The following is a 51,032-nucleotide window of genomic DNA, read 5'->3' on the forward strand; positions in this document are numbered from 1 at the left end:
GTGCGATTGGTGCGTTGCACTACCCTGCGCGACCTCAGGGGGCGCAGTGGAGCAGCTCAAATTCGCTCCTGCCTGCAGTTTCATGACATGTTTCACCTTTCATTTAATGCAGTTTCTACAGGTTTGACAACAGGAGCTTCTCTCACCACCATGTGTGCTGGTTTCTTTTGTAACTGGATGATAAACACTTTGATGGTGGGAGCACAACACCGTGGCTCTGCATCAACACAGAATTATCCTGCATGTGTGTGTTGCCCGTGCAAGCTATTACGCTCTCAGAATACCAAAATAAATGTCTGGATACTCAAAAGCTCATTTCTTTGGCCTTCCACGTGCAGTGCTTTTTAGCAACAGAGGTGTCCGTGTGCACGTGGGTGCACGTATGCTGCGCAGCGTGAATTTCTCCTAGGTTTTTTCGGGTCTTCGCTAACTATTTTCCTTTCATCTAGCCAGGGGTAACATGGCAAATCCATCTCATTCCATTCATCTCTGCTGGTCGACACGTGCGCGTTTAAATGTCTGACTCCAAAACTCTTGAAATTTAAAACTTGTGCTCACCCAAGCATCCCAAAAACATCTTAATGGCACCTGACACATGCGACTCCGAGAGTGTTGTCGGGGCTATTAAACATGTTTTGTTCCGCTCCCCGTGTGTGTGTGTGATCTGCTAATTAGCCATGCTTTGTCAGTGTGATGGGCTAATGGCTAATTGCATTGCACGGCCTCTGTGTGTACATGCAGTAATGACTTAACGCTCTAATAAGATCGAGTTACAGGCAGTTGGATCGTGATGTCCCCAAACACTGATCTGAGGCCAGTTATGCTTTTCCCTCTAATGGCTGTGATGGAAGAGTGGTAGTGATGGATTGACCCTTGAGCTCCCGTGTGAGAGCAGAATCACTCCCGTGGCGGTCTTCAGATTAACTTTAGATGCTGCTGATGTAGGTTTCATTGATAGCAATGCAGGAATTCAATTTTTATTTGATTACATATCTATCCATCTGTTTTCTGTTAACCGCTGCTCAGTCCTAATTGGGGTCGTGGGAGTGCTGGAGCCTGTCCCAGCAGCCACTGGCAGGTCACCAGTTCAACAGAGAGCACAGACACCAGTCACACTCTTACACCAACTGGAGAAGAGGGGAGGGGGGGGGTGAGGGGAGGGGAAGAGGAGAGGAGAGGAGAGGAGAGGAGAGGAGGAGAGGAGAGGAGGGGAGAGGGGGGGGAAAGAGGAGAGGGGGGAGGGAGTGAGGAGGAGGAGAGGAGACGGGGAGGGGAGGAGGAGGAGGGGAGGGGAGGGGAGGGGGAGGACGGGAGAGAGGAGAGGAGGGAGAGGAGTGGGGGAGAGGAGAGGAGGAGGAGGAGGGAGGAGGGGAGAGGAGGGGAGAGGAGAAGAGGAGGAGAGGGGAGGGAAGGAGGGAGAGGAGAGGAGGGAGAGGAGTGGGGGAGAGGAGAAGAGAGGAGAAGGGAGGGAGAGGAGGGAAGAGAGGGAGAGGAGGGGAAGGGGAGGGGAGGGGAGAGGAGAAGGAGAAGAGGGGAGGAGGAGAGGAGAGGAGAGGAGAGAGAGAGAGGAGGGGAGGGGAGGAGAGAGGGAGAGGAGAGGAGGAGAGGAGGGGAGAGGAGAGGAGAGGAGGGGAGAGGAGGAGGGAGGAGGAGGAGAGGAGAGGAGAGGAGAGGGGGGGAGAGGAGAGGAGAGGAGAGGAGAGGAGGGAGAGGAGAGGAGAGGAGAGGAGAGGAGGAGGAGCTATAATGATGGTAGCTATAAGGATTTTGTGGAGTGAGTGAGTGAGTGAGTGAGTGAGTGAGTGAGTTTCCATTGGCCACAGTATGAGATGGAGCACTTTTCCCCCACTTTGTCCCCCTCTGTCACTTTAGTAACACAAGAGCCTCCTCCATGTCCTCATGCTACGCACACACACACACACACACACCCCTCCTCTTCCACTATCCTGCAGAAGTTCCATCCACTTGTTCTTCCCCTCTTGGCACCCCCCTCAAGATCCTCCCCGTCCTCTCCGTGGACTCACGTCCTCCCGACTCCTCCGTCTCTGTCGCATCCGCCTGTTTTTAGAAACAGTTGTGCGTTTTAATCCACATCTGGGGACCTGCGGTGTGGCCCACGACCACCCAGACGTCCTTTCATCTGCAGCAGTCCAGCCAAGCTGCGTTCAAGAGCCCCGACAAAGCCCAACGTCCACCTGACCCGAAGCTCCACTGTTGGCGTGCGTGTGAGAGAAATGAGAGACGTGGTTTTTCTCTCCCTGTTGTCCGCGTCTCTCTATCGATCGGACGCTTTGATCATTTCAATTAGCAGCAGTTGTAATATTCCGCAGCTGTTTGATTGGTCGGACCAGAAACGAGCGTTGAGCAGCGATACAGAGACTTTTAATGCAAATCTGTTGCTGTAATTTCATTCAGTGCGTGTGCTCATTTAAAGCAGCGTGACTACACACACACGCACACACACATGCACAGATCTACTCAGGATTTCTCATTTTAGCCCAGAAAGAAAGTGCTTGTTCTCAAATAATGTTCAGAGTGTCATCAAACATGCCAAGCGCTGGTGTAATAATTATTATAGAGAGCCTTGATAACGTGGTTCCCACTTATAAATCCACTCAAATGGGATTATAGCACATTTGTCCTGCAGTTTAAATGCAGAAACATCAATAAAGACATTTTAACAGCAGCCTACAAAAATACCAGATCTATGAATAGCTCCCCATTAGGTGTTTGTGGATGATCTGAACAATTAAAGGACCCATTATTTCAGCTTGAACGTGTACGGCATTAACAGTGGGATGCGTGTCGGTTTATTTTCAGCGCCCACGCACACACACACACGCACGCACACACACACACTTCCTAATATAGAGCAATAACACCAATAGAGACCGTTTAGTTTGTGTGCAGTGGCCACTATCTGTGAAGCAACATTAGCTCCACATCTAGGACACAATAATTATTCATAATATTTCGCTGTTTGCCCGTGCGCGCGCGTGCGCATGCGCGGCCCGTGTGCGTTCACTGTGCCACCAACCCAGAAGGCAATTCATCCTCGAAAACTGGGATGAAGATTAAGATATCTTCAGAGTTTGCCTTGTTCTCTCCTCGCCTCATTATCCAATCGCCTCTCATCCTCTGGATCTCCGGCCCTCTCGCTTTCATGCCTCTTTTCTCTTTCTCCACAGTCTCTGCTCTCACCCAGCAGTGGTGGAAAAGCGTCTGCAGCCTTCAGCTCAGGCTCGCATCTCTTGTTTGTTTGGTGCAACTTCAGCTTTTCATACTTTTCTGTTAATGATCATGGGCCAGGACAGCTCTCTCAGCAGAAAGCTAATAGAAAAGACCCGCAAAGAGCTTTAAAATGAGTTAATACACAATAAATGAATAATACAATCTATCAGCGCTGCTTTTATTGGGCCCTTTATGCTTTACGCTCTCCAGCAGATGGAACACTCAACTTCAGCGCGTTCAAAAAGTTGCTTTTTTTCATCATATTTGTGATTATAAATCATAGAAGATTCTAATTCAGTTGATAGGACACTCTGCTAGCATTAGCAACCTAGCTCCCCCAACGATAGCAGCAAGGATTCTGTCTCTTCATGTTCATAAAAATATATGAAGTCTATACAGTACATCCATTAATGAGCCACAGCTGGACAGTGCCTCAGATTTTTCATAGAATCCAGCTGCAAAACAACTGTGAAACAATCGTTACCGTTGCTGTTTTTAGCTCTGAGATAATATACCCATCAGGCTTTGGTCTGCTACTGGTTTAGCATTCTGCATCACCCTCTACAGAATATTAAACCCGCTCTGCAGTCTTGTCTGTCCCGGCTAGAACGTGCACTTTGAGACAGAAGGGCACAAGTTTGGAGTGCAAATATTCCACTTCTGTCTCTGAATGTCTCTCGACGTTCGCGGCGTTCGTTCCCAGTGTTTCAGCGAGTAGCTTAAACGTTGGACAGGCCTATTTTCTTCAGGCTTGAAATGCTGTCATATCGATTGGCTCGTGGCTTGGCGAGCACGTGATCCGCCTGGCATCGGCGTTGGCCGCTGGACAGAGGACGGCAAAAAGGAAACGTACAAATAAACAGAAATCGAGTGAATTTCGCTTAATTCCACTGGAGGAGGCCAGGCTGAATCAGGTGTGGGTTACAAGTGAACACTCGTTAGGCCGTAACAAGGGCCCGTAATTGGCAAAGAGCAGATTGGTTTGAGGGAAATAAGAATTTTCTGTCCCATTAAACAACGGTCAGAAATAATACGATAGCCATCTGCAGGCTGAGGGGAGGAGGGAGAGGAGCCGAGTCGTGCTCCCCGGCAGGAACGGGGTGAGAAAACGCCACGTCAGCACTTATTTAGGGCCGCAATAAAGGAAAAGACCAGTGGTTTGGTGTTATCTTTGCTGCAGCATCCCTATTTATTTCCATCGATAATGAAGCCCCCGCGCTCTCCATCACCGGGGCTGAATCTGGATGTTTACATTCTGCCATGTGTGCATGTCTTCCTGGTGTACAGACGGAATTTATGATTGGCTGACTGTGCGCCAACTGCCTTTTATGGCCGGGGATCAAACGGCATAAAGCCCCAATAGACACGCGAGAGGCGGAGTGATACAGACGCTTCACGGCCACGGGCGCTGAGTCATCACGGGGGCTGATTCCCTCCACTTCCTCAACGTCCCCGCTTGGACTACAGCTCATGCTCTCGCACCCCGTTGTCTCTCCACGTGAGGACATCTTCCTTATTTATTTGACAGTGGGAGACATTGGAGATGAGAGGAGCCGGGAGATCCCGACAGCGGCGGCGGCGCCGCAGAGATCCAATCGCCTGCTCCGTCTGCATGACTAATGCTGATATGACATATCGTTGTCACACAGGGCATGTTCACGCAGGCCCAAGAATGACAGCTTTCATCATACCGACACGCGCGCACGTATGCGCACTTGTTCCCTCTTATCTCGCTTGCTGACACCATTTTGCTCTCTAACAATCTTGCTAATTATAATTGTTAATTAATTCTCTGCCAGCGTCCTCATCAGGAGACTAATAACCTACATTTCCCTTAATTAGACCTTCAACCCTTCACTCCCTCCCTCAGTCTCTCCATCCCACTCCAATCCACAGCTCTGTCCCCTGCCTGCCCACAGCCCTGATCCCACCCAGTGTGTGTGTGTGTGTGTGTGTGTGTGTGTGTGTGTGTGTGTGTTGTGTGTGTGTGTGTGTGTGTGTGTGTGTGTGTGTGTGTGACACGGATGCTTCTCTTCTCTGATACCAGGACCCTCATGAGGTTTTGTTTGACATTTTGAGAATTTAAAGCTTAAAAAAGGAGGCGGGGATTCGTCCCCTCCGGTGTCCCCCGTAGACATAGACATGGACATGGAGTCAGCCACTGCTTAGTTTAATAAAGCGGACGGTGACCCAGCAGTTTTGATGTTTGGGATTCAAACGAATCGAACTCAGAACATCGATAACCTTTTATTTAATGGCGGCGAGCGTTTCAGATTTGCGGCGGCCGGTTCAAGAATTCCAAATGTAGCAGTTTCTCTGTTTTCCCTCAATGCTAAGCTAAGCTAGCAGCCGCTGCCCTGATCATGGATGTGACGGTCGCACGTGGAGGGCGGCGTCGGTGTTCCACGTCTGAGCGTTAGCAAGAAAAAGTGAAATAAATGCTATTTTTCCTCATTTGTCTCTTACAAATCAATGCAGGTTTTTACGGCGTCTTTCCTAAGAGACGGCACAAATGTGTGTGTGTGTGTGTGTGTTCTGCAGGAAGCTGGGATCGATAGACAAGCTCTCTCTCTCTCTTCTCTCTCTCTCTCTCTCTCTCTCTCTCTCTCTCTCTCCTCGCCCCCCCCCTCTCTGAGCCACCAGTCCCACCAGGCAGGGCTGACCTGGTTCCTCCCGGCTGTTATCCTGCCACCACTTGCTCTGACTATTTCTCCTCCAGGCCTGTTGATCCTGCAGCTGTCTGGATCTTCTCTAACCCTCTACAGCTTCTTCCTCCTCACTTCCTCCCCGCTGAAATCCTTTTTTGTATTATCGCCTCCTCTGCTCTTCCTCGCTCCGTCTGACACTAGAGGAAGTCAGATGGAACTGGCACAGGCGTGTCCGTGCTGCTTCACCGGTGGTGGCAGAATGGCAGATTTTTCCCCTCGTCCGTCCTCTTTCCTCTCCTCCCTCACCCTCTCCTGAGAGAAGTAACCCAGATTTGAAAATGAATTGCTGCCTAGTCTCTCTCTCTCTCTACTCTCTTCTCTCTCCTCTCTCTCTCTCTCTCTCTCTCTCTCTCTCTCTCTCTCTCTCTCTCTCTCTCTCTCTTCTCTCTCTCTCTCTCTCTCTCCATCCCTCGTCCTCTTCTTCGTAAAAAGCGACTCAATCTTGGAAAGAGAATACCACCTCTCCATCTCTTCCTCCTCCTCACCCTGCCTCTGGGTTCACGGATATATACCACTCCTCACCTCTGTCTTTGCTTCCCAGAGCGCTTTAATCTCGAAAAAAAAAAAAAACAGAAAAAAAAAAAAAACAACCTTTGTCGCTTTTGTGCGTTTTTGTCCTAATTTTTCGGAGCGGGACGCCGTTTATTCTGCTTTCTCCTCCTGTCCCTGTGTTGTTCCTTCTCTCTTTTTTTGAGGCGACCAGCTACAGGTGTAACACCTCGCTCCTTTTGAAGTGAGTAGAAGGAGGAGCCAGGACAAAGTCAGGTATTGTGGTTGTATTATCCTCGGTGTACATGTCGACACTTTTTTAAAGCCATTTATCAAATTTTCTTCCCATTTTTCAGTGTCACTGACTGATTTTTCTGATGCTGAGGAAGCATCTTTACATTCAGATTCTAAATACTATTGGCTGTCAGCCGTGATTTTGTTCATTAAACCTACGCTGCTGTTGCTTTTCTTGATTAAATGGCGCCTCAATCCCGCCACAGCGTTGCTCCGTCTCTCATTTTCCGAGCGCTCCGGACAACAGTCGCGTCCAAAGTTCCCCCAACGCGTCGCATTAGCTGCTAACAAGGACAGACAGGAAGTCAAAGTGGATGCAGGCTAATCTTGGAGCAGGTGGTGGGGGTGTTGTTGACATGGCAACAGGAGGTATGGTTGATGACAGCAGGGGGTGTGGGGGGTGGTTATAGCTGCCAGGAAGATGGAGATGTAAGGGGGCAGAGGGATAGAGGGGGGTCGGGATGGACGGCAGTATGTGGGACGCGTCGAGTGGCGCTAATCGATTAGCATTCCTGTGTCTCTTAAGAGAGTTCTGCCTCTGCGTGTGAATTAACCTCGGTGTCACCTTCATTACACCCCCCCCCCCCTTCCTCCTTCCCCCTCATCTTTCCCACGTGATCCGTCTCCACCTGCATTTCTGGTTAATCCCTCCTCTCGCGATCCTGCTCTCCTCGTGGCTGCTCCCCATCTCACGTGCTACCAACTCAACTCCATTCTCAACCCTGACCTATTCCACTGTCCCCCCCCCCCCCCACACACCCACACACACACCTGCCCTTGGACCTCCACATCCTTCTGCATTCAAGGTCTTGCCTGTGCAACCTCAAGCCCTCCTCACTGATATTCATCATCCCGTCTTCCTCCCTCTCGCCTGTTCCTAACGTATCCTCCAGGCATCATGTCCACCCCGGTCTCCCCCACCGCCTCTCTGTCCCCGCTGACCCTGGTCTCCCCTACGGCGCCACCCTCCTCTCTGCCCTCGCCTCTCGCTCCTCCAACCAGGGTGCCCGTCTTCCAGAGGAAGGGAGCGCTCAAACACAAGAGGATTGTCGAGGTGAAAGACCATCAGTTCACGGCCCGTTTCTTCAAACAGCCGACCTTCTGCAGCCACTGCACGGACTTCATCTGGTAAAACACACACACACACACACACACACTGGTCCTCCTATCTTTGTGAGGACCCTCGTGATACAATGCGGTCCCCAGCCCTTATCCTAATCCTCACCCTCCAAAAGCCCTTTGTTATTTGTTGGAGCAGCTTACAGAATGTCCTCATTCCCAAAAGTGCCCCCACTTTGCAGATAAAACATGTATTCTGGTCCTCGTTTCACTGCATGTAGAAGAACACACGCGCACGTGCACACAGCTGCACATTAGCGTAGAAGCCAAAACGCCGGCTCGTGAGCCGCCTCTTCAGGCATCCCACCGCTCCATCTGACTCTGACTTTCTTTGCACTTCTCCTTTCCTGATGAAGAAACATCCTACACTGTGCAGTCACAACGCTGACCCGCGCTGACCCACAACTCCACAACGCCGCCCACACAACACAGAAGGAATCTCGCCAACTTATTGTATTCACACCCGCACACGGCGAGCCAAATGAAACAATTAAAAGAACCCACCGTACACACATAATTAGCAGAAACGGAGCAAAACAGCAGCCAACATGCAAATGGGAGACAAACACACTCAGACAGCTGTGTAGGAGGAACCACTCACATCACCAGGACGTATACTTCAGTCGAGCTGGAGGGGTCCTGGAGGAACACACACACACACACACACACACACACACACACACACACACACACACACACACACACACACACACACAACCTGCGGAAATGTATTAAATGTTTTCATTGTATCAAAATGACCTATAGGCTGCGTTGAAAGTTATCTAAAACGCCATATTTGGGGTTTAATCTATTGGGTTCACCACCATATCTAAATAATACTGAAAGTATTAGAAATCATCTGAAGGGTTTAGTCTTTGAATGTGCAGCAAAGTTGAGTACAGGGGTATCTCACGCCCATGTATCGATCGGATTCTGTGGACTTCTGTGTCAGCATATTGTGCTAGTGCATGGTTGCGTGTTGCGGCATATGGCGGGGCGTATATGAAATGCAGGGCGAAGCGTGTGCCAGTAGCCTCTAGGTAGCCTTCAAGACGTTCCTCCAAATGAAGTCTTGGCTGCAGGAGCGAGGCTCAGATGATGGTGAAGACACACACAGGATGGTACCCAAGATGTTAGAGACAATGAGGAGACATGTTATGTTATGTTATGTTATGTTATGTTATGTTATGTTATGTTATGTTATGTTATGTTATGTTATGTTATGTTATGGACAGACATTTTACAGTCAGTGTCTGGTTCTCTGGTTCCCCCTGCTGGTAGATTTTAAAACTGCACCCTGCAGCGCGGCTGAAATGCCTGTTTCATGGTGATCTTGGATCAGATCACCATTTTTTTTATTTTTTTGGAACCTTTTGAGGTGGTTGATTACTTCCTTTTTGTCTGAGCTGGCAGGACTGTCGAACCAATGTTGGAGCTGATTTTGAACGTGTTTTCTTTTTCTTTTCCATCTTCTAAACTATCACGACTTAACTGGAGTAGTGGACTTTGTAGGCAATCAATGGCTTTAATTATTCAATTAAACCCCTAGGAAGAAATTGGAAGCTCTCGAACACCGCAGCTCTAAGGGGGAAAAAAACAAAAACAATTAGGTTTATGCATGCGGCTACAGGAAACCATCTTTGACTGTTCTGTTTGTCCAGCTCTGCTCTGTGTCTCAGGAACATAACTTTAGCAATTATGCTTTCAACATCTTGGATTTAAATTCCACAGGCAGCCTCTGCCTCTGTCGTGACAGTATTTTAACCAGGAGCTCTTTCTTTCTTCCTTATGTTTTTCTCGCACAGGGGCATCGGCAAGCAAGGATTCCAATGTCAAGGTAAGCACCAATTTCCTGCTGTGGCCATTCAGTTCAGCAGCTGTTTCATTTTGTTCACATTTATTTCCCCTTCATGTTTTTCTTCCAGTCTGCAGTTTTGTGGTCCATAAAAGATGTCACGAGTTTGTGACCTTCACTTGTCCCGGCTCGGTGGCGGGCCCCAAACCAGATGTGAGCAGATGTGTTTACTTCCTGTTTCCTCCTCGGTCGCCATCTTTAGTCAGGCGTTATGGCGTCGTCACCGTCCCTTTTAGGGCCGTGACTCATCCGTCAGTTGGTTCATCTCGCAGCCTCGTCCTGCCTGTGTGTCCAGGAGCAACTGTGCAGCCTTCCTCTGTAGCAATGGAAGAGAAACCGGTTGTAGGAGAAGCAGAAGGTGGTGAGGGTTGAATACAGGAGCGCTCAAACGCTGACATTAGATTAATTTAGCAGGTTTCCATATGTCATGGATATTTAGAGGAATAAAACCACCGTCCTTAGTCTGGGTGGTGCAAAAGGAGCCGCGTTAGTGAGGGAACAGTGAAGGAGGGAACGTTTAAGAGGGACACACAGACAAGGGGAAGCTGTGATGTGTGTACAGTGTCAGTGCTGCAGGTGTGATGAGATGAGGAGAGATAAAAAATGATCCATCCCTCTCTCTCTCTCTCTCTCTCTCTCTCTCTCTCTCTCTGTGTGCGCACAAACACACATGAGCACACATGCAACCTTGCCAGGATGAGCTCTCATTTTTCCTGTCCTCTCGAATGGAGAAATCCAATTGGTTTGTCCCTGAACGCACCGCGTCTCCACTGCATGCGTGTGTGTGGATGTGTGTGTTGACGGGTGTTTTCCCCCCCTTTCAGGACCTGAAGAGTCAACACATGTTTAAGGTCCACACTTACTCCAGCCCGACCTTCTGTGACCACTGCGGCTCGCTGCTGTACGGCCTCATACACCAGGGCATGAAATGTTCCAGTGAGTGTCAATGGATCGATCGATCGATCGATCGATCGATCGATCTATCTATCTATCTATCTATCTATCTATCTATCGATCTATCGATCTATCGATCTATCTATCTATCTATCTATCTATCTATCTCTATCTATCTATCTATCTATCTATCTATCGGTCTGTAAAACCCATTGAAAACATCAAATGTAAACATAGTGATGCTAGTGGTGTGTGTGTGTGTGTGTGTGTGTGTGTGTGTGTGTGTGTGTGTGTGTGTGTGTGTGTGTGTGTGTGTTGTGGTGTGTGTGTGTGTGTGTGCGTGCGCGTCGTTGTCATGTGAGGTTGTGACATGAACGTCCATCGCCGCTGTGAGACCCGCGTCCCCAGCCTCTGCGGCCAGGACCACACAGAGAAGAGAGGGCGGATCCACCTGACCATCAGAGGGGAGTCGGAGGACGTCTTTGTCACAGGTGCGATGGGCGTCTGGATTTGGGGAATTGTTGTTTTGGCGATGGAGGGGGAGGGGAGGGGAGGACGGGGGTTTAAAAAAATCGAATTACCCGGGTAATGAAGGAGTTCTCTCCCTCTCTGCACCTTCTATTATTGTGCTGTCGCTTCAGTGCGAGAGGCTCGTAACCTGATGCCCATGGACCCAAACGGACTGTCAGACCCGTATGTTAAACTCAAATTGATTCCGGACCCCAAGAGCCACAGCAAACAGAAGACCAAAACCATCCGCTCAACACTTAATCCAGTCTGGAATGAAAGTTTCACCTTGTGAGTCCTTCTGGAGCTTAAGGTGGAAGGTTTGCACATAGGGAGGGAGGGAGGGATGGAGGGATAGAGGGAGGGATGGATGGATGGATGAAGGGACGGATGGAGGGATGGATGGATGAGGGAGGGATGGATGGATGGATGGATGAAGGGATGGATGGAGGGATGGATGGATGAGGGAGGGATGGATGGAGGATGGATGGATGAGGAGGGAGGGAGGGAGGGAGGGAGGATGGATGGATGGATGGATGAAGGGATGGATGGATGGATGGATGAGGAGGGAGGGAGGAAGGGATGGATGAAGGATGGATGGATGGATGGATGGATGGATGGATGGAGGGAGGGAGGGAGGGGGAGGAAGGGATGGATGGATGGATGGATGAAGGGACGGATGGAGGGATGGATGGAGGGAGGGAGGGAGGGAGGAAGGGATGGATGGATGAAGGGATGGATGGAGGGAGGGATGGATGGATGAGGGAGGGAGGAGGGAGGGAGGAAGGGACGGATTGGAGGGATGGATGGATGATGGAGGGAGGGAGGGAGGGAGGGAGGAAGGGATGGATGGATGAAGGGCTGAATGGAGGGAGGGATGGATGGATGAAGGGATGGATGGAGGGAGGGATGGATGGATGGGTGGTGTGACAGGCTGTGTTTGGTCCCCAGCTCCGTGCGTGGGAGCCAGTGGGACCGACGTCTGTCTGTGGAGGTCTGGGACTGGGACCGCACGTCCAGGAACGACTTCATGGGGGCTCTGTCGTTCGGAGTGAGCGAGATCTTCAGACGCCCGATCAGCGGCTGGTTTAAGCTGCTGGCTCAGGATGAAGGAGAGTACTACAACATCCCGGTACCGGACCCAGACCTCCAGGTAGGGGCAGTTGCTATGAAGAGAGTGGCTAGTGGGGCAGAGTCCCTGCCGTTACCCTCCGTCTCCACCAGGGGGCAGGCTTGTTCTGTAATGTGGCAGCACGTGTTCAGCTGGCCTGTGCAGCCCCTCACCCCCCCCCTGTCCTCCGCCGCTCTTCTCCAGGAGCCCCAGCCAGATGTGACGACGCCCTCGCTGCCTCCAGCCATGTCCGTCCCGCTGTCGGAGCCGTTCCCCGCGGCCCTGTCCCAGCCCGCCGTCCCCTCCTGCCCGCCGGTCCACGTCAGCGTCCCCGCCAAAGTCAAAATGGGAATCCACGACTTCAACTTCCTCATGGTCCTGGGCAAAGGCAGCTTCGGGAAGGTAAACCCAGAGCAAATGTCGCCCCTCTAACACTCGTCAACACCTCCGATCCAGTGACATTAAACAGCTCGGTTACACTTCAAACCAGACAGATTATTCTTATTTCCTCCATTGATGGGCTTGACCTTTACGTGGCCTTTCAAACGGCGAGAACAAAACGGCTTTTCTGACCCGCTAACGGCCTCGTTGTGTTTCTGACGACCGCCAAATGATTCACCGAGCTCTCACTTCCGTCTTCAGTCGGCGTTCACGAGCCGACACTCTCGGCGTTCCCGCACGCCATTAAACCCTCCCGGAGGTGCCCGTTGCGCCGGAGCACCTGCCCGCCTGATCCGACTTTAATTCTCCCGCAGACGAAGCCTCAAAACGGCGTTTCCAGCCCCGGCGTGCTGTTTTATAACAGTCGGGGGGGAGTCTGCAGAGGACGGGAGGAGCCGTCGGCTTACGTAAGACCTGAGCGGGGAGCAAAGGGAATGAGTCAAGGAAGGAGGGAGAAAAGCCCCGGGGCGGGAGAATATGAGGAGGAAGGGAAGAAGGAGGGCGGACAGATGTCACTGGTGACACCCGAAAGAGCTGCAACGGTGCCGCCGGAGTGCAGAACTAATTTGGACCCAACTAGGTCAACTTGTAACACATTGACCTAAAACGTTGCAGCCCAGAATTCAGCAGGAACCTTCAGCCGCGGTTCGGCCGCAGGCGGACGCCGACGTCAGGCGGGCCTTCTCTGATCCGGTCCACCCATTTATCAGAACCGTTTCCCCCCCCCCCCCCCGCAGGTGCTGCTGGCGGAGGAGCGGGGCAGCGAGCGTCTGTTCGCCGTGAAGGTGTTGAAGAAGGACGTCCTCTTCCAGGACGAGGACACGGAGAGCGCCATGGTGGAGAAGAGGGTGCTGGCGCTCTCCTCCCGCCCCCACTTCCTGACCTCGCTCTACTGTGCCTTCCAGACGGAGGTGCTCCGGGTTCTGATTAACAGATTATATCGTTCTTGCTTTGATGAGGTCGTGACTGGTGGTGGCGACAACTCACGAGCGTGTGTGTGTGTGTGTGTGTGTGTGTGTGTGTGTGTGTGTGTGCAGGACCGTCTGTATTATGTGATGGAATACGTCAACGGAGGAGATCTGATGTTTCACATTCAGATAGTTGGCAAGTTCAAAGAGGCTCATGCAGCGTATGTACAGTAGCCAAAGGCTCCTTTTCTGTTACCCTCAATCACCGTCTTCATCGCTGTCGTCTCATTTCCTCACACACACACACACACACACCACACACACACACACACACACACACACGTGCACGCGCTCCTCTCTTATCTGTGCTCATCCTACCTGACTCATAATAAAGTCATCAGCTTTCCCTCCCTTTGGCGTCCGCTTCCTTCTGCTTATCTACGTTTTGCTCTTCATCTAATCAATAATCTTTGATCAACTCCTGCTCTCTTCCTCCGTTTCTCCTCCTTTCATCTGTTTGCTTACTTTGCCTTTCATCAGCTGCCTTTTTTTTTTCCTTTATGCTTTGGCCAATTTTCTGAAAGATGAAGCACACACACACACACAGGTTGATGTTCTCTCTCTCTCCAGGTTTTATGCAGCGGAGGTCGCAGTGGGCCTCTTCTTCCTCCACAGCAAAGGGATCATCTACAGGTGTGACACAGATTTACGACGTCTCCGTGACGTCTAATGACCGAGCGGCCGTTAAGAAGATGTCATCTATCACAATGATTTACGGCGGCGCGGTGGATCTTGTGCCGTCACAGGGATCTAAAGCTGGACAACGTGCTGCTCGACAGCGAGGGCCACATTAAAATCGCCGACTTCGGGATGTGCAGGGAGGGGATGTTCGAGGGCGACACCACGCACACCTTCTGCGGCACGCCCGACTACATCGCCCCTGAGGTACGCAGACCCGGCTCGGCCCGGACGGAGAGTTCATCCTCCCAATTCTGTGACCTTCTGCCCCAAAACGGAACTCTCCTCTCTCCAACTATCTAAACCACATTTAAAAGTAAAAGAAGTCTTCAGCTTTAAAGTCATCGTCCAGGGTTTAGAAGAGGCAATTCTCAAAATCCGATGCGCGTCCTCTGGCCTCACAGGTGCTCCACTGGCCTCCCCTCCCGTGATCCACCTCTACATCTGCTCTTTCTCCCAACTTTCCTGCTTGATTGCCGTCTCTTGTGACTTTTGCCCGCTTGCCTTTCCAGATCGTGGCGAATCAGCCCTACGACAAAGCGGTGGACTGGTGGTCCTACGGCGTCCTGCTGTATGAAATGTTAGCGGGACAGGTGAGACGCCGACCTGAGCCTCCAGCGCTCGTCCTTTGTGATCACTTCAAAAGAGAGTTTCGCCCCTTTTTCCTCCAATGTTCTCACCGCGTCTAATAGTTTCCCTTTTCCCTCTTCTCTCCTCTCCGCCCCCCCAGCCCCCGTTCGATGGAATTGACGAGGAGGAGCTGTTTCAGTCCATCATGGAGCAGAGCGTCTTTTACCCGAAAAGCCTGACTCGGGAAGCTATTGCTATCTGCAAGGGCGTAAGCGGCTCTTTTTGGCGCGCGTTCCTTCAGGCGTAGCAGCCTCAAAAACCCGAGAACGGAACCAGTTCAGAGAAATTGCATCAGGCCGCGTTGCGAGCAGAGCAACATTTGGAAATAAAAAACTAATTTAGCCAATCCCTCTGGTCAACGCCGATAGCTTTGATCATCATTTCTTATCAGCGTTGAGGAGATCGATCCCTCGTTCGTCATCCCATTTGCCGTTAGATAGAACCATTTTCTAGAGGGATGCTAGCTCGGAAATGAAATCTGAAAAGAGGAAATCTGGTAATATTTCAGATTACCGCAGGCAAAAGCATCAGCTTATTATGGGGTAGCGGTAGTAAAGCTATACTTCTATATGCTAAAAGAAGTTTGCCCTGTTTTTAGCCTTGCTAAATCACTCATAATGGGTTTTTTCTTCGCCTCTCTCCCACTTGTCACTTGTATCCAAGCTCCTGACAAAGCACCCGGCCAAGCGTCTTGGAGGAGGAGTGGACGCCGAGCGGGAGATCAGGGAGCATCCGTTCTTCCGCTGGATTGACTGGGACCGTCTGGAGAGGCTGGAGATTCCGCCGCCCTTCAAACCCAAAACTGTCAGTAGAACAGATGGACTCCAGGCTCCACAGACCTGTTTTCTCTCTGCTTTTCTGGAATCTGTCTTTCCTTTGCCAGTCTTCCTTGTCTCCTTCTCTCTCTTCCAAGGGTGCTTTTAGGGAATTGAAGCCGTCACTTTGTTCCATCTGTCTTCGCTCTCTCCGAACTCCCACTCTCTCTCTCTCTCCCTCATCTCCACACATGCTCCCTCTCTCCTTTCATCCGGCCTTCCTTTCTCTGATCAGATGGTGTTGAATGTGTTTCTCTCCATCCCCCCAGCTCAAACAGACAGCGCCCTCTGCTGTGTCCGTCCTCCTCCTCCTCCAATATGTAACTGTTTGTCATCATTGGCTCCCACATGCTGGTTTTCTGTGGAAGTCAGAGGATGTGAATATGTTCAGGGGTCAAAGGTCAGGCCCATTAGCCCACTCAAATTCATCCCATTCAGCTTCATGACTGTTAGGTGCTAGAGGAGGCTTCTTTTGATGGGAGAGCTAAATGGAGCAGTGGAAAGGAGGACGTGGGTGTTTTTACCATGGCGTTTTTTTAACATCTGTTCTTCAACAGGGCGGGAAAAAGGGGGAAAATTTCGACAAGTTCTTCACGATGGCCCCGTCGGTGCTCACGCCATCCGACCCAGATGTGCTCGCCGCCATAAACCAGGAGGAGTTCCAGGGCTTCTCCTACACCAACGCCGACTTCGCTCCCTCCCCTCTCACCGCCGTTTGAACAGGAACCGCTCCGAAAAGGCGCCGCCGCTCCGCAGGCAGCGGCGTTCCCACGGATCTCGAACTAGCTGACACGTTCCACAAAGCGCTCCGACATTTACCGGACAACACAAACACGCATTCGTGTCCCGTCACTCTCTTTAACGTCCTTTCACAATACTGCGCAATACTATTTTATTAGAAAACTCTAGTTTGAAATAGGAGTATTAATGATTGTCTTTGCATGTTTGTAGGACGATGAGCCGACACACTAGTTTTATATAGTACGGAAATTCTCATTACCTTTTCACACTTTTCCCATCTACTGTACAAAACAAGAGAAGATCCTCTGCCTTCGTTCACGGCTGAGTGGACGCAGCATTCGCGGCACCATGCTGTGTGTGTGTGTGTGTGTGTGTGTGTGTGTGTGTGTGTGTGTGTGTGTGTGGTGTGTGTGTGTGTGTGTGTGTGACGGTGATGCAGGCAGAATCCGGTCGGGTCTCGGTGGCACGGCCCGACCTTTCATTTCAACGTCACGCCGCCAAGTTCAGATGACCCACCGAGACACGGCTCCCACGAGCAAGGCACCACTAATATGGAGCTGCGCAGTATAAGGTGCCCCCCCCCTCTCCCCGGGCTGTAGTCTTGGGCTACACTGTAACCTACAGCACCACAACAACAACAACAACAACAACACAGCAGCTCCTCGAAGATGAAAATAGGTCCTTCACTGATATTTCCAAGGGTGAAACATGGGGATTGTACAGGTATAATTGCTAGTATTGTTATTGTTCTAGCATTGGTGGTGCATGCTATCAAGCTTTGTGCTGTATAATGATGTAATCACAGCATTGATTAGGCGTAATTAAAAGCGAGGCTCAGCTGGACTGTTCAATACGTGGAAAAAGATGCTCACAGTGCTGCCGTCAGGCACTGTCTTAGCAGGGCAGGTGGCTGCAGACGTCCGGCTCGGTTCGGACACCCCCCAGATCACTGTTTCACACACACACTGTCAGTCTGAGCAAGCGTCTCACAACCACAGTTAGCAGCCAACAGATAGCACTTCTTTAGCATAGCGGGGAGGATGAAGAGTGGATCTGTTCAATGACATTTGCTCTGTTTTTTATGTGAGGGGGGGGGGGGGGAGACCGTGGAAATAAACATGTAGAAACAAAAGTAAACCGTTGGCCTGTCTCTGTTTCTCTCTCTCTCTCTCACACACACACGTGCGCGCACGTGCACATTCACTTGTGTTCAATAGTGGCTGCACAGAAGATGCTGACCCCTCTCTTCACTGTCTTATCACACTTGTCGAAGCAGCAGAATCGCCTGGCGGGCGCCTCACGTTTGCCCCTCACGTCCCCGGCCACCCCTCCCATTCCGAAGCAGCTTGACGCCTCACCCCCCCCCCCCCCCCCCCCCCGATGGGACTAATATCCCCACAGAGATCTCAGCTATAACAAGTTGACCTTCACATTAAAATCTAATCAAGCTGCCGCCTCCCTCCGTACCTCCGTCCCAGTCCCCGTCCCCCCTCCCCTGTCCTCAGACGCTCTCTAAGCCTTCGAACACATCTAATCTCTGCACGACTCCCACTGTCGGACTCTTCGCACTGGTGCCCCCCGTGTCCACCGCCCGCCTGAGCGTCATGATCAGCTGACTCAGTTTAGAGTTGCTGCAGTCAAAAGTGTGATGGGGGTGTTTCTGATTACGTCCAGCGCTGCAACTCTGGAGCCCTTTGTGCTCCCCTCATCAACAATAACACACACCAGGGACCAAGTTCACACTCCTTGTGGACTCCAACCTTGGCCAGTCCGTCTTGTGTAACTGTTCCACCAGCTAGTGCGTGAATGTCATCAACTCATCTCTCCTTGTTTCTTCATATCTCTCTCTCACACACACACACACACTCACACACACACACACCTACGCACACAGCCTGAGGTCAGAGTGCTCAAGACAATTGATACCAACTAAAAATATAGGCTTCCTCCACCACCTAAAAATAGACCAAGGGTGGTCCACAGGAGACAAGGAGGGACGAGCGAGAGGAGGAGGAGGCGAGAGATGGCAGCAGAAGCAGAGAAGGAGGTTAGGAGCTTTAGCCGTTTATTATTGAGTGAGGTTAACTGCAGCTTGCCTCCTCTGATTCGCCAGTGTTTGCCTGCTTGCTTGGTGGGAATGCTGCAAGCAAGAGCCGAACAAACAAATCAACATGTGTTGCTCGCAATTAGAAGGAGGGAGGAGCCCACGCAGAAGGTTAAAATGCAATAAACCCAAGATGGTTTGCAATTAAACACCCCCCTTCTCCCCCCTCCCTACTGCTGGCTCTCCTCTCCCTCCCTCCCTCCCTCCCTCTCCCTCTATCTCTCCCTCTCTCTTAAACTATCTTGCTGATCCAACACTCCACCGCAGTGCCTGGGACGGATTGAGAAAGAGTGCGCGAGATGACGGATTAAGAAGAATACAGGAAAAAGGGCTCAAGGAAAGATACAATACACGAGAGAGAAGGAGAGACAGGGGAGAGAGAGAGGGGGAGAGAGAGAGAGCCAAAAGCAGCCTCCCCGCTGTGAGCTGTATTAACTACTGGCGTACGCGCACGGCTGCGGTGGAACGGTAAGTGCGGCTCTTATCCCGCTTTGTTCTTCCGATTTTACCCCTTCCTCGGTAGTGTTTGAGGCGATGACGCCCTTTTTTTTTGGTAACTCGACTTCGTCATTCCAAATGTGCACGTGCGTGTGCCACCAGCAGGGTTCCTGACGGCTCCGTCCGTGGCGCTCCGACACGCCGCCGAGAGCGCGTCAGGAGCGCCCACGGAGGAACGTCACCTGCGGCTGCGGGGCTTCGGCTTCAGTCCTGGAGCTCTCCGATGTTCTCTGCTCTCTCTGTCGCCTCCAAACTCCGCGTCAAAGTGTGAGTGACAGTTTTTTTGAGGGGGGTGGGGGTGGGGGGCGTCTAAACAACCCTGCGTGCACGGCGGCGACAGATAGATGCGGGCTGTGCATGAGATTAAAAAGCTACGAGCTTCTTTTCGCGATTGCGCGGCGAGAAATTCTTTTGGTTTGGACCTCGTCAGCCCTCGCACGCACAGGTGTTCCGCTCCTGCTCCTCCCGTCCATCTCCCCGTGCGCGTTTCCTCCGTCTGCACGCTCTTCCTTTGTGGTGCCAACACTTTCCTCCTTTGCTCCGTTTCTCTCCCTGGTGCCTCCCTCCTCTCTATTCCTGCAGCAGCGCATCTGTCAGCCCTCAGACTCTCTCTCCTCAGGTGTCTGCAGGTGATGTGACTGACGTGCCAGATCAAAGAGGATCTAACCTTTTGTCCCCCCTTGTGGCTCCTGCGGAAACCAGTTCAATTGGCTCATTACTCCCTGGGCGATGGAGCTGAGGGGCCTGTTGTAAAGCACTAAAATAGGGCCGTGTCAGGAGCCCGACAGCCCCGTCGGAAGGCAGCGGAGGGGGTTTGGTGTGTCGGTGCAGGATGTGGGTGCTGTCCGCGGTCCTGATGAAGCCTCTTAGACCAGCGTCTTCCACACGAATGCTGCTGGTGTGATGCTTCGAGCCCCTCTGCCCTCTGCCACACGTACCTGGGAACAGCTGCCCCCACCCAGGGTATCCACCTGCTAACTCTTTGACCCACCTCTGAACTCAAGCCCTCCAATCTGTCCTGCAAATGGTTAATTCGAGAGAATTGAACTGCTCTAAAAAGCTGATCCAGCCCCCCCAAAATCAGGAGGCAGGCTTCAGGACTGGAGGGGCCCAGACGGGAGATCACTTTATTCTGGGGGTTTGTTTTTTTGTGTGAAGACAAATTGATTTTTGCAACAAAAAGGCAGAATTTCTACTCTTCCAAAATGCTCAAAGGGGGTATTTGGGAAGGAAAATTGCATTTGCATGATGTCAGCGGCAGAGGTCTGGTTTCACTGCTGTCAGCTGACAAGATGGTGAACGCCGAGGTATGATGTCACCATGAAACTGGACAAACCGGGAGGGCAAATCCCTTCTTTGGCAAATCTATCGCAGTATATAAAAGCCGTGTGTGCGTGTCTGAGCGTGCACGTGTGTGTGCTGTGGACAGCTCCAGATTGAATGTCACGATGTATTTACACTTCGTTGCAGAGCAGGTGCATTCCCTCATGGTCATAATTGGACTCTTCCCGTCAGTTATTACTGTGTCACATTTCATTTAAACTGGCCCTGCTTGCACAATCTGTCAGATGCAAGATACTAGCAACACACACACACACACACACACACACACACACACACACACACACACACACAGGGATAAAAGGCTTACATTTCTCTCTAGTCAGGCAGAACCATTTCCAGTTGACCACATGACCATTTTCCAGATGTGGAGCCTCTCTCCAGGCTGCTGCTGGTCATCCTCCCTGGTCACACATGTCCTTCCTTCCTTATCTGTCTTTTCCTGACACCTGTGAATGGTGCACGCCGGTAAATTGCAAAATATCCCGTCGGGGGCGGTAACAGTAATTTTAGGAGGCCACACGTGCGAATGGGCTTCAAATGTCTCTCTGGCTCCCTTTAAAGCCGCTGCTTCACTTGCAGAGGTTTGATGGACGTACTGTGACGCGGTGCTGACACCTCCCAGGTGGCCAGAGGTGGGTCGCACGTGTGCGCGCCGGTGCTGGTGTTTCCCCATGACTGATGACCTCTTTCCAGATCCGCTCCCAGCTGGGAGGTGCGATTGCTCTTCCTGTCTAACGCCCTTTATCGCGCCCTCCAGATGAGTTCGTGCAGCAGCCGCGCGCTGACCATCCTGTCCACGGTGTTCGGGGCCTGCGGGCTGCTGCTGCTGGGCGTGGCCGTGTCCACGGACTACTGGCTGATCATGGTCGAGGGCATCATCCTGCAGCAGAACCAGAGCATGGAGGTGAAGATGGCGCTGCACTCGGGCCTCTGGAGAGTTTGCTTCGTGGCTGGTAGGAAGACACAGTGTGAGAGGTGTTGAGGAAGGATGCTTCTGCAATGCTGCGAGTGTGCGCGCACAAACAGGATCAGTGGTGTGAGAGCAGGAACAAAGAGATATCACAAACCCCATCATGCCATGATCGCCGCACTGGCAAAAACAACGTTTTTCCATTTTCTGGGTTTCTTTGCTTGTTGGTTTCCTCCCAGGATCAGAAAATGGGAGGTGTGTGGCGTCTGAGTACTTCACTGAACCTGATATAGAGCTCACCACTGAGAACACCGCAAACATCCTGAGTGAGTACAGCTTTTAGGAACACTTTATTTACTCTGTCAGAGCCTGTGTGTCCCCTTCTGGGAGTTACGGGACGAATCTGTGACTCTAACTGAACAAAACATCAGATTGAAGTTTATTATTTCGAACTAACATGATAGCTGGCTTAAATGACGCTTCACACTTAAACCAAGATTTTACTTTGAGGCTTTTCCCAGCTCTGTGTTTCCTCCTCCCTCCAGAGATGGTGCGGACGGCCACGCCCTTTCCCATGGTGTCTCTGCTCTTCGTCTTCACGGCCTTCGTCATCAGCAACATCGGACACATCCAGCCTCAGCGCACCATCCTGGCGTTTGTGTCCGGCATCTTCTTCATCCTCTCAGGTGGGGCCCGTTATTCATGGCCCGCTGGCAACTTTTAGAAAAGCCGACGGGGTTTCCTGCCCTTTCTACCACCTGTGCTGCACCGAGCTGTGTTTTTATGGAAAACCAAAGCAGCCACGGGGACCGTGTGGCCCTTCATATGGCTCCAGAACCCCATCAGCCTCAGCAGCAACGCTGCCAGCTTGAGCCTCCGCATCAGTGCAGTTAACCTCCTCCAACAGCAGGTGGCTGCGATGCTCACATTTGCTCCCCTCTGCGGAGGTGATCCTGCGCTCTCCCGCTCACTCCAACGTGTTGGAGAATGAAGAAAGGCGCGGGAAAAGGGGAGAAAAAAAGCAGAGAGACGGAGGGAATCATCAAACGGTCTTCCATGACAGCAAAGACTTTCGGGTGGCAGGGGCCTCCTAATAAAGGGTGCAGCAGAATAATGAGCGTTACGTAACCGGGGTTATGTAATGTCTTGTGCTGGTTGTGTTGTACTGTCACTTTATGAGGTATTCTGATAGCTGGGCGCAGAATATCAAGCTACATTTATTTAGCAATTACGTACTCGCAGTCATGCCCTTTTACCGCCACCCCCCTCCTCCTCATCCTTCTCTCCCCCATCCCCTTTCCCTCGGATTCAGGAAGCTTCTCAATTTTCTCTGCCTTTTGTGCGTTTCTCCACCCTCTTATTAACTCTCCTTCCTCTCATTTCCTACCAATTCATTCAAGCCTCCAGCAGCATTCTGAGCGACTCCGCGGTGGCTTTTGTGAATTGGCTGGTGGTTCGTAGTCCAGATTGTGCAGCAGCATAAAAAAAAAGCCCACGGGATGCAGCTTCCTTTTGCCTCTCTGGTCCTCCCTGGAACACCTCACAGATGTCTCTGCACTTGTAGACACATTCCAACCAACATTTCGTTCCCCCCATTTCGTGCGACATGCTCCCACGCACGTGTGCACGTGTCCCCGCAGGGTCCCTGCTGTAACTTATTGAGGCAGGGATGTACTCTTCCCAGCATGACTGGCAGCAGCATGGATTCCCCATCTTCTGTCGTTTTCAATTTTGCATTGGGAACACCGGGAACATCGGGAAGCCCTCACGCCAGCTGTTTCTGGAATGTCCATAACAGCTTTAGAGTGTGCGCATGTTGCAGCGTGCACTAAAAATACACACGTTGGCCATATGTTGCGACTCGTGCGTCCAACATGCGCCAGGTGGGGAGGGCGCAGAGTAGAATTCTGGGTAAAGTGAAGTGACAACATATTTCATGATTTCCTGCTACAGTCTGTCGCTGGGTTTGCAGATGGAAGGACAGACGGGCCACAAACGGTGGTTGTAGAATCCAGTCGATAAGAGAAATGAGAGAAAAACGTTGGTCTGTTCCCATAAAAGTTGATTTGTTTCTCTCCTCTTTTCTGTCACTGAATTATGCATCCGAGGACTTCCTGTTTTTGACCTTGTGATCTGATGTGATGTGCACGCTCTGGTCTCTGGAGTGGGTTTTATTTATTGTGTTGCTGTTATTTATTTATTGGTGTTGTGTGACATCTGGGACTGTGCAGGTCTCAGCCTGGTGGTGGGGCTGGTTCTCTACATCTCCAGCATCAATGATGAGGTGATGAACCGGCCCAGAGAGCCCGAGCAATTCTTCAACTACCACTACGGCTGGTCCTTCGCCTTTGCGGCGTCTTCCTTTTTGCTCAAAGAGGTCAGTCTTGTGTTGACGTGAGTCTCACCTCCTCGCTCCTTCCCTTCCTTCCTTACATCCTCGGCAGCAGCGCCGCTCCTGAAGTGCTCAGCTTCAGTTCATCCACACATATGATGCATCTTTGCATGTCTTAGTCAAGTTCACCCAGATCTCCACCCTCACCCTACTCACCACGCTCCTTTCTTCTATCAACTCCACCTCATACATGCTGAACTCTTCCGTCCCCTCCATCACTTCCAGTCTTTCCAAAGCTGCGGCGCTTTTCTCTCCCTAACTCGTATTTATGTAACCAAATCCCCGAAGGCCGCGTCACTCTTCATCTTTCTCTCATCCCCCGCTCCTGCTCTGTTCACTCGCTGGTCTCAGGGTGCAGGTGTGATGTCCGTCTACCTGTTTATGAAGCGCTACGCCGAAGAGGAGATGTACCGCCCCCACCCTGCTCTCTACCGCCCCCGCCTGTCCGACAGCAGCGATTACAGCGGCCAGTACCTCCACCCGGAATCCTCTTGGCCTCCACCGAAACGAGGCCGCAGCACGTCTGAAGCCTCCAGCGACATCTCCATCCAGCTCAACCAGGCCCCACCAGCGCCGCCCAAGACGAAGCTCCAAACGGGCGTGCACGGCAGCCCGCCGTCCATGTGTTCTTCTGCTGGGAGCTACCCGCAGTCCTCTGGATACCCCTCCACCCACACCTTGCCACGCTCCCACCCCTCGCATCCCCAAGGCCAGGCTCTTCCTGTGGCCATTCCTCCATCGCCTGTGCCCCCTCCTCACTATCACACCCACATGCACATGAGTGCCTCACCCTGTTAGTCAGATGATGGGATGCAGAGGAACTGAGACATCCAGTAGAATTCAGTAGATAATGGATGAGTGTAAAAGCTAAACCTGCAGCACAGATCATGTGTGCGGTGCCTGTGTGATTAGCATAAATTGAGGGCGCGGATGGAGATTTTTACCAAGATTGTTCAGGAAACGGGAACAAATGAGCGGATAACGATGTTTCCCAGACTCCAGAGCTGAGCCTGAGTGACAGTAGCACAGGGGGAGTGAGGCAGGGCGAGAGAGGGGCTGCGGAGTTCCAAGGTACCGCAGTGCTGCAGGGAATGCGTGTGCACCTGCAAGCGTGCAAAGCTCTCGGAAAGGACTGCAATGCACAGTTGTACACATACAAAAGTCACGTGAAACAATAGACGAAGCTCATCCTTAGCTAAGTGGAGATGCAGCGAGGTTTATTGTTGTGTTCTTTGATTTTCTTACATCACCTATCCAGTCTCAGAGTATAATCACTGTTAGATAAGATGATTTGTTGACAATAAGAGCTATTAAATGCTGCTTGACTGCCGATAAGTCAGCGATGTGTCTCAAATATCAAAAGAAGAGATGAACTTGTTTATTTATCTAAGACAATAGTATCTGACGTCCTGTAAATAAAGCCACGCGTGGCGTTTAAGTAGCTGCCGTGAATCATGAGTGAAACCGGGTCACACGGAGAAAATGTCTGACTCATTGTTTGGATGAGGACTACAACCGTCAGTACACGCTGAGGATGCGGCTCACGCGGGTGGAGGGAGATGCGGGGGTCGGGCGCCCTCTACTGGTCACGGCCCCGCACCGCAGGGGCGAGCTGGACCCCTGCTGTGACGCTGACGCGCATCCAGAAGTGACGTCAGGATGAACGGAAAAGACTGTACACACCTTACATATATGCTGATACGCTTTAAAGACTGATCATACATATTTTCTGAACTAAAAGGCTGTTTCTATGTGCATCTGAATTAAATATGTCATAAGAACTATTAGATATATTTGCACTTACGTCTCATAGGACCACGCTAAGATGGACGTAAAGTTAAAATGTTTTGATCTGTTTAGAGCTTCAATTATAGTTTTTTTCTGCTGGTTATTTTATCAATTTGTATTTGAAATGCCTACTATATTGCGGGAATAGGATACTTCTCTTTTGGTGCAGAGTCTGTAACACATCCTGTAAAATCCCACTGTGGCGGCCTGTATCTGATATTTGCGTTTGTTGTACGTGTTTGTATATGTAATCTTTAATTACAGTATGTTTCTTTTTGGACTCACATAGAAATTTTAAGGTGAATCCAGATAAAACGCTGCGCCGTCCTTTAACTGAGGACGTCTCATTTCCATCCGTGTTGGTGGAGGAACTTTGCGTTAATGTGTGTTTGCTGCAGGTTTTCGGTATCACGGCTGTGCTGGATCAGCTGAAGCACACTGACATCCTGCAGATGTTTGGAGCAACGTCTGACCATTTAAATCAAGTTTATACTAATATCAGTGTCTTTTTTTCCCCTTAAATACGTAACATTCTGTTCCACTGGTCTCCTTCCTTTGGTTTCCTTCCTCTTGGCACCACTTTGATTCTCCCATTTGGCCCCTCACGTTTTCATTAATTTCCATGTGTGATCCCATAAAAGCCTTTTTGCGGACCAAATGGGCTCTTCACTGGGATGAATGCTCTGTGAACCGCCACCACTCTCTCGGTGACATGTGTGAAGTGATCACTCCCCTCTGAACATGAATAAAGCCTCCAACGTGCTGACAATTGCCCCCCTCTGTCGGTTCCTGTTTGACTTTGTGCCCCCTCACTGCAGACAGGCATTTCAATTGAAACCGGCTCGAACTGCAGCCATGTGCTCTTATCGGGATCTGGGCTCGGAGAGGCTGTGCGGCTGGACGGAACCACGAGTGTGTTCACGCTGCGCTGCAGTGAAATCCTGGGTGTTAACCAGCTCCTCTCAGTCACGCCACAACGCCACAGCCTGAGGGGACAATTGATCAGCGTTATATATGTTTGCTGTTGCGCACGGCTGCAGCTGCTGGCACGTGTTCACGGCTGCACAAAGCTAATTGATTTTTATGATGACCAATCTCTAATATGACATTAATATCGCATCGAATCAACCTGTTCTGCCCAGTCAGACCTGCTGACTGAGTCTAAAGGTCAGGCTGAGAGAGGCGGAATAACGAGCATCATGGAAGGAATATGTCGCCAGCGTAGAGTACGAGTTCCCCAGTGTGTGTTTTCATGTGCGTGAGAGCCGGAGCGTGAAGTGTGGGAGGTGTTAAAAGTCAAACATCAAACATCCAAAGGTCAATAACCTAAAAGGCGGCTCTCCTCTGCGCGCGGTGTGCAGCATGAATGAAACCTGCCGGTGCCCATAATGGATGTGAAGCTGCGGCCTGCGGTTTGGATAATAACGTGTTTCCCACTGAGTCCGCGTTTGTGCTGCCTGTCTGCCGTGCGCGTCTGCGCGCGTGTCTACAGTGTGATTGTGTGTCCGCGTGTGGTGGTGTGGGCTGAGTGGATCTCTCTTTTCACCACCACCATTACTGCATGAAAGACCTGTCACTCTGCATTAGCTCTCCCCCCCTGACTATGCGTGTGTGTGCGTGCGCGCGAGTGTGGCCCGCATGTGTGCGTGTGTGACACACACAGAGGGGGAGATGTAAAGGCAGAGCTATTTTAAAGCGATTGAAGGTCATTGCTCACTCAGATTTGCGCATCCTAACCGCTGTGCGTGCGTGTGACGCGCGCGCGTGTTGGCGTGTGCGTGAGCATCAACTCCACGTTGACTCCACTTTTTATAGATCGTTTCATCCACATTACAGGCAGCATAAATAAAGTCATCAGACTAAACAACCCTGGCAATAAGCATCAGTCACGGCTGCTGTTACAGAACTTCTGCCCGCATATGGATACATAATTATTGACCTGTAGATATTGACTCCATCTCTCTCGCACACGCGCACACACACACGCACACACACACACACACACACACACACACACACACACACACACACACACACACACACACACACACACACACACACACTTGATCTGCTGCAGTTCCTAGAATTGTGCCTGGCCTTCATCACCATCATCGTCGTCATCCTCAGACACAGCTTCTGAATTCATCCAAAGAATAATTAGCACCACGTGTTTTGTCTGATGGACACATGAGCGCGCGCGGGGGGGGGGGGGGGGGGGGGGTACATCCCTAACCTATAGGAAGTCAATCTGGCCACAGGACACGGGGAAAGGCGCAGCCCTTCGAGCGCGCCGCACGCTCCAATAAGCACATCCAGACCGATTCCTTCAGTATAAAGGGGGTTGGGGGGGGGCGTCTCCTCACACCGCAGTTTGGTTGTGTTTTTGGTGGTGCTATGTTTTTTGGCGTGGGGGGGGGTCACCTTCTGCCCTCCGGTGCTATTATTATTCCACCTCGTCCTCACCATTAAGGAGTTTTTTGGTGGGATGCGACAAGTTGCCTGCGTCGGGTTCGGTGTGGGAGGGGAGGGGAGGGGAGGGGAGGGGGGGGCAAACATGCGTTCGTCCGGGAGCGGAGGGGAGGGGTGGCGGACGCGCATTCTCCCCGAGTACACACGAGCAGCCAGCGCATCCTCTGTAGACAAATCCCCGCTCAGTGACGTGTCTCGTATTAGCCGCTCTCTCCAACTGGCTGATTTGAATCTTTTGCTCAGGAATTTTTCCATCCATCCTCTCGCTCGTTTCTTCCTCCCCCCTTGACGCGTCTTCCTCTCTGTTTATCTTATTGTGCGCCTCGGTGGACGCGTTATTTAGCCCCTCCGCCACCTTCTCCCCCTCCTCTGCCTTCTTCTTGCCCCTCCATCTCCTCTTTGGGAGCGCGTCGCGTTGCGAGTGACAGAAATAGAAAAAAGCCTGCAGGTAAGACCTTTCAGTCGCCTCTCTCGTTTTGATTTTTGATTTTATTTTTTGCAAATGCAATAATAATTTCTGCATTCTGCCACTAATGCTTGCACTCCGCGGCTCACTGTCCGTCCTCACGTCACATTGATGTGATCCACGCTGCAACTTAGCTCACTATAGTCCGCAACGTTTTTAGGAAAAGAATGTCAATAAGTGCCTCCCAGACCTTTACATTTACAGCCAAATGATGAATTCCCACCTCCCTCTGTGGATCTATAATTAGTCACTGCAACGTCTAGTCTATTGTGCAAATGAATTCCCTATAATAGCTCGTTTGAAGACCTCTCAGCCTCCACTGAGCAGGTGTTTGGGGCAGGAAGATGAGCGATGGTGGACACTTTTCCTGCAGTCTGGAGTTCTCCCTCCGAGCGCGTTTGAACGCCTGATTTATGTCTCGGTGCTCTGAGTTGTGTCTGCACCGGCCGCTTGATGCTAGGCGTCCATTTTCCGCCGTGCAGAGACGTGCAGCCGAGTCTGATAATGAATGCAACCGCAGTCTGCATCGTTGTGGGGAGCCGTGCACGCTCTGAGCCTCTCGTCGGTGGTTCGGCTCGGTCTGCAGAGCGACATCGTGTTGCATCCAGGCCCTCACCTGAAGCTATTTACTTATTTATTTATTTATTTTGTAAATTCAGCACAATGCCTCCTGCCACTGGCCGACCTGTGCTGCCAGAGCCCCTGAGGTAAATGGCACCAAACATCTGGCAACTCATCAATTTTTCACGGTGCACCTCATATCAATCCAGGTTAAGGGTGGATGGAGATGTCTCGAGTGGAGACAGCGTTCAACATGCACTAAAAGAGAGAGAGAGAGACAGAAAAAGAGGGTGACTTCATCTGTGGTGCACCTGACAGCCCAACTCTGAATGATTCACACTGTGGCCTGTGTTCAGTCACATGTCACATGCAGCGTCTCACCCCTGAGTTGAGCTGCAGCTGGATTCAGTTGATCTCTGCAGATCTCAGCACCTGCTCTGCTGCAGAGCCTGGTGTTTCCACTTGATCTGAGGGTGGGTGGGGGGGGGGGGGGGGGGGGATCAGGGGCCTTCTGAAGCTGCAGTATTAGCATACCTCATAGGGGTTCTGTGGTGGATCTACTGTGGGTTCTTGGTCTTTTCTCAATTAAAAAAGCTGGTAGTCGCCGTCTGCTTGTCACACCCACTCGAGCCGTCTGCCTCCTCTTCCTCCTCCCACGTGGCGAACGCCGTTTGTAGTATCTGTGTGTTGTGTGCAGCCTTGATGATTATCTCAGTGGATTTTGGATTACTTTCAAACCCACTCAGCCGGCTCTAGAAATCCGCTGTTTACACTATAAGGTGAGTCACTGCGGTCAATAGCGGCGCGTGGCCCATTCACGCTTTTCCTCGCCCTCCGCGATACCGACAATCAGGAACTGCGGCTCCTCTTCGCGCGTCGGCATCACCACCTCAGTCACATTTCACGGCTGATGGAGCGGCGTCGTCAGCTCGCCCGCCTCCCTCCGAGGAGGAGGGAATTCTGCACTGATCATCACATCTGTCATGTAGCTTTTGTTCGGGGGATCAATGCTTTGCTGCAATTTTAATGAGGGTCTGAGGCTCCACGATGTTTCCTTCCCTCTCTGGATGGGGCCTCGGGAGGAAACCCCCTGTGCCAGGAGGAACAGATACCTGTATTTAAAACTTGTCTCCAGCCCCCTGAGCGCATAATAACGCTCGACCTCTGCCCCGATGCCGGCGGAGCAAACGCCAGCGCGTCCGCCGCGCTGCAATTAGCGACTAGCTTTTGCCTAAAAGATGCAGATCAAACTCGCCCAGAGTATTTGCTGATTCAGTGCAGAGAGCAAGCCGAGGCCTTTTATCTGCAGCTTTCTAATTGGCTCCTGTCCCCACGGCTGTGACCCGTGCATCAATTAGCCCCGCCCATCTTTTATTTATTTATTTATTTATTGCTGAACTTGATGCAGCCTGTGAGAGGCGAGCTCACATTGAACCATGTTGTGTCAGTGATGTATTGTAGGTAACATGTCTGGACGGAGGCAGACAGCGTAAAACACCCCCCCCCCCCACACACACACACACACACACACACACACACGACAACGTCTGGCGTGCATGCTCAGCGGACCGTGATGCAACCCTCTGACTCGTGCAGAGTATTTATTTATCAAACTATTTGAGGCCCCGGCGTCGCTAATTAACGCGATTGAGACAAGTACAGGAAGTCGATGGCCGTTTACTCAACTGACAACTATCGACAACCATGTTCATGTGACTAATCACACTCCGAGACAAGTAGCGGAGTGTGTTGTGGTAAATTAGAGGAAGTCAGGTTGGTTTTTTTTTAACTCAAACAGACCTCTTAGACAGACACCTTGAAAGACCAGCGTGGCGTTGATGGAGGTACAGAATAAAAACAATGGAGAGAAGCTGGCAGCCGTTTGGAAAGCAGCTTTTATTTCTATTTGAACTTGAAGAACTGTTCATGCGATTAACAGGAAGCGGCTTCCTGTGACTATTTGCAGTAGCAGATTTAACTGGAAGCCAGTTTAAGCTGTCATCAAGAACTGGGTCCCAATTTATCTCCCCTTTTTTTGGGTGCAAATGTTTCCTGATGTGTAAGAAAATTCATTTTAGTTTGGTGGATAACGATAATGATTATTTTCTGTAATTAGTTTGCAATTTGAGATTATTTGTGACACATTCAGAGACGAAAAGCATTGATTAAAAGCCTTTATTTCTTGATGCAACAAGACTTTCTTGCGACGCGCAATAAGCTAGCTAGTTCACCAAAACAGCCCCCTCTAGTGGCGGAAATAAGAAGCACTTTGTTCTCATTTTAATTTGGGTCAAGCTCTTCTTCCATCTGGCAGAATCCCATCAGGTTAAACTACTTTAATACAACCAACCCAGCGAACGTGTGAATATTTTATACACTAATCTATCGTCAAAGACGGATGTTCCATCTCCAACTGCTCACGGGTTTGTGAGCATCAGGTGAGCCCCAAAATCTTTATGTTAGGAACCTTTTAGGTGGAGGTGTTCCTGTCACGGCCTCCTCGGGCTGCTCCGTGCAGACAGCCAGAGTTGTTCACCGTCTGAGGATCCTGGTAGCCTCTTCACGTGGGCTTAATGGCAGCGCTGCAACGCTTCGGCTTTTTAAAGATGACCTATTTTAGGATTTTATTGTCAGCGTTTTTGCCTGCCGTGTGGGTTTGTGCCATTCTTGAGCTTTTATTTCTGTGCGTTTGTGTGCGGCGCTCCTGTGTGTCAGCTGTGGAGTCGTGAGCTCAGGTGTGCTGGGTTTGTTTTTCGTCCTTAAATTAAAGCCACTGTCCCGGATATTTGGACAGATAGAACAGCGGGAAGGAGATAAGTCATGTGATTCGTGGCTGGAATATCAGGAAGTTGCTGTGTTCATCTTCTATATGCAGACAAGTTCCTGCAGATGGACGTTATGAGTTCGGTCAGACTCGTTCATCCTGAATGGAACCTGAGCTCCTTTGTTAGAGGGATTCCAGCCTCATGGGATCCTAGACAGATGAGCTCGCCTTGGTCCTCTGAACGACCTGGTTGTGTGTAGTTGGGATCCGATGACGGCCCCGACCACACAGACCCGGGGAACCATCGTTGTTCGGGCCCAAACGCTGATAAGAGGAGTTTATTTCTCAGCACGCGGTTCCAGAATGAGAAGGATGGAAAATCCAGCCTGAAATTCCGATAATTACACGGGAAACGGGGAGGATGTGGAGTAGTCGGAGATCAGAGGTGGAAAATCAGGAGAATTCAGAGCCACGACCTGGAACGGAACAGAAAACTAATCGATGTGAATAGATTAACACGGGAGTTCACAGAAAAACCCCAGACCCGACCCGTCCAGAAGGACCCGACGAGGTGGATTTGTTCTGATTCACAGACGCTCGGAGACGCTCTGGGTGGGGTGACGGTTATCACCCTGTTCCCATCTCTGCTCGTCCCCACAACATTAGGAAAACAAATAAAAGTTTAAAGGGGCTCAAACTGGTTCTGCAAATGAAGCGGGATCAGGCGCGTTAACCCAACTTAGCCGGATCTTTCCTGTCCGGGAGAAACACAGATTCTTCTCCGCCTTCAGCCGCCTCCACCTGTCAGAGGCCCGGGAGGTTCAGTCCCGTCAGAGCCGGTGACAGGTCAGTGGTCACCTGGTAACCTGGCAACCTGGATGCCGACGGGTGGGGGGCGGAGCCACAGAGTTCTGTTGTTAGTGATATAAATACAGTATTCATCAATCGGGCTTCTTTTCTAATTACTTCAAATGTGTTCAAATACTATCTTATTTCAGATATAGATTAGAGGAACGCCCCCCCACTTTCAGTTAAGACTGTTATTCACTCTGTTTTGTGCCATTTAACCTATTTAATTAAACTCTCACACATTCCTGCCCTTTTCTTCCTTCACATTCCTCCATCCCTTAATTATAGGCAGGGAACAGAAATTACAGATAACGACAGTTACAATTCCCTATACACGGGGGGGGGGGGGTTGCTAAAGGGGCGGACGCAGAAGGTTATGTTTAAGGTCATGACAGCGTGCACATGCAGACGCACACATATGCAAAAAAGGTTCTTTTCTTTTCTTTTTGCCCCAGCGCAATTCCTTCGGGACAAATATTTTCCTCAGGGAGAAACAGTGTGCAGATAGGGTTGGAAGGTCACAATAACACACACACACACACACACACACACACACTTGTTTCCTTCACACATAAGCCCCATAATGTTTAAACGCCACGGAGGTGCCAGTTGACAGTTTAGATAATAAAAAGGCTGAACGGCGACGGAAGCTGAGGGAGACGTTAATGCATTCAGCAGGATTAGACTCGACCATGCTCGGATACACACACACACACGGACACACACACACGGACACACACACACGCATCTCTCCATCTCCGTGAGGCGACTCTGCTTTGGATTCCACAATGCAAACAGGATGTAACCTATTTTGATCGCGGTGCCATATTGCATCATCAAATATTAACATGGCGGCGTTGTGTGAGCTAAACAGGCTTTGTTGAATGAGACGCGCTGCGTTGTGTTATCTCACACACCGAGAGAAGGCGTCCAGTGTTCTGTCCACCGGCCTCTTTGTAGCAGATGATGACATGACTTTTTATGCACGTCTGACTGCCTTTGCATGTGTGTGTGTGTGTGTGTGTGAGCATCTGTGTCACACACAAAATCTATGGATGTGAGCGTTAGCGGGTCTAACTTGTCTCAGTTTATTATATCCCCCCATACACACACACACACACACACACACAACACACACACACACACACACACGCACAGACACTCACACACACCGACACACACACTTTATCTCTTGCCTGCACCTCCCACCACCACTATGCTGATCCAGACTTTGGAATTCAATGTTGCCATGGTAACAATGTCGGGTTGGACCTCTCTGACTCCCCCACTTGCTCCTCTTATTCAGGTTCGATGCAGCACAACTCGCTCCAGCGTCGTTCTGCCTTAAAGTCGTTACAACTGCGTTGTCATTAATCTGGCAACGTGTGTGACCCCATCATCATATCAAAAGGAACAGTCTAATATTAATATATTAATATTCTTATTAATATTCAGGATAAATTCCAGCAGCTGTTTGCGCCAAGACCGGCGTTGAGCTAAATTATCTCACCTCAGAGGACGCTGCGAGCGCTCACTTTCAGGCGCGTCGGCCTTTTTCCTCGCAACAATAGGAGATCTGATTCAATTTGGCCTATTTTAAAGGTGTTTTTGGTAAAAAGAAGTGAAAATAATGAGTTCTGGAGCGCCGCAGAATAGCTTAGAATGACTAAAATGTTGGGATTTGACGGCCTCCACAGAGACTTTGAGCCACCGTTTCGGCAGTTTTTCTGTTTGGACTTTGTACCACGAGTATGTAAATTTGGATATCTTATTTTTGAGGAGGATTTGTGCTGTAAAAATATCATTTAGACTTGATTCTGCTACAGAGTCTAAGTCACAACGGTATTTCCATAAATCCTACGACACTCAAACGCCTGCAGAAAACTTCAAGGACCGAAAGTGAGGGACGTCTGCCGACAAACCCAAAAGTTTAATCGTAACAGCAGCTGGTTGTAGCTATTTGTGGCTAACGCTAATTAAACATTTTGATGTCGGGGGGGGGGGGATCCCACAGGAGGAATATTTAATCTGCCTGGTTTGTACTCGATATTATCAGAGGTTTCATTTGTTAAGCAACTGAACAATTTCATTGGAAAGTAATAAAATTAGGCACCATCACAAACACTTGCTGTTCCAGTGACCTTGGACATATGATCTCCATCATTTCAGTCACCGTACGGACGGATGATATTAGGCGATAAATAGTTTTGATTGGGCTAATTCTGGTTCACCCCCTAAGAGAGATGAACCTTTCTCTGTTTCTGTGTGTGTTTTCTGTGGGTGATCTAGTTTCCATCCTAAAACATGAGGCATTCTGTTGTAGAGACTCTAAATGGCCTTGAGGCGTGTATGTGTGTGTGAGTGATGTGTGTGTCCTGTGATGGACCGGTGACCCATCCAGGGTGTACTCCTGTCATATGTTCTCTGTCCTTTCTTTTATTTGGTATCCAGCCACAGAACAGGAGCCGCGATGCTCGTTTTCTGCTAACGGAGGACGGAGAGGAGGAAGCCGCCGTCCAGGTCTTCACCCGCAGCCGCTTCACAGTGTGGAAGACAGGAAAAGGGCAAAAGAGCGCGAGAGAGCCGAACGCACAAGAAAGGAGAAAGGGGAGGAGGTGAAAACAGTCGATGGATGCTGTCCGGATTGAGGGGACAGCGCGTTCTTCACTGACGAGGAAAAGAAAGATTTCAAAATTGAGTCGAAGGACAGAAACTCGCCGTCAGGTGGGTCTGAAACCACTCGCCCTAAAGCGTCAGTTACAGTGTAAAAAACCACAATAACGGCAACAGTTGCGTGCGTGTGTGTGTGTGTGTGTGTGTGTGTGTGTGTGTGTGTGTGTGTGTGTGTGTGTGTGTGTGTGTGCGTGCGTGTGTGTGTGTGTGTGCCAGCGTTGTACACACAGAGCGGGAGGTGTGATCTGTTGTGTTTCACATCAATTCTGTCCTGTTAAGCGGCGTCAGCAGAGTCATCCAACTCCCTCCCAAGGACACACTCCTCCCTCCTCCACCTCCCCCGCCACGTCATCATCCTCACTTTCACCTCTTCTCGTCGCCCCCCCCCCCTCCGCCTCCCGCCACCCTCCCCCCTCATCATCGCCATTACCTCAATGCCAGATTGTTTTCTGCACCTGTAAGCTCTGATCTTTATTCCAAATGTCTCCTTTCTTCCTCCTCCGTCCTCTAAATGAAGGCATGGTGTGTGAGAAGGGGATCCAGATCCTCCTCACCACCGTGGGGGCGTTCGCCGCCTTCGGCCTGATGACGGTGGCGATAGGGACGGATTACTGGCTCTACTCCCGAGCTGTCATCTGCAACAGCACGGCCAACGTCAGCCAGGACGATCCCCACAACAAGGACAAGAAGGATCCCGGGGCCCTCACCCACTCTGGGCTCTGGAGGATATGCTGTCTGGAAGGTAAAGACCAACTTCCGGGGTTCTCCTGGGGGGGGGGGGTGAACCCGTAGGGATGCATGTGGGAGCACGCCAGCTTAGGCTGATCTTTTAAGGACATTTCCCTGCTCCTGCACTTGCTCTGTGCCCGACTGCTCCACAAGTTTACCAGAAGAAAGTGACCGTTTTCCGTGTGTTTGCTGAGATTTGGAGGCGTCTGATCTTTACGAAACACAACTGACAAATTCTGCTGAGGCCGTTCACACTCAAACCTCCCGAACCGGGTGGCGAAGCCGGTTAAAACCAAAGTTAGGTCAGAAAATCTGGTTGGATTGTGGCCCTGGAGGACCATCTTTCAACACCTGGAGGGTGGCGACGAGGAGAGGAAAAGGGGAAGTCCCGAAGAGGAGCAATGCTAACAACGTTCATTCAAACTAATGGTGCGTTCTCCACTCGGATTTGTTGGCGTTGACGCTGTAGCGTTCCCAGCCTGTCCTTCCTTTGCTGTTAATCACTGATCAGCTGAGTCGGGAGCCCTGAAGACAGTGATGAATTCCACTTGGGTTATTAACGACTATTCCCCCAAGCTCGTGAAGGAAAATTGGGTCTCTATGCCAGGCCAAATATTTTAGACTCAAGCATCAGTCTTCATTGTGCAGATGCTCAGCAGATGCTCGGGAAGTGCGGATGATGTCGTTAATCATGAGCTCATTGGAAGTGCTTTTTTTTTCTCTCTCTGTTGTCACGAGGATCATCTTTTTGGATAATTGTAGCTAAGCACCAGTCCAAACAATCCATTAATCACCGCCTTTGATTCGTTTTTTTAGTCAAAAGCAGAGTTGAAAAAAGAAAAAAGCTGGTGGTCGTCCTGACACGCTTCCATGTTGGCCGTTGCCGCCGTCCCTGGCAGCAGCCGCCTCTCCAGCTTCGCTTTTCTCACTGAAACAAAAGCTGATATTTCGCTATTACGCCGCCTCCCTGGCCGATGCTCAACGGCTGGCGCTCGCTGTCAGACAGGTGGCGAGGAACCACAGTCTGCACGGCCGCTCCCGTCTCCAGGAAAACCTCCTGGCTCTCCCTGCGAAGCATCCCCGGTTTGTACGAGAGCTAATTCCTCCTCATCTCTGAGCATCCTGATAGCAAAGCAGCCAATTAGAGATCAACTGCAGCCCTGCTGCAGTGCACCCCCCCCCCACCACTCCCTCCACTGCATGACTCTAGCTATCCTCTGCTCCCAAATATCATATTAAATTGTTCCCTGGATCTTTTACCCTCCTTGGACCCCCCCTCCCCTCCCCCCTTTCCCTTTAATATAGTGGTGCAGTAGCTCACAGAGTCTTGGCGTGGCTTAGAGGTCAAGTATCCTTGATGCCTGCAGAGGATTCGGCCAAGACAGATGCTCAGTCCCGGTGCAGTGATGCAGTGAGGTGTAGCTGGAGCGAAACTGCAGGACATGCTAGCGTTGAAAGATTTATGCCGCGACTGGGTGGGCGGGCGGGCGGCACATTATGTTGGGGACGGGAATGTGTCCTGACTTCTTTGGCTCTTCTGCGGGTTTACTGAATCCTCCAATCTAGAAATGGCTCTTCTATAGTTCATTCATACCAAAAGGAAAACTTAATTTAAAAGACAAGGTGTCAAACACTCAAGTTTATCCACTCATTTGGTCATAAATGGGGAGTAATTGGGTTGAGCGCCCTCTAGTGGGAGGATGCGGTGCGACAACACCTAAATGTTGCGACATAGTGTTGACCGGATAAAGATGGCTTCACTGGGTGTTACCCTCACGTGTCCCTTGTTCAGTTTGACCCTAAACCCAGAGACGGTTGAGCTCAGCTCATTCAAGGCGCCGCTGTGCACGATCGGCAGCTGCCCGTGGCATCAAAAGACGGCGGCTCTCGTGTCCCACTTATTTTGTTTTCATGGCGCCGGAGTGGGAATAACAGCTTCAACTCCGTGCTGAAACATTGATTCAAAATTTAATGAACGCCTGTGGCTCCAATGACATGGCGTCCCTTTGTGCCTCCATCTGTTTCTTTTCAGAGCAAACTCACCCTGCATCTGTCCTTCTATCCCTCCATCTGTGTCTCTTCATACGTCACCTCCACCCATCTCTCACATACAACCCACCCATCCGCAGCGGTGGTGTGCCGCCATCACCTGCGTCCGTCTGTCTGTCCACATGTGAGACCCCAGCGGGTGTCAGTCCGCTCCTTGTATGTATTAAGTGTGTGTAAAAATGTGTGTATTGACATGAGATCCGTCATTTGCCCCCTCCGACCCAGTTGTGCGCCTCGCTCCTCTGAAGGTCGCGACTTCCTCTTGCTGACGTCACGATTCTCGTCCGTCTTTCATTCAGGAGTGAAGAGAGGAGTGTGTTCTCAGATCAACCACTTCCCAGAAGACGCGGACTTCGACCACGACGGGGCCGAGTACGTCCTGCGTAAGTCAAGAGCGACGCTTTGAAAATTTTCAGGGGAACGCGTCTATTTTTTTTATTCGCTCAAGCATCGGGAAACAAAAAAAAAACCCCTCTGTAAGAAGTCAATATGTGAGCGTGCGTAGAAAAATGGGTGGAGATGGGGGGTGCCCTAGATTGTACTCGCTGCCCCGCGGTGCTTCGCTTGGGCTCCGTGATTGGCTACATGCGTCCACGTGCATGCAGGAAGGCTGGATTGTGCTCAGTTTACAATGTTACGGAGGCCTTTTGCTGGCATTTAGGTGGCATTTGGTCTCCAGTGGGCTAGTTGTCCTAGATGCAACAGAAGCGCTCATATATGTGTGTGTGTGTGTGTGTGTGGGGAGCGAACGTCGTTGGCAGACGTCCCGAAAGCACCGAAGGCCACATGGAAGGGGTTGGCTAATTATTTAGATTGGAGCAAATGATAAATAAATGAAATACAGCAACAGATTTGTTGGTTTTATCGCCTTTACACCCCTCGTTCGCGTGTTGTGGACATGAAGACGATACGTTTGCTCCTAAAAAACCATATAATCTCATTGTCTTATGACCTCTCTACACCTCAGAACACTTTCAGACCTGTTTTGTCTTATATGAAAAAGAAAGTAAATCAAAGCAATGGTGTTTATTTTTACATCTTGCTTGAATTTTAGAACCTAATATCATTAAAAACAAGTCCAATAGATGATATAAATGTTGTCTGTTGTGACTCCAGGCCTATGAAGAGGGAGAAGCTCCTGACTGGGGCGGTGCCAGACATTAAGTGGACTACATTACCCAGCTGCCCTAAAATCCATGCATTATGATGTGTGTGTTCCCCCAGGAACTCCTGGGTTTAAGAGTCCCGAACTATGGACAGATGTTAAACCTTTCTTACCCTCGGCTGTGCACGTGCTCCAGGTTATAAATCTGAACCGGCTGTTTTCCCCTCCGGTCTGCAGGAGTCGTCAGGGCGTCCAATATCTTCCCGATCCTCAGCGCCATCCTGCTGCTGATGGGAGGGGTTTGCATCGCTGCGAGCCGCTTCTACAAGAGCAAACGCAACATCATCCTGGGAGCAGGAATCCTATTTGTGGCAGCAGGTAACTCAGGAATTTTTTTTTTTTTGGGGGGGGGGGGGGGGGGGCATTCCTGGACTCTCTTCGGAGACGTCTAACAAGCGTTCTGTGTGGAATCTCCCCGTTCCTGCTCTCTCAGGTCTGAGTAACATAATTGGTGTGATCGTGTACATCTCGGCGGCGCTGGGGGACATCTCTCCGAAGAAGGACGAGGACAAGAAGTGGCAGTACTCTTACGGCTGGTCTTTTTACTTTGGGGGGCTGTCCTTCATCATGGCCGAGATGGTGGGGGTCCTGGCCGTCAACATCTACATCGAGAAGAACAAGGAGCTCCGGTGCCGCTCGCGCACCGACATCTTCAAGAGCACCACGCACGCCATGCTACGCTTGCCCAGCTACCGCTTCCGCCGCCGCTCCCGCTCGTCGTCCCGCTCCACCGACCCCTCCCGCTCCCGAGACCCCTCGCCTGTAGGGGGCGGCGGGGGCAAGAACTTTGGCATGCCCCCGTCTGCGCTGCTCTCCCAGGGCCCCATCTCAGTGTCCACTTTACCCAACCCCCATTCGCGCTCCCACACGGCCCTGGCTGGAGGCGACATCTCGCTCTACACCCTGTCCCGCGACCCCAAACTGGGGGGGCTGCCGCCCATGTATGGAACTGTGGACAGGGCCACCCTTTATCAGCTCCACAACTGCTTCCCAAAGGATGGAGGCGGAGTGGGAGGAGTCATGCTGAGTGGCACGCTGCCCTCCCTTAAGTCCCACAATCCATCCAATTCTTCCAACTCCAACGTGCCAATGCCCAACTCGGTGGGCCCCGGCCCGCCGCCCTTCACCTCGTCCACCATGGACAGGGATCGGGGGATGGGGACTCTGGACAGGCTGAAGGGAGACAGAGAGAGCAACTCGAACACCCTCAATCGGAAGACCACCCCTGTGTAGGAAGCAGGGCGGGAGGAGAGGAGACGAGGAGAGATGGGGAATGGAGAGGAGCCGACCAGGAACGTCGCTCCCACGTTTACGGTTATTCAGTCCCGGAAAAATGGAGTAATAACACAGCGATAATAACAACAACAATGAACTTTCATAGCAAACCTATTTTGATATTTTAACATGCTACAAATGATTTATTTTATTAACGATCAAATGCGACTAACCCGGGGCTATTCTGAAACTGTTTTCTTTGTTTTTCCTGTGCGACACCCCCACCCCGATTTAACCAGATCATCATTAACGTCAAATTGTTGTTGTGATTATTCTTAGCGTTATTACGGGCTCATCGCTATCGCAAACACAGAAATGTCCTTTTTTTGGCGTTGGTTTTCCGATCTCAGTGACTTTTACTGTGAATTTCTTCCATGCGGAGCCGTGTTTAACTGTGACGAGGTGTCAAGCATGAGTGTGCACAATATCCAGGAGAACAAGGGCCTGCGTTCTTTTTTAATCTAGTACGATACGATGTTCTGTTGCTGTGTGACGCGGACTTACATTGAAATACTGTAAATTGTCTTCCAATACTGACACTGAGAGAAATGCAACGTTGATGTGCGTGACTGAGACAACTGTTGAACTCCATCGTTATTATGAGTGGGACTTGTCTGTGGGCCCCCGTTCGTCTCATTTCCATTCTAATCGGTGTTAACAGTAGTATTTGTAGCTATAGTCGTGTTGAAGCTGTTTGTTCTTGGGCATTAACAGAATCCTCCGCGTGGGGGGAGAAGAAGAAGACGAAAAAAGACAAGGAGCGATGCACCTGGACGGACCCAGGTGACCGGTTCCTGCCTGAGCAGAAAAAAAACTAAAGCCGAATCGTTGTTTTTTTTTAATAACACGAACGTCCCAAAGTCAGACATGCAACTCCATATTTTCAGTGGCAAAAAAAACAAACAACTATGTATATGTTGGTTGAGGGGGTTTAAAAACCACTATGGAGGACTTTTTAAAGGCTCATTGTAATTACACATATATTTGTACATCTGCTTATATCTTTCTTTTTTTTTTTTGAGAGTACTGTTCAAACTGGGTATGCAATTATGGGGCGGATCTGGTCCCCAGGGGCCCCGACTGGCCTGGACTCAGTCCCATGGATCTTCTTTTCGGCTGTGCTTCCCCCGGTTGCCCCGACACCAGAGTCGCAGCTCGGACCAGTTTATGTTTGATGAGAATGTAAGCCCCCCCCCCCACACACACACACACAAACACACACACACGTTCATCCCCAGAAACCACCAGAACGTTACCAGCAAACCTGGTTGTTCTACGGACTCGTTTTTCTTTTGGTTTCATTTCAGAAGAAGAAAAGAATTATGTGATTTAAAAAAAAAAAAAATGCACACAGATAGCATTTATGTGGGCATATGAATAGTATGTAGTTGAGAATAGTTATATCTAGACAAATGATTATGGTTTATCTAAATGTGTGATAAACACTGTATTGCACGAAATTTATAAAAAAAAAAACCCCAATAGCAGACTGTGTCTTTTGTTTCTTGGCATCTTCGCACATGTTTCATAAGAGAATTTCATCCATTCGTTCATCCATTCATTCATTCATTCATTCATTCATCCATAATGTTGCAGCAGCAGCAATCACTGTGAGCAATGCAGCATTCGACCAAACCCTCCTAATTGCTTAGCTTGTACTAAAATCCCAGTTTAGTGGCGATTAAATAGATCTTTGCATATTAAATTAAGCAGAAAATGACATCCGAGGAGACTGAAACAATGAACTAAACCCTCGTTATCATAGAGGATTTATTGACTTCAATAAAAAGCTGAAAAAAGAATTCCCTGGGGAGTGTCCACAGACTCGTACTGGCCCTCGACTAGCTAGGACGTGGCAAAAGTTTGGCGTCGGGGGGGGGGGGGGAGTGTTCCTTCAGGTCCTTTCAGCAAAAACATGGAGTCCTGCAGTGGAAAAGGGGATTTTCTCTGCTTGATGAGGGGGAGAAATGATGAGATATTGTTTCTAATATTAGCTGGTATAATATTCAACCCAATGGCTCCTCTGAACGGCTGCTTATGCAGGTCAACAGAAAGCTGCTCCAACAGGAGAGGATGAGCTTGGAAACCATGAGCTCTCCAAACAAATGCAACATTTTGGGGGGGGTTACAGAAGCCCTAACAGATTCTAAAAGTGTTCGACCTTCTCTGTCGGACAGGCTTCCCATAATTTTTGCAAATATATGTACTGTACAGCGCCAGATTGATGTTATTTAACAAATAACCTCTATCCTACCAGGGATTTTGAAAGGCCCATCTGGACCCTGGTGCATGTTTTTGCATGAAAAGGGGGGGGGGTCAAAGGCCTCATATCATTGTCCAGAATCTTTCAGGTCCGACAGTCCTCATTAGGACCGGAGCGGCCTTTCAGACCAGAGGTGAACATAACACGAGGAGCCTTCACAGACATTTATATGGGCAGCCTTGCCCTGCTATTAGCATACCTAATCAAATCTCGCTCCAGTGACGCAGCCAAGTGAAACTGAAGCACTGGACGAGGGGCGCCAAAGAGGGCGGGGTCATCCCGCTAAGGTGCCGCTCCCTGTCGCGTTTCCCGCTAACGCAGCTCAAAACCTGCGCCAACTGCATGAGTTGTGCCATTCCTCCTCTTCAGAGACGAGCTTCACTCTCGAGCACTTCAAAGTTTTTTGGAAGCTCTTTTCTACTTACAAGCTTGCAGGGGCCACACGTCACCCCCGTCTCTGCAGGACCACAGACTATATATACAACCTGGATAGTGTGTCATGTGGACTCGGGTTCTGCCCACCCAGAGTTTGTGTGTCCTCGTCTCGGCTGCATATTGAGGACCAATATCATTCTACCGTTTCTACCAGCAAAGCGAGGACACTTCTGTGACCTGGGGCCATTTTGGCTGGTTTCCCACGCGGTTTTAAGGCAGAGGTTAGAGAGTTAGGGGTAGGGGGTCAGTGCGGATGGTTAGGGTTAATTATAGGCTCTTTATGGTTCTGGGGGAGATGGGGTTCGTCCTCTTTCCTCCTGTCGTCTGGTTCCCTGCACGACCTCCCAAATTTAGATCCAAACAAGAGAAGAGGGCCAACATTTGTCACGGATCGACGTGGGGCCAGGAAGGTGGAGGTGGGTCGAGGAGCTCACGGCCCTGAGGTCAGAGGTGGAGATGTGAAGGAGAGGGCAGAGGAGCATGGGCTGGGGGGGGGGCACAGTTGGAATCTGAGGATAAGGTTTCTCGCCCACCGCAGCAAACTGCATTACGATGCGTTCTGGCCTAATTATAGATGAGTGGGATGTGGGGGGGGGGGGGGGGGGGCTGGATGTTGGCAGACGGCTCCAGAGTCACGCTGCGAAGGGGTGAAAATGGTGGATGTCAGCTTTGAGAGCGGGCAAACAAAAGAGAGGCGGTTACTGTTGCACGCCATAATCAGGAGCAGCACAGGTGAAACCCCCCCCCCCCCCCCCCCCCGAATGATGAGCAGACGCAGCAGGTGTTCCAAAAAATGCAGCATTTATAGGCAGGACAAATGTGATGGATGCATATAAGGCAAATAAAGTGAGCTGGCAGGACACAGGCTAAATATACAGTCATCGTTTCCACTTAGCTTATTTACAAAGACGAGCTCAACACAATTCTGAAATATACAAAAGAGCCTTTTCGGCTTCTCCCAGCTGGTTGAGGATCCGGTTTCACTTCAGCCCTTCAGAAATGACCTGGGCTGCTGCGTTGAGCAGGTAGCAGCTCCCAGCATGACAGTCCCATCCTCCATCCTCCCTTCCAGGAAAACCTCAGCTTCCCTAAGCACCAAATCACCAAACCAAGCAAAACTACCTTTTTTTTTTTTTACTCAACACATACAAATGTGTGTGTGTTCTGCTGGCAGAAAGATTCTATTCATCCTATGATTGTATAACTGTCAGACTTATTTATGACACAAATATATATATAGAAAACTAAAAATGATCCACTGTTAGGATCCACTGTTATTTAAAAATAATGAGGGGTGCATTCAAGTGCTAGGTGGCGCTGTTCTTGTGCGGCAGGCATTTCTGCCAGGGGCTGAAGGGGAGGGAGAGGAGGATGAAGAGGAATCCGCCGAGCATTAGAATTCCTCCAGCCGAGCCCACGCAGGCCACAGACCAGGAGAGCTGGTGGTGCACGGGGACGGAGTGGTCAGAGGACAGCAGGGCCAGGACGGACTGGTGGAAGACCAGGACAGACAGGAGGACCAGCACACCTGCACACAGGGCCCAGAGTCATGGAGAGGAGGCTGCAGCACGGCATGCTGGGAGTTCCTACCTGACAGAATGAAGCAGAAGGAGGCCGGTTTAAGGAAGAAGGCCACGCCTTTATTCAGCGCCATGGCGATGCAGATGGAGCCCATCGCCATCATGGTCAGGCTCAGAAGCGCCAGAATGGCTGCGGCTAAATTCAGAGCTGCGGGAGATACGCGGAGAATCACAGATTCAACCCAACTTTATTTACACAGCGTCTGTTACAATCAAGGCTGTCGCTATGGCAACCCGAAGGAAACAGCGGCAGAAACTTCCTTTTAACAGGAGGAAATAGGAGCAGACTCATTTGGGGTGGTGGAGGAGGTGGAGGATCATTAATGTCCCCTCTTAGCTGCACACGTTTGCATGCTAACGTACGACAGCAAACAAACGCGCTAATGTTGGACAACGTGTAAATTCTTCAGCGCCAAACACAAACAAACAAACAAACAATAACTCTGCACACTTGCTGATAAAAGAGCGGACAGATAAACACGTTGACCAACGTGTGTATTTACCATATTTGCTGGAGGTTTATGCCCGGGTGACATTAATAAAAACCACGACTGCCTCTTGGTACAAGGAAGACCGTATCAACATATGCAGCAAACTCTGCTCAGCCGTAATATCAGCACATAAATCAGCCTGATGGATGACTTGTTTTGGAGGCAGCTGAGGTAAACGAGCTGAAACGCACTAAAGCCACCGGCGTGGTCCCCGGAATGCTCAGGGAAGGTCTTTATTGATCATCCCTGCGCTCTGGGCATAAGCCTGAGCCAAAGAGGAGAGGAGAGAACGGCTCACTGTTATGGGTTGTCTTCTTGAATATGACTGCGTTCTCCCCAGAGGTGAAGAACTTGAAGTAGGTGCAGTTGGATTCTGCGGGAAGAGGAGAGAGATCACAGCGAGAGATGAAAGACAGTGGCGAGCGCGCGCACGTGCACGCGCGGGGCTGCTTTCTTTTTCCTGCTACAGCCTATATGCATGCATGCAGGGTCCTTACAGGCATTAGTCCTATTTATATCCACGCGTGGAGCATTAGCTGCAACACACAGCACTGCGCATATGGCGCTGCCAGAGAGGCGGTATAAGACTGAGGATGGGGGGGCACTGGGTGAGAGGAGGAGGGGGGGGATGCAGGGAATATGCAGAAACGGGGAGGGCAAGCGGGGTGCAGCTGGGAGGGCGGCGAGGAGAGGCGAAGGGAGAGGTGGAACCACAGATGGAGGTGAGGGAGAGGAAACAGGGCTTGGTTAATACTGCATCAGACATGCCCTCTCTCCCTTTCACTGTGTCCCCCATCCTCACCCCCCCTCCACCCCCCCCCCCCTCCCCGCTATATTTAGACAAAAACTGTGAAGTAGTCAGATTCCACTCGGCTTCACAAGCGCATAGTGATGACTTTCAGCCGCCGAATATTTCTGTGGCACAAGATGACCGAATGTTTGCACACACACACACACACACACACACACACACACACACACACACACACACACACACACACTTTGGTCGGCTGTTGTCGACGGGGTGAGAAACAAAGCGTCAGACGGTGGCGGGAAAAAAAAAAGCCCGCGAGCCCAAACGTGCTCACCGACAGAGGCTCAGACGCACAAATGCGTCTGTTGGCTGGAACGCGCAGCGCATCGAGACGGAGGAATGAATGTGTTCTTTGACAGCAGGGGCGTTCTTGTACGTGGTGCCCAGCGAGCACCAAAATACTCCTCATTTCCAGGAAGTGAGGGCATTTTGGCGAGGGGTTAAGGTTGGGAGCTGGGTAATGCATTATGTCTATGAAAGTCCTCACAAAGATAGAAGTCCAAGGATGAGAGTGTGTGTAGCACACACGTGATTCACATTTCTCTGCATAAAGAAGAAGCTTTGCTCCACTTCGCATCAGACAGTCTCTCCGTGTTGCCTGTGTACCCCAAAGTCAGCAAATGAAAATGTACTGCTGGAATATTAGAAACATCAGGCTGCACACGCAGCCTTAGCGTTAGCCACGAAGCTTCCACGTTTTTTTTAATGATTGGGTTTGTACATTATCTATAGGATGACCTAGATATAAATACAGTATATATGCATGTATGCGCACTGCATCAAACACACAACTACACTTCCTCTCTTCCTTTGCAAGGCTGCCACGAACACAAGCACGTGGAAAATTAGCATTATGCAGTATGTACAGCAAAAAAAAAACAAAAAAAACTCAAGGAATGAAAATATATCTTTATGGAGCGAAGTCGCTGCCGCAGCGTCCTTCACTCCCCTCTGGGCTCACATGAAAGATCTACAGATGTAAGCGTGCTCCCAGAGGGAACGCATCGTATTACTTATGCTCCCCTTCCTTCTGTTTTTCACATCAGTGGTGACGGCAAAGAGAAACTGCAGAGATTAGGAGCGCGTGTTTTGTTGAGACCTCACATAAATACCTATTAACCCTTTTTCCTATATGCGTTCCCTTCCATGCCGCTGTGGCGTGCAGGCGGTCCCGAGGTTTAGCGGAGAGGCCGACGTGAGCGGACAGTTGGGGGAGAAACAGAAGGGAAGCGTGCCCTCCAGAAACCTCACCTGCTACACAGAACAGGGAGGAGGAGGAGGAGGATCGGGTCAGACAGACACGTGCAGCCTAGAGGTCTCACCTCCAGGAAGTTCAGCGGGGCCGCAGCTTGTCCTCTCTGGGTCCACGTCGGCCACCCATAGGGTGCGGATGCAGCCCTTCCACAGGCCATAATGGGCCATCTGACAGGTCTGGTTGCCACTGGAATTCTTGGGTTGGGCCAGCTCTGCCCAAAACTCCGTCCCCATGCCCAACACCGACAGGGTCACGCCAATGATGGACAAAAAGAAGGCCAGCTTGATCTTCCCCTCCAGGCTGTCACTCATCTTGTGGGTCCTCCTCTGGCCCCTTCCCCCTTTCATCGCACCCAAACCCCCAGCTTGGCCAGTCCCCGCTATGCCAATGTGACCCTCCTCATCCTGCTGTACGAAAAAATTCGACCACATGCTCGCCCCAACTGGCCGAGGCCAGAAAAAAAAAAGCAGAGTGAAGAAGAGGAAACTCTGGCTCGAAGATCAAAGCAGCAACAACGGAGGAAGGTCGTCGACAGGAAAAAAAGGAACTGCAGGTTAGGATGTTTAAAGCATATCAGGTGATGGATGGATAAAATGGAGCCTGAGTGAGCCAGGTAAGAGTACGTAGGCTCGGCAGCTAGATTAGGCAGCGACGTGCGCTGGAGCGGAGGCCAGATAAAGGAAGGAGGCGATGAAACGTGCAGGAGAGGGGGGCCAAGACCAGGACGGCCGCGGTCTGTTTTCCATCCACGCCTGTGAAACACAGAGATGAAGCAGAGATGAAAGAGCAGCCGGGCCTCCTTTTATCAACAGCGGAATATTTCGTTTCCAACCGCTTGATCGACGCCCCAGGTTATCGCTCCCCGGGGGCCGCGTGACGACCGCTCGGCCAATAAACGAGCCACGTGGCGTTTGCCTGGACGGCCGGAGACACAAGTGGACTGGGTGAGTCGGCCTGGGCAGGGTATAACACCACAGCACCACAATGGACCACCCAGCTTGACCCCCCCACACATTTCCGAGTAGGTAGACTATCTCTGGCTCCCCCCAGATCCCTCCTTTATCTAAGGGGATAATGGGTGGACAGAAATACCTTGGCTCCTGCCTTCGGAGCTCCAGTAAAGGCTACAAACCTGCAGCCCCGACCGGTTCAAGCGTACAGTCGGAGAGGCAGCACCTCGGAACTGGACGCATGCGGGGGCGTCACTTTCCCACATGGCGTCTGCGAGAGGTGATAACTCATCTCTTAACCCTGTGACAAAGAGATGGGGGGGGGGGTTGGCCCAGTTCGGATGACGGTGGCTCCAGTTGGCGGCTCGTTTAATGCAGAGGTTCGAATATAGGCGCAACTACTGCGTGTGCAAGATTGTGAAAGATTTCCTTTCTTTGTCATCCAGCCGAAAGCAGCAAATGCTGAAACGTCACTTTGAGCTTTGGAATTTTAAGGACGAAAGAAGAACTGGCTGAAGAGCTCTGTCACCCCGGAACTAACCAACGTGTTGCACAGAAAAACACACAACAGGAGGGGAGAATGGCAACATCCTGGTCATTGACACTGAGTTAATGAGATGATCATCAGCCAGAGAGGAACCGCGTCAGGGCGACGCCAGTCAAACGCCCAGGAATCGTGCAGTCGTCCCCGTTTCGGACGTCCGGGCAGCGATGCAGCCGAACCACGACCCGTGATGGGGAACCAGGTCCGCCGTGGCGCCGAGCTGAAAGACACTTGAACGTAAAGAAGAGAGAGTCTGACCTGTTTGCCGGGTTCCCTTCAGCAGGAAGCGACGCTCGCAACTCAATAGAGAGGGAGAGCGCCGGAGGGGGAGTATAGAGGGGGGAGAGTGGGAGGGAGGTATGTCAGGGTTATGGAAAGTGAGTGTAACAGAGGGGGGGGGGGGGGGGGGCACTGCAGCCTGGTTGGCTGTTGATGATTAAATGTGTTTGCACTGCTGCCTGCGAGAGCCGCCAGTGCAACTGGTGTCCGCGCACGCCGCCGCCGCTCGCACTGCAAACACGGCTGACATTGTAAACGAGGGGAGCCGAGGCGCTGCAGGGTGGCCGCCCGCATGACGAAGACCCGATCGCCGGCCGGCCCCCCCGTCTGTACGTGCACGCGCAGGCGGGGGGTCTATTTTGGACGGCCACCTGTTAATGACATTAAGTAAGAGGCGAGAAGGAGGCCCGTGTTTACAGGAGAGGCCGAGACGCAGTCGGCTGCCCCGAAAATGAGCAGCGGAGAGGGGAAATATGAGAGGGAGCTGAGGGATTGGGGTCGTTTTCTCAAGGGAGGGGGGCACGGTCATGTGTGGGGGCAGGTGCAAACACACTGGCAGTTAGGAGATTTAAATGAGAATCCATTCCTCGGGATCCGGGGAAACTTCAGGGCTTCGTTTTTTCCAGCGGCCCCAGCTCTGCTCGGATCCAGTGGCGCCGAAGAGAGGGAGAAACCAAAGCTAGAGGCTGTGGGGGGGGGGGGGGGGGGGGCAGAAGAGGGAGATCTGTAGAGAAAAGGGACAAAACAGGCTGCAGGCGGTGGGAGACGGATAAACACCCACAACATCCGGAGCAGTCAAAGCGTGCTGCTCTGCACTGCGGCCTGCTGCCGGACCTCCACATATCGGGTCCCTGACAGCTCCTTTAAACTCATGGGGTTCTCTCACACACACACACACACACACACACACACACACACATGGTTGTGTCCCCTCTTTATCGTGAATCTACGACTGCTAATTCCAGGGGACATCTGCGTCCGTCCGTCATACGTGGCGTCTGCGGGAGGCCATCAATAATCTACAACATGGGAGATGCTGTCAGCAGGGATGATGCACGCATGAAGACGCACACACACGCACACACACACGCACGTATGATCACGTGCCATGTGGATGGTCAGACACATTCCGGACGATTTCTGAAGTTTCTTGTTCTCACCTGAAAACGGGGCGACTTTTACTGCCTGTTGGCTGCAGCCGAGCAACGCGGCGGTCACATGACGGCTAAAGGGAGCGGCTGAGCACGTGGACGAGGGGGCGAAAGTGACCCGCTGGGGCTGGAACGTTGGAGGGTATCGGCATTGTGATCTTTGGGTGTGGCGTGGATGTTGGTGCTACGGGAGCCGGTCTGGCGGTTCCAGGAAGGGTTGGTTTAATGCCAGAGAGGCGTCGCACAGCCGGGTGTTGACGAGGCTGGGGGGTGGGGTGGGGGGCAGGAAGTGAGTTTATGGCCATGTGGACGTACTGCTGATGCTCTCCGCTCTTGTGCCGCGTTTCAGATGCAGGTCGTGCGCGTGCCTCTGCTGCAGCCGTGCATCTTTCTGAATGAGGATCAATGAGGAGGCGCCGGCCTGAATGACAATGACCGTCTCTTACCCGCATCCACCACTAGAGGGGGGTGGTGAGTCCCCCCACCGAGCCTCTCTGCGGCACCAGACCGGTTCGTTTGGGCCTCCGAGAGGCGGCCTGATGTGGAGGAGAGGTCATCTCCTGTGGGGGACATGAGCGTTGCTGTTGCGTGTGCGCAGCCCCCCCCTTCCCAGGGGGGAAGGCAGCAGTGTTGCATCAGCAGCCCCGATGCTGCCTTTTGTGCAGCGAGGTGCAGCAATGCAGAGGTGGGAAATATAGAGCCGGGAGGGGACAGCGAAGATGTTGCTGCTCTGAAAACGGTTCACAGCCTTTG

General features: G+C 51.1%; 4 protein-coding genes across 10 annotated transcripts; 3 read left to right on the plus strand and 1 right to left on the minus strand.

The window, feature by feature from the left end:
- The first annotated feature begins 6,318 nt into the window (after positions 1-6,318).
- prkcg (protein kinase C, gamma) lies at positions 6,319-17,618 on the plus strand. 5 transcript variants are annotated; one of them, XM_057045928.1, is made up of 17 exons: positions 6,319-6,704; positions 7,529-7,850; positions 9,647-9,678; positions 9,767-9,849; positions 10,521-10,632; positions 10,953-11,081; positions 11,232-11,388; positions 12,049-12,250; positions 12,413-12,610; positions 13,387-13,560; positions 13,687-13,778; positions 14,188-14,250; positions 14,364-14,502; positions 14,808-14,888; positions 15,026-15,133; positions 15,589-15,729; positions 16,298-17,618. In XM_057045928.1, the coding sequence occupies exons 2-17, from the start codon at positions 7,621-7,623 to the stop codon at positions 16,457-16,459; spliced, it is 2,103 nt and encodes a 700-aa protein (XP_056901908.1). In that variant the 5' UTR covers positions 6,319-6,704; positions 7,529-7,620; the 3' UTR covers positions 16,460-17,618. The 5 variants fall into 5 exon arrangements, with proteins under 5 accessions (XP_056901908.1, XP_056901910.1, XP_056901911.1 ...); XM_057045930.1 differs by having other exon boundaries at positions 7,616-7,850; XM_057045931.1 differs by having other exon boundaries at positions 6,319-6,672.
- Positions 17,619-18,818: 1,200 nt separating this feature from the next.
- cacng7b (calcium channel, voltage-dependent, gamma subunit 7b) lies at positions 18,819-26,286 on the plus strand. Of its 2 annotated transcripts, XM_057046113.1 has the most exons (7): positions 18,819-19,053; positions 19,189-19,350; positions 21,185-21,380; positions 21,577-21,663; positions 21,883-22,023; positions 23,569-23,714; positions 24,081-26,286. In XM_057046113.1, exons 3-7 carry the CDS (start codon positions 21,185-21,187, stop codon positions 24,525-24,527), a joined length of 1,017 nt encoding a protein of 338 aa, XP_056902093.1. In that variant the 5' UTR covers positions 18,819-19,053; positions 19,189-19,350; the 3' UTR covers positions 24,528-26,286. The 2 variants fall into 2 exon arrangements, with proteins under 2 accessions (XP_056902093.1, XP_056902092.1); XM_057046112.1 differs by lacking the exon at positions 19,189-19,350 and having other exon boundaries at positions 18,820-19,053.
- Positions 26,287-28,106: 1,820 nt separating this feature from the next.
- cacng8b (calcium channel, voltage-dependent, gamma subunit 8b) lies at positions 28,107-41,999 on the plus strand. The gene is made up of 6 exons (XM_057046074.1): positions 28,107-28,434; positions 35,078-35,350; positions 35,817-36,041; positions 38,377-38,460; positions 39,420-39,560; positions 39,676-41,999. The coding sequence occupies exons 3-6, from the start codon at positions 35,819-35,821 to the stop codon at positions 40,473-40,475; spliced, it is 1,248 nt and encodes a 415-aa protein (XP_056902054.1). The 5' UTR covers positions 28,107-28,434; positions 35,078-35,350; positions 35,817-35,818; the 3' UTR covers positions 40,476-41,999.
- Positions 42,000-43,997: 1,998 nt separating this feature from the next.
- Positions 43,998-50,727, minus strand: cacng6b (calcium channel, voltage-dependent, gamma subunit 6b). Of its 2 annotated transcripts, none has more exons than XM_057046138.1 (5): positions 50,289-50,727; positions 47,423-48,107; positions 45,585-45,659; positions 44,806-44,943; positions 43,998-44,743 (listed from the first exon to the last, which is right to left on the minus strand). In XM_057046138.1, the coding sequence occupies exons 2-5, from the start codon at positions 47,784-47,786 to the stop codon at positions 44,523-44,525; spliced, it is 798 nt and encodes a 265-aa protein (XP_056902118.1). In that variant the 5' UTR covers positions 47,787-48,107; positions 50,289-50,727; the 3' UTR covers positions 43,998-44,522. The 2 variants fall into 2 exon arrangements, with proteins under 2 accessions (XP_056902118.1, XP_056902117.1); XM_057046137.1 differs by lacking the exon at positions 50,289-50,727 and adding an exon at positions 49,108-49,249.
- Between the last annotated feature and the right edge of the window lie 305 nt (positions 50,728-51,032).

Source organism: Takifugu flavidus, chromosome 10, assembly GCF_003711565.1.
Source record: "Takifugu flavidus isolate HTHZ2018 chromosome 10, ASM371156v2, whole genome shotgun sequence".
Classification (NCBI taxonomy): domain Eukaryota; kingdom Metazoa; phylum Chordata; class Actinopteri; order Tetraodontiformes; family Tetraodontidae; genus Takifugu; species Takifugu flavidus.

What these genes read in the sequence shown, in the direction of transcription:
- prkcg (XM_057045928.1), top strand. Translation starts at nt 7,621, where the DNA reads ATGTCCACCCCGGTCTCCCCCACCGCCTCTCTGTCCCCGCTGACCCTG. An exon ending in GGAGGACGTCTTTGTCACAG is followed by an intron (nt 11,082 to 11,231) that starts GTGCGATGGGCG and finishes CTGTCGCTTCAG; the next exon opens with TGCGAGAGGCTCGTAACCTG. An exon ending in CCGACTACATCGCCCCTGAG is followed by an intron (nt 14,503 to 14,807) that starts GTACGCAGACCC and finishes TTGCCTTTCCAG; the next exon opens with ATCGTGGCGAATCAGCCCTA.
- cacng7b (XM_057046113.1), top strand. Translation starts at nt 21,185, where the DNA reads ATGAGTTCGTGCAGCAGCCGCGCGCTGACCATCCTGTCCACGGTGTTC. An exon ending in CATCTTCTTCATCCTCTCAG is followed by an intron (nt 22,024 to 23,568) that starts GTGGGGCCCGTT and finishes GGGACTGTGCAG; the next exon opens with GTCTCAGCCTGGTGGTGGGG. An exon ending in CTTCCTTTTTGCTCAAAGAG is followed by an intron (nt 23,715 to 24,080) that starts GTCAGTCTTGTG and finishes CGCTGGTCTCAG; the next exon opens with GGTGCAGGTGTGATGTCCGT.
- cacng8b (XM_057046074.1), top strand. Translation starts at nt 35,819, where the DNA reads ATGGTGTGTGAGAAGGGGATCCAGATCCTCCTCACCACCGTGGGGGCG. An exon ending in GAGGATATGCTGTCTGGAAG is followed by an intron (nt 36,042 to 38,376) that starts GTAAAGACCAAC and finishes TCTTTCATTCAG; the next exon opens with GAGTGAAGAGAGGAGTGTGT. An exon ending in AATCCTATTTGTGGCAGCAG is followed by an intron (nt 39,561 to 39,675) that starts GTAACTCAGGAA and finishes CTGCTCTCTCAG; the next exon opens with GTCTGAGTAACATAATTGGT.
- cacng6b (XM_057046138.1), bottom strand. Translation starts at nt 47,786, where the DNA reads ATGTGGTCGAATTTTTTCGTACAGCAGGATGAGGAGGGTCACATTGGC. An exon ending in CCCCGCTGAACTTCCTGGAG is followed by an intron (nt 45,660 to 47,422) that starts GTGAGACCTCTA and finishes CTCTTCCCGCAG; the next exon opens with AATCCAACTGCACCTACTTC. An exon ending in CTTCTGCTTCATTCTGTCAG is followed by an intron (nt 44,744 to 44,805) that starts GTAGGAACTCCC and finishes CCCTGTGTGCAG; the next exon opens with GTGTGCTGGTCCTCCTGTCT.